This window comes from Balaenoptera borealis (genome assembly GCF_965194805.1).
Source record: "Balaenoptera borealis genome assembly, chromosome: 5".
NCBI lineage: Eukaryota > Metazoa > Chordata > Mammalia > Artiodactyla > Balaenopteridae > Balaenoptera > Balaenoptera borealis.
This window is the reverse complement of record NC_138862.1, coordinates 143,179,550-143,251,638: the sequence shown is the minus strand read 5'-3', so window position 1 is coordinate 143,251,638 and position 72,089 is coordinate 143,179,550.

The window sequence follows — 72,089 nt, the reverse complement described above, 5'->3', positions numbered from 1 at the left end:
TAGCCAAAAATAAATAAACAAATAAATTTATAAAAAAAAATTAATAGCTCAAGAGAAATCAGAGAATGTTTAATGGTTACAATCTACCCATAGTAAGCATACTATACTGTATTCAAGCCATTTCCAAAGAGTAACATAAATTGGAGACTACATGCCTTGTTAAGAAAAGGGACAATCTTAATAGGAAAATTACAAAAAGATAGACTAATAGCCTGATCATTCACATTTTAAAATCTATCAAGTTATGCTATCTAATACCTCTCACATATTGAGCTCACAAACAAAATTTGTTGATTTTCTCTTAAACAGTAAAATCCATCTTCCTCCACGCTGGACTCGACTCAATATACTTCCAAAAGCATGAATCTGTGGTGCAGAGAAGTGATTTTCAAATCATGCTCTTGTAACTTATATAAAAGACTCCCCTTTGTCCCCTACCTTTTCTCAAAGGAGGAGAGGGTATGTGAATGAGGATTCAGCTTTGTATGCCAACCCCTAACGGAGCAGCCCAGCTTTGACATGTTCTAGAGTCTGGGATCAAATTCTGTTTAAACAGAATTCCATAACTTAACAACAACAAATAAAACCAACAAAAACCCAAACCAAAAGAACACTGTAAACAAGCAGATTTCTTTCTCCTTTCTCCTGTTTTCCCCTGACCCACTGTTCCCTACATACTCACATTTCCTACCCTTCAGATACAGAGGAAGTGAAAAACTGACAGTAAGAGGTGAGAAAGGGTTGGAGAAAGAAAAGGAAGAGACGGCGCTGCTGTGAAACTCATGCGAGCATCCCGCTGAAGCCGAGTGTGCGCTGACCCTTGAGTGCTTGCGCAGGTTCAGAGCTAGGACTTGACATTAGCATGCCATCATGGGCCACATATACATATCAGCGTCATGCCAGTACTTGCGGGCTCTGCCAACACGTGTGCTCTTTGCTCTGCTTAGCGAGAGTGGCGACAGTGACAGTGAGTGACAGTGACAGTGCTTCTGGAAAGCCAGGCAGGGTACTGTCGTTATCCTTGTTCCCAGAGCCATTGTTGCTGATAAGAGTAACAAAAAAGTCGTATCATTACAGATTATTTTCTTTCAAAAAATTTTAAAGAAAATTTAATTCTATTAATCCAGTGAAGAGAGTAGACACGGTCCTCAAATTGGCTTTTCAATGCCTCACAAGTGCCTGGAAATACATCAGTGCTCTATTAGCACGTAAAACTCTCCAATTAATTCACAAGGCTCTACTGAACATCTTTCCCACAGTGTTCAGACAATATATTTAATTCCTATAATGATACAAACAAAAGTTGGCTACTATATTAAAACATGTTTTGAATATTTGGAATTCAGCTAGACATTTTCTGGATGATTCTTAAACTGTAGAGTATTCAGGGTTTTTTCTTCCCATCCCCAAAGAAATTAGATTTTTCTTTTTAGACATGAAGGCAATTTTTTTAAAAAATATTTATTTATTTATTTATTTTTGGCTGTGTTGGGTCTTCGTTTCTGTGCGAGGGCTTTCTCTAGTTGCGGCGAGCGGGGGCCACTCCATCACGGTGCGCGGGCCTCTCACTATCGCGACCTCTCTTATTGCGGAGCACAGGCTCCAGACGCGCAGGCTCAGTAATTGTGGCTCACATGCCTAGTTGCTCCGCGGCATGTGGGATCTTCCCAGACCAGGGCTCGAACCCGTGTCCCCTGCATTGGCAGGCAGATTCTCAACCACTGCGCCAGCAGGGAAGCCCTTTTTTTTAGTTTTAATAACCAAATTTTGGTTTCCTATCCTCACACGAAGAATCGGTTTATTCTTATGGTAATTTATTTGTGAGGACAGAGACAGAGGAAGGAGAAACAGGAGCAATAATCCGGAGGAAAACAAGTACATAGTTTACGAAGATGGAATAAATGGATTTAACGTCTCATGCGAGAACATGATACATGGATGTGAAAGTTAAAATACCCAAATCATGATAACTTTGCTTCCTTAAAGGATAAAAAAGTCACCTCAGGATCTATTTGTTCTTCACTACTCATCAATAACACCTACCTGCTCTATGTAACACGAAAACAGCAGAATGATAGCATCTTGATGAAAAGTCCCTTCACAGATTTCAAAAAAAAGATAAGCATAGTTAAGCGTTCTGTGTTAGGTACACGACTGAATACATTAATGGAAACCTTGCAAGAGCAAGGACTTCCTGGACAGACCTCAGTTTGAATTCTAACTTAGCCATGACTTGCGGCGAGTAATTTAACCTCTTTGAGCCTGACTTTTCTCACCTACAAAAGAAGCGTGCTTACCTTGCAAAGCTGTTGTGAGGATTATAAATAACGTGTATAAAGCATCCAGTAGAGAGGTGTGTAGGAGGTTCTTAGCACAGGTAGCAAAATTCAAAGTCTTTAGTTAACTGAATCTTCAAAAAATAAAAGGAGGAAGAACAAGAGAATTGCAAACTATGGAAAGGTTATCAAAACGTCAGTAAACATGGGCTTCCCTGGTGGCGCAGTGGTTAAGAATCTGCCTGCTAATGTAGGGGACACGGGTTCAAGCCCTGGTCTGGGAAGATCCCACATGCCGCGGAGCAACTGGGCCCGTGAGCCACAGCTACTGAGCCTGCGCGTCTGGAGCCTGTGCTCCGCAACAGGAGAGGCCGCGACAGTGAGAGGCCCGCGTACTGCGATGAAGAGTGGCCCCCGCTTGCCGCAACTAGAGAAAGCCCTCGCACAGAAACGAAGACCCAACACAGCCATAAATAAAAAAAAATAAATTAAAAAAAAAAAAACTTCAGTAAACATAAAAAAGAGTTACACAGTGATACAGAATCTCAAGCGGTGCAATCCCAACGTTGGTATCTCAGAAACTGTAAACTGAGCGACGTGAAGACTGGCTGGTGGCACCTGTTCTCCGAGGCAACCCGCTGCCGGTCTGCCTCACCCTCCAGAGACACGTTCAGGTCAGCATCTTTTAACAGCCTCCTGGGCATGGTCGAGAGTGGACCTCCATCATATTAAACAAAACGATTCTCAGCAAACATACCCCCCCCATTTCTGCCATTTTCTCGTCCTTTCAGGGGCACCATCATTCTTTGAGTGACATAGGCTCAACATGTCAAAGTGGGTTTTCATACCAAAGCCTGACAAAACTACCTCTGTCATATCTCGAGCAGCCATCTCAAAACCTTTTCATTTCGAAACTCCAACCTCCAATTCCCCGTAAAGATGCCCAAGAGATTAATTTCCTAACAGACCTAACCTCACGGCTGTAAAGCCTCCACAGACTGTATGATTTTGTGCAGTTTCTCTACGTGAGGTCTGGGGGCGACCTGACGCAGACCTCACCCAGACGGTTGCCAAGATGCACTGGCCAAATCCATGCCGACCCGGTAAAATGCTCTGGCAATGGGATCCAGCGTTTCACAAACTTCCCAATTGGTTCTTATGTACACAGAGGCTTGTGAACTACTAACTGTAAAATAAGTACGTTTCGCCACCACTAGGAGGAATAGCCAACATATTCGAGGCTCAACATGGCCTACCTAGTTTGTACGGATGAGCTCGCTCAATCCTCGTGACAACCCTGCGAGGCGGGCATCACTGACACAGCGCTGGACACAGAAGGTGCAAGGCAGGGAAAGGGTGAGTGCCCTGCCCTGGGCCACACAGCCGGAAAGCGGTGCAAGCAGATTAAGTGCAGGCGGTCTGCATCCGGAGCCTTTGTTCTTCAGCACTGCAGAGACCACTTCCGTCTATCATTCAAGGGCCCTGACTCTCCAAACTTGGCTTTTCTAGAATGAATTCCGACTACTATCCTGTATGCATGCGCTCCTTCATCCAGGCAGATTCTCACTGTTTTAGTGAGGTCGTCAGACCCTCTAAGTGAAACCGAGATAAGCAAAGAGGGCATTCACTGCGTTACCTATTGTAAATCCAAGAAAGCAAACCCACGGGTGCAGAACACGAGGGCTCTGGCTCCTGGCTGCCTGCCTTCTTTGTCATGGCTTCGTCTTCCAGCTGGTAGCAAGGCAGTTCCAGGAGTTCCAATCCTCTTACGTAGACAGGACCACTTCCGAGCAGGGAGAGAGAGCGTAACTGCCTGTGCCCTCCTCTGTAGACGTGAGGAAAACATCTCCAGACCTCACCCAGCCCACTTCCCCTCACGTCTCACTGCTCAGGCCAATCCACACAAGGGAAATAGGATGATCGTGAGTGGCCTGGACGAATTATTGGGGTGGAACGGATGTCAGGGTCAACCGTTATGACCACTACACTCATTCTACATTTGTACATACTGCCTTCCTGTCTAGAATATTTCCCCTTCTCCATTTCTTTCTTCCACGGTCTCCATTTGTCTAAACTTAGCCATATTTTCCAAACCTCACTGCTCACCTCATGTCTACCCTCCCTCCCTCCTTCCCTCACTCCCTCCCTCCCTTCAGCCCTCCATCCACCAAATACGTTTGGAGTACCGGGTATGAGGCAGACTCTCTTGGAGCCCTGGAGCTATAACGGCAAGGTAGACAGACACAGTCCCTTCCCTCATGGAACTCATGTTCTAGCACGGCAGCAGGCAAAAATCACAAAAGCAGACCAAGCGAGAGTTATTATAAAGGTAACAAATAGGGGGAAAGGGAGCTATTTTAGTTATGTGGTGGTAAAGAAAAGCCTCACATGACAGGGATATTGAAGCCGAGACCTACAGGATGAGAAGGAGCTGAGCAAGAGGTGGGAGGGAATCAGAATGTGGAAGGTCCCTAAGATGGGAAAGACCTGAGAGCGGTCCTCAAATGGAACAAGGAGGAGAGTGGCAGCATGAGGGCTGAAAGGCCAGGTCATGTAGGGTCTTCAGGGCACCGTAAGGAGCTTAGAGTCAGATTTATTTCAGGCATTACGGGACGTCCGTGGAGAGATAAAATCCCACCTGCATTTTATGAAGGTTGCTTAGGCTCCTCTGTAGAGACTGGACGGGGCAAGAAAGCCAGCACGAGAAGAGGGTGCTATGAAGAGGAGACAAACTGGTGATGTATTTTGTAGGTACGATGGACGGGACTCAGGGGTGAATAGCATAGCGGGACGAGTGACAGGTAAAAACTGATTTCCAGAGGTCTGGCTTGAGTTACTGGGTGAACGGTGTGCCATTATAAGTTGGGAAGAGATGGGGCGGGGAGAGAATTGCAAATCAGTTTGGAGAGTAAAATCAATTGCTCCCTTTAATGTGTAAAATCTGAGATGTTTGTAAAGCATCCAAGTGAAAATGTCAAGTAGGCAGTGGTACAGGTGGGTGTGGAGCTCTGGGAAGAGAACGGAGTCGGACGTACATACACAATACATGTGTATACATACTTGGAAGTCATTAGCGTAAGAGGTTATACCATGACAATCGTGGTGTGCAGTGTGAATGTGACACGCCTAGATGCAGTTCTGGGGGGCATTTATCCTGCCTGGTGTTCTCTCAACTTCCTGGATCTGTAGTTTGGTGTCTGCCACGAATTGGGGGAAATTCTCAGTCTTTATTGCTTCAAATACTTCTTCTGTTCTTTTTTCTCTTTCTTCTCCTTATTGGTATTTGCATTACATGAATTTATGAATATTCCTGTAGTGGTTCCACAGTTCTTGGATGTTCTGTTCTGGTATTTTTGTTTGTTTGTTTTGGTTTTTTGGCCGTACCACGTGGCTTGCGGGATCTTACTTCCCTGACCAGGGATCAAACCCGCACCACCTGCAGGGGAAAAGCACAGAGTCTTAACTACTGGAACGCCAGGGAAGCCCCCGCTTTTCTGTTTTTTATTCTTTGTTCTCTTTGCTTTTCCTTTTCGGAAGTTTTACTGACATATCCTCCAGCTCTGAGATTCTTTCCTCAGCCGTGTCTAGTCTCCTATTAAGCACACTAAAAGCATTCCTCATTTCTGTTACAGTGTTTCTGATCTCTAGCACTCCTTTTTGATTCTTTCCCAGAATTTCCATCTCTCTGCTCATATGCCCATCTGTTCTTGCATCCGATCTATTCTAGCCATTGGAGCCCTTAGTATTTTAATCACAATCTGTTTTAAATTCCCCGTCTGAGTCTGATAATTCCAACATCCCTGCCATATTGGAGTCTGGTTCTGTTACCTGCCCTGTCTCTTTGACCTGTGTTTTTTTGTCTTCTAGTATGCCTTGTGATTTTTTCTTGACAGCTGGATGTGATGTGCTGGGTCAAGGGAACTGCTTCAAATAGGCCTTTGGTAATGCAGTGATACGGTGCAGGAAAGGGGGCAGCATTCTGTACTGCTATGATCAGATCTTTCTCTTAGTGAGCCTTTGCCTCTGAACTGTGAGCTTCAGGGCTTCTCAGTAACCCCCCCACCCCACCCCACTTAGGTGGGACAGCACGACTAGACTGGGCTGGAGTTGCGTATTTCCCTTCCCCAGGTCCATTAGGCTCCGGATAAATCCCCAGGAGTTTAGGCTCCGATACATAGTTTCTCTTGAGGACAGCCTCTGTTGTGAAGAACAGAACGCTCTGGAGTATTTCACCACGGCTCCTTTCCCCTCCCCCTGCCAGAAGCATGAGGGATTCACCGTAAAACTACACAACTGTGGGGTCACTATGGCTGGGTCTCCCCGGAGTTCTGAACTCTCAGGCTTGTCCACTCTGCACCTCCAGCAATCTGTCAATTACAGTTTAGGCTTTCTTACCCCTGTGCTGGTTTCCACAGATAGCTCTGCTCCAGTAAGCTGTGATCCTCTGTATTTGCCTCACTGTCTCTCCAATTCTGGGGCAAGGGTTTGCCTTGTGACACCACTTCTCTGACAGATCTAAGGAGCGTTGTTGATTTTTCAGTTTCTTTGGCTTTTCACTTGTTAGCACAGAGTGATGACTTGCAAGTCCCTTACGTGCTGGGCCAGAAACTGGGCGGTCTCCTCATTTTTTAAATTACGAATTTCAGGGACAGATGGGATTTGAGAGACCATCTTCTTGAATCTTCTCTTTTTAAAGACAAGAAAGCACAGGCAGGGGAAAGTTAAATGGCTTGTCCAAGTACCTAGAGCCACTTAAAGGCATCAGAACCTGGCTGGACTCCAGCATTTCTTACTTCCTACCTGCAACTAGAAAGCAGCTGTTTTTTCAATAGTATTATAGTCATGTTTAAAGAGAAAAAGGTTCTTAACTTATAGAGCCACATACTGAAATATGTACAAGGAAATGATGTGATGCCTGGGATCTGATTTCAAATCTGAACTGAGATGGGGGTGGATGGGTATAGTTTGGCCACGTGTTGATCAATGTGATGGGAAAACAGACTTCATTATACTAATCTCCTGCTTGGTATACGACAGGAATTTCCCATAGTCAAATGGTAAAAACATGGCAAAGCAGAAAAAGAATGAAACGAGTGTTGATTTTGACTTCATCATTCACACTACTCAAAGAATTCATGCTATTATTATTACAGAAGGCTTGTAAGTAAACATGAATTGAAAGCTGATACCAACTTACTGGGCTTAGTACATCTACCAAATCATAGCGGTAAATAAACTCTACCAATTATAAATCAAATTGATTTATATAAAAATCACAGCCCTACATCTCTAAACGTCTCCATTATTTCACCATCTCATAGCTATCAGGGTACCTTAGCCCCAGCTGAGATCAAGTGGACGCAATACTTAACTACGAACCTCTTACACAATATAGTAACTCAATTTGCTTTTCATTCTCAAATAAAATATTTTTCCTGCAGCAGAAGAACTTTCATTAATGGTACAATGTGCACAAGCCTGTAAAGAGACTGCTCATTAATCCAAACAATAGGATTAAATTTTCTATATTTACCCTTAGAAACCAGAAGAAAAAGCCATCAAATTCAGTATTAATTAAGGCACACACAGGAAAAGCAACGGTATTCAAGTCCATTAATATCTGCTCTCCATGCAGAAAGGCTACCCAATCCTCTATTAGAGGAGATCTGTCCATTGACTGCTTCTTTTGTGACTGATTGTAGATAAATGAATACAGTTAGGAAATCATTCGTACCTTAATATGATAGCTGCAAGTCTTTGCTATCTTTTCATTAACATTGTACTACAAATTATGTAGTCTTTGCTTTATTTCTTAGACTTATCTGGTTGACTACAGAAAAGAAGCTCCTTAAAGATTTATGTCTTATTTAATTTGGTATTTTCTGTAGAGCTTGGCACAGTAGATAACTACTGAATTAAACAGAATTATCAAACAGTACTTATCTTTCCAAATGAGTCAGGGAAGAAAAGCTTGAAGGGAAACTCTTAAAATATCCACTCACTCTCAAAATTGTCAGGAGTGTTCCTTCCCACTATTCAAGAGGTCAACCCCCAGACTCAGGAACTAAGCTGGGCAACTGAGCATCATGAGTTGAAGGAGGGCGTGGGATTCTGTTTTCAGCATTCCAGAGCTAAGGCATGGTCCTTACGCATACAGACAGGCAGCACCAGGACATATGTACTTCCGATCTTAGGATTCAAGAAGGGATGTCAGGGACTTCCCTGCCGGTCCGGTGGCTGGGACTCCGCACTCCCAATGCAGGGGGCCTGGGTTCGATCCCTGGTCAGGGAACTAGATCCCGCATGCCGCAACTAGGAGTTCTCATGCCACAACTAAAGACCCCGTGTGTGGGACTTCCCTGGAGGTCCAGTGGTTAAGACTTTGCCTTCCAATGCATGGGGGTGGCGGGTTCAATCCCTGGTGGGGGAGCTAAGATCCCACATGGCTTACGGCCAAAAAACCAAAACATAAAACAGAAGCAATATTGTAACAAATGCAATAAAGACTTTAAAAAAAGTCCACATCAAAAAAATCTTAAAAAAAAAAAAAGGATGTGGGATTTACGCTCTATTGTCACTGATAATATTCATTAGTATCCTCATAAAGACTTCATACATTTTGCAAAAGTGCAATGGCTCATATTCCAGTTTAAGATATATGTTTAAAGTATCTGGTACCTCTTACAATAACTGTTCACAAATGAATATAAACACACTGGTCATGCAAACATTATACAGATTATAGTGTTAGTTTGTTATCAAGTAATTAAAAGCAGTTTTAAGTGAAAGAAGACCAAGAGCTCTTATCTAGGCTGACAATGTATTAACTGCCATCCTGATAAGAGAGAAATAATTGTTAAACATTAAAACAAGAGCTATGACCAGAACTAGACATACACTCTTATAATAAATCTTCAGAAAAGATTATATATACTGAGAAATGAAAAATGAACTAGCAGGGCTTTATTTTCGTATCCTTACTATTAAGATAAATAATGAAAATATAAGATAATTCCAGTTAAGAGTTTTTTTTTAAAGTTACCTTTAGGTCACGTCACATTGCATGGCCAAGACATCTGGCGTGTTAGGACTGGGGTAAAGTGGCTTCAGTTAAAGCACTAGCTATAAACTGTTTTATATGTACTCAGGAGAACGAAACAGGGACAGCTTCAGAGATGCTAAAGCTTTCGCTGAATGTTGTGATTCCTTAACCTAGAAGGGACCTTTTACACAAGAACTGCAAACTCTTCATCATATATTGTAAATAGACAAGGAGAGAAAACCAAGTCTTTAAGAGCAATGGATTCGCTTGCCCGGTATTGGGAGGCTGTTCACTTGCAGGACGGCTCAACAGGGACCTAGAACTTGGTGATTCAAAAATCTCAGGACAGGAGGGAACTTGAAATGTCATCCTGTCCAAAGCCTTCACTGTATCTTCCTGACAACTGATCATCCACCACTGGCTCGAATGCCACACCTTCTAGAAACAGAATCTTTTCCAAGCAAACAGCCTATAGAGTCAGCCCTCCGTATCCACGGGTTCTGCATCCGTGGATTCAACCTACCATGGATCGAAAATCTTCAGAATAAAAAATTCCAGAAAGTTCCAAAGAGCAAAACTTGAATTTGCCATGCCCAGCAACTATTTATGTAGCATTTTATTTACAACTATTTACATAGTACTTACATTGTATTAGGTATTATACGTAATCTAGAGATGATTTAAAGGATACAGGAGGATGTGCATAGATTATATGCAAATACTACGCCATTAATGTTTTGACTCACTGACCAACACTTCTCCTGGTCTTTAGTCAACAGTGGTAAACAAATCTACCAGTATGCCACATTTCTCTCATTCAATAACTGCCATCATTTGGGAAAGCCAAATTTTGTGTATTGCATTTATTCCTGTTACGTTTCACCTTTTGAATAAGCATGAGCCCATCTCCTAGGCCAGGGAATAATAGACTGCAATAGAATAGATCACTACCTAATTTCATCAGAGCTTGTGCCTACCACAAACATGTATAAAATATCTTCTGTTGCATTTCCGCCTAAATGATCTGAGAATTATTCTTCAAGCTAACACAGGAACACCCCATACAACCATCCTACAGATGCTTTAACACTACTAGTTCACACATGATCAGGTAGACCATGCCCTTTGGAAGAGTTTTAACTTTCAGAAAAGCTCTCCCCAGTACTAAACTAAAATCTTGCTTCCTCAGTTGAAAGCAAAAGGAATAAGGATGCTACTTCTCGTACACGAGCCGCATGACCTTCTTTTTACCCGTCTGAAAACAGTTCTTGTCCTCTTCCTCCAGGTTACTCTGTTCCTGATGAGGCAACACTTCGCCTGGAACATGTGTGGTTCTAATTACGAAGGCAGAAAAACATACACGTAAAGACCATTCCTGTCCTGGAAAGAAGGGGAGTCTGGGGAGAAGACTTCATAGAAGAAACAGGATTTAAACTAAATTTCAGATATACATATCAACAGACACGTATATATCAATATCATGATTCAACACTCAGTGACTATTCTTGCCTCTTTACAAGTGGTTCTGGTGTAAATGGTGAAGAGAACTGTGAAGACCTGCCATGGAAGTTAGAATTATGAACATGACTTGTCCCCAGACTACAGATAACAAGGGACAGTCACCGAGAGATGGTGTGGCCTTGCTTCTTAGAACCGTCTGTCTCCTACAGTACTCTCTAGTGCTTCCGATTACTTTAAGCTTCACTTCCAATACCACATAAAAGAGCCTTGTATGACTTTTATACATACATCTTAACACGATGTGACTGACTATGGGACTGTCAATTACAATTATTTTTCCAAATCACATAATCATAAAACTTGAGAGACAGAAAGACCTCTTTTATAAGCTTTCTAATCCAATTCCTTCATTTTATTCAAGAGGTGACTCAGTAAGCAGTTACAGAGTTCCTTCTGGGAAATCTAACCAGTTCATACCTTCACTAAGCATTTACTGGGCTCCTGTTATGTACAATGCACCATGTGGGAGGTTACAGAGGTTACAGTATGAATACTGATATTTACGTACTTTAAATGGAAACGATGTAAATATCTAAAAATAGAAAAAATGGTTAAATAACATATTCAAACAGTAGAATATGAAGTCATTACAAATTATATATTTGAAGATTTTTTTAATGATATGGGGAACTTGCTCAGTGAAAAAAAGCAAACTAGAGTTAATTTTATCTAATTTTTATAAAAATTACAGGCACAAACAGAATAAAAACCTGAAAAGATATCAACATGTTGATCTTCATCATCTCTGGATGGTGAGATCACAGGTGGTTTCCATCATCTGTTTGCGCCTTTATGTTCAAATTCTCTATAAGGAGACTCATTTTCTTTTACCATGAAAGGAAGAATTGTATTTAGAATGTCATTGGTATTCTTACTACAGATTTATATCTCATTAATAAGTATCAAATTAATGAATGATTAAAAATATGTGTGAACAGTCATATCTCACGCAGTCAACGAGCTCACATTCAGCAGACAACTGAAACTAACATAAATAATAACTTCTGTTAGAACATCTTGAATTCTACAGTAGATGAGGGCCACCTGTTTCTACTGTTCCATCGTGGACTCCTTCCTTCAAGCATCTGTCACCTCCCAAATGCCTCCAGAGTATTTTGTTCATCAGAACCATTTTTTTTTTTTTTTAGATTCCATATACATGTGTTAGCGTACGGTATTTGTTTTTCTCTTTGACTGTGAACCTAGGGGCAGGACAGGAGTAAAGATGCAGACGTAGAGAATGGACCTGAGGACACGGGGAGGGGGAAGGGTAAGCTGGGACGAAGTGAGAGAGTGGCATGGACATATATACACTACCAAATGTCAAATAGATAGCTAGTGGGAAGCAGCCGCATGGCACAGGGAGATCAGCTCAGTGCTTTGTGACCACCTAGAGGGGTGGGACAGGGAGGGTGGGAGGGAGGGAGATGCAAGAGGGAGGAGATATGGGGGGATATATGTATACGTACAGCTGATTCACTTTGTTATACAGCAGAAACTAACACAACATTGTAAAGCAATTATACTCCAATAAAGTATGGAGTAAAGATGTTTAAAAAAAAAAAGTATTTTGCTTATTTGTTCTCGTGTCTACAAGCTGAGACGTAGCAGCCTACCAGCTGGCCTTTTGTCAGCATCCATGCAAGTCTCACTGCTGGTTTTGAAACCGATTAGCTGAGGAGTGAGGCAGAGTCTTTAGGATTCGGCAGCCCTGAGCAAGAGTGGGCAGAGGGGGAATGCCCCCACTGCATGCGCTAGGTGCCATGCAATTCAAATCGGCTGACCAGGCCTCCAGAGAAGATGACATCAATGAAATTAATGAGCCATTCACTCACTTGGCAAATATTTATTCGGCTGCTTCTATCTGCTGGCACAAAGACCGCCATGTGAAGGACAAGGCTCGTGGTCTAGTTCAGGTCTCTCTCAAGACCCTGCAGAGCAGGTGAGTGGGAATGCTGTCTGCAAAGCCCCTACAAAACGAAACACAAATCCTCCCTCAAGCACCTCCCTGTGCTATTTCAAGCCCTGAGTGGTTTCCACTCCTGTCGTTGCCATGTTGGCTCTCAGGGAGATCTGGTAAGAGAAACCCTACACTGTACAGACAGAACAACGAAAAGGGCTCATTCCGAGGGTGAAGGAGGGGTAGCTCTTCTTTACATTTGCAGCATCTGCATAGCCAGAGACGGTACAGCTCAAGGGTTACGCCGGGTACATTTGAAAAGTCACGTTTGTGAAAGACAAAATCAGGAAGACTAGAACAGGTGCTCAGGTCTTTAATCTAACATCCTTACCGCCAAGGGAATTTTAACCGTATTAAAGTATCATTGGCAAAGTAACAGCATGACTTAAATACTGCTAAATCTGGCACTGAGACTCATTACCTCTGTGATCATCACATCGCATCCCATCTCCTTCTACTGTTGTTCTGAAGATTCAGGGAGTGTGTCTACAGGCTAACATGAAAGATCTTTCATAACAGTGATTTTTAACGCCTCCAGAGAACATTCTGTGGCTGATAGAATGCCTAGCATAAAACCTGCTTTTCAACAAACAACACTTTTTTCTTTTCAGTTACTATCTTGGCTGCCAGTTCCGCATAAGAGTAACGGAACTTTGGAAATATGGGAAAGGCTTCGATGTTTTAGTTACTAAAATAACCCTCAAGAAGCCAGTAAATTCTATTCTGTTATAAATCTGGGATTGACTAAAGTTATGGTTGTACCTCATCTGTAATGTACTCTAAAATACTAACTGCTGATTTCAAACATTTTTGTCTGTGTCTGTGACAGCCGGATATACATCTTATATCACTACTCAATGATATATACATACGTAACAGAAAGAAAAGGTTCACAAAATAATACTTACTACAAGGCATGTACATCTATCCCATCCCATTCCAAATTACACTAAAGCACAAGATGTTGGTCCCACTGATTTTTCACAAACCACTAATTGATCATCGTTGAGACTTGAAAAAATATCAGTATAGATCATATGATGTATCTCTACATATGCAAGTTAACGTGCAAGGGGCCTGGTCAAGAATTACCACTCTGAGAGTGGTTAGTTAGCTTGGCCAAAGACTCTCTTCAAGATTTTCACTCCAGAGGCAGATGGATGCAATGTGTTTACCTGCACCTCCAATGGAGGCTGCATCTGTGAGCACCAAAGAGGTCAGCAATAGATTTTATTGGGGAAATAAACAGCGTTCAGAATAAGTGACTGGCCAGAAGTAGCACCCAGGCTCCTCCACCCCTGCGTGAAGGGAGTGGGTTCTCGGGCAAGTCCCGTAGTCTAATTCCTTTTGAGTTGCATGCAAGGTCATGACTGCCTTCAGGCCTGGTTCCTGCACCAAACATCCTTCCCAAATTAGTAGAAGATTCTGATGCCTAAGCAGACTAGAAAGTTAGCTAATCCTACCATCAGAATATTTTCTTGCCTTAGTGCTTGCCTGAGCATGTTTAAAAGGACAAAGCAGGGAATTTACTTGCCTATGAAAAAGGGTTCTATGATCTTTTTTGTGTCTGCCTGATAACAAAGGATTGTACGTGCGGCAAAATTTGGTCTGAGATCTCAGTTCACCTGAAGCAAGGCTGTGACAATTACCAAAAGAACCTGAAAAAATATGAATAATCAAATTGGCTTGGATAGGTTTGCAACAGAAAGGTCCATATAATTCTCATATAATACACAAATCAGTATTATTTCATCAAACATTTAACTACTTTGTGACATGTTTTAAATTATAGAGAAAGATCTTTATCAAATAATTTCGTAGGTCCTAAAATGATCTCTTATCAGTTTCTCTTCAGTGAATGATTTTACTATATTCTAATACAATTTTATATAAATTCCGTTTTTCAAAGCACAGAGGTCAGATGCTGTAGTAAACTAAAAATTGGCATAGCAAAGACGAAAAAAGAGAATGGAAGGAAATATCCTATTAAGAGTCAGGAAAAGCTTTATTCTACGAAGGAAAAAAGAAAACCTAATCTCAATGGGAAATGTAATAAGTTTGGGTCCTAAATAGCTTCCAATTTGTCAAGTCAGAGTTTGATACTTGTTTTCCAACATGAAATAGATGCATCCTTTATAACATTAAAATGTGGACTATTAAAATGAGATATTACTTTGAAAATCAGTTTCATCTTCTCGTGGAATTAAACAACGTATATTCCACTTTATCTGTTGTTTATTACTCTCTTGTTTTCAACACCACCACCCCCCCCCTTTTTTTGGATTAAAAAACCCTCTTTATTCAAAGGAACCTGAACACCATAATGGAGTTCCTAGCAGCTTAAATCTGTTTGGCAGAAAACATTTCATGCGTTGTGGTATTCCTAAAGCATCCAGGGAGCCCTAGAATTCTCTGAGGCTAGGTCTTATATACATGAGCATTTTTTAAAGTTATACACACAACCATATCTAATACTAGTGCTATTAAAATAATTTTCTAGTAGTGCTACGTATAGATGTTAGGGAGAAGGAATAGAAACTATAAAAAAAAATTTAAGCAGTATTGCTGAAAGTGTGGTTTTCAGACTCACACTAAATTAGATTCTCTGGGGTTGAGGCAATTTACATAGTTAACAAGACTTCTGAGAAGTTACTGAGTTACTACAGTTTGAGAACCACTACACTAGAAGTCTGTGTGGAAAACACACACAAATTCAAAATATTTGAGTTTTACACTACTCCACACAATTACTTCCCCAGAAACGTCTGTAATTTTGGTGTATTTCCTTCTGAAAGTTTTCCTTTGCTTAAGTAACTACAGCTATGTAATCACTTCCCTCCTTTTACTTAACATAAGCAAGTCTTTCCATGTTTATACATATACATAAGTATGTATAATATATATCAATCAACATTTTAATGGCTGCCTGTTCATTCTGTTGAATAGATATACCACAACTTACCTCATTAAGCTCTCACTGCTAGAAGTTTAGGGTACTATTACACAAAATGCTACATGACGAGCCATGGACAAATATCTTGGAGCACCTGTCCAGTTGCTGCCTTTGTAATTTCACAGTCACAGGACACACACTGCTGAACTGCCAACTGGAAAGACTGTGCCAATCTACAGCGTCACCAACAGCATACGATGCTGCCTGTATCCCCACATCCTTGACAAGCCGAGTTACATCTTTTTAATCTTTGCCAATCTGACTGACCAAATATGGATATTTGGGTTTTCTGGTTCTGCTTAGTAGTCACTATGGTTAATTTAAAATATTTCAGGTTTAAAACACAAATGAAACCAAATTTATGGTATAACAGCAGCAGAGGTTAATTATTTTCCTTCCAAGACTAAACGCCAAATTCCTATAGGACTATTTTAAAAAAATATATCAAATAACCATAAGCTGTAAGAACAGGTACCTTTAGATCAGCTTTAATCATAACATAATGAGGTGACGACTGAATTCACCTGTCAATTTGGGACGTATACCTGGATGCAGCTTTTTTTTTTTTTAAGGCTAATATACTATTTCTTGAGCTACTGACACTGATTCATTGAACGCCTATCTTTTGCCAAACATGATAAAAAGAAATCCCCACTATGAAACTGAACTTGGAAAATACATGATAACATAGAGCTAATAACCTTTAGAAGCTGAGGACAAGGCTGTATTTGAGAACCTTCCTTGACAGTTAATATACTGATCCCCCGACACTGAGTCAGTCTATCGGCACCATTTTTCAAACAGCATTTGCTCACTTCATGTCTCTGTGTCACATCTTGGTAATTCTCATGATATTCCAAACTTTCTCATTATTATTTTACTTGTTATAGTGATCTGTAACCGGTGGGAGGCGAGGAAGCTGCAGAAGAAAAGTTTGAGGCTACCAGAGGTTGGTTCATGAGGTTGAAGGAAAGAAGCCATCTCCGTAACAAAGAAGTGCAAAGTGAAGCAGCATATGTGGATGGAGATGCTGTAGCAAGCTATCTAGAAGACCTACCTAAAGATAATTCATGAAGGTGGTTACACTAAGCAACAGATATTTCAATGTAGATGAGACAGCCTTACATTTAAACAAAATGCCATCTAGGATTTTCATAGCTAGAGAGGAGAAGTCAATGCCTGGCTTCAAAGCTTCAAAGGACAGGCTGATTCTCTTGTTAGGGGCTAAAGCAGCTGGTGACTTTAAGTGGAAGCCAATGCTCATTTACCATTCTAGAGCCCTTAAGAATGATGCTAAATCTCCTCTGCCTGTGCTCTAGAAATGGAACAACAAAGCCTGGATCACAGCACATGTATCTGTTCACAACATGGTTAACTGAATATTTTAAGCCCACTGTTGAGACCCATTGCTCAGAAAAAAAGATTCCTTTCAAAATACAACTGCTCATTGGCAATGCACCTGGTCACCCAAGAGCTCTGATGGAGATGTACAAGACTCATGTTGTGGGACTTCTCCGGTGGTGCAGTGGTTAAGAATCCACCTGCCAATGCAGGGGACACAGGTTCGAGCCCTGGTCCGGGAAGATCCCACATGCCGCGGAGCAACTAAGCCTGTGCGCCACAACTACTGAGCCTGTGCTCTAAAGCCCGCGAGCCACAACTACTGAAGCCCGTGTGCCTAGAGTCTGTGCTCTGCAACAAGAGAAGCCACCGCAATGAGAAGCCTGCGCATCACAACAAAGAGTAGCCCCTGCTCGCCGCAACTAGAGAAAGCCCGTGCACAGCAACGAAGACCCAACAGCCAAAATAAATAAACAAACAAACAAACAAATAAATAGACTCATGCTGTGTTCATGCCTGCTAATACAACTTCCATTCTGGAGCCCATGGATCAAGGAGTAGTTGTGACTTTCAAGTCTTATTATTAAAGAAATACATTTCATAAGGCTATAGCTGCCATAGATAGTGATTCCTCTGATGCATCTGGGCAAAGTCAACTGAAACCTTCTGGAAAGGATTCACCATTCTTGACGCCATTAAGAACATTCGTGATTCATGGGAAGAGGTCAAAATATCAACATTCAGAGGAGCCTAGAAGCAGCTGATTCTAACCCTCATGGATGACTTGAAGGGGTTCAAGACTTCAGTGGAGGTAGTTACTGTAGATGTGGTGGAAACAGCAAGAGAACGAGAATTACAAGCGGAGCCTGAAGATGTGACTGAATTGCTGCAATCTCACGAGAAAACCTGACTGGATAAGGAGCTGCTGCTTCTTATGGACGAGCAGAGAAAGCGGTTTCTTGAGACGGAGTCTACTCTGGCTGAAGATGCTGTGAAGCTTGCTGAAATGACAAAGGATTCACAGTATGACATAAACTTAGCTGATAAGGCAGCAGCAGGGTTTGAGAGGACTGCCTCCAATTTTGAAAGAAGGTCTAATGTGGGTAAGATACTGTCAAACAGCACTGCACGCTGCAGAGGCATCGTTCATACAGGGAAGTGTCAGTTGATGCAGCAAACTTCACTGCTGTCTTATTTTAAGTAATTGCCACGGCCCCCCTGCCCTCAGCAACCACGACCCTCATCAGTCAGCAGCCATCAACGCCAAGGCGTGCGAGACCCTCCAGCAGCAAAAAGATGACGACACTGAAGGCTCCGATGATGGTTAGAGTTTTTTAGCAATAAAAAACTTTACGGCACTTTAAAATTAGACATGTACATTGTTTTTAAAGATATAACACGGGGCTTCCCTGGTGGCGCAGTGGTTGAGAATCTGCCTGCCAATGCAGGGGACGCGGGTTCGAGCCCTGGTCTGGGAGGATCCCGCGTGCTACGGAGCAGCTGGGCCCGTGGGCCGCAATTGCTGGGCCTGCGCGTCTGGAGCCTGTGCTCTGCAACGAGAGAGGCCGCGATGGTGAGGGGCCCGCGCACCGCGATGAAGAGTGGCCCCCACTTGCCACAGCTGGAGAAAGCCCTCGCGCGGAAACGGAGACCCAGCACAGCCATAAATAAATAATTAAAAAAAAAAAAAAAAAAAAAAAAAGATATAACACTACTGCATACCTAGCAGACTCCAGTATAGTGTAAACATAACTTTTACACACACTGGGAAACCAAAAAAATTCACACGTCTCGCTTGATTGTGATATTGGCTTTACTGAGGTGGTCTGGAACCCAACCCAAATTACCTCCGAGGTGTGTCTGTCTAGTGCATAAAGGGCTACAGAGCAATACACAAGCAAGCACTTTCTAGTGCTAGGCACAGGATCTGTGGGAACACAGAGAAGCTAAGGGAAGTTTACTTCAAGAAATGTCTAAGCTAAAACCTAAAGAATGAGTAGATCAAGGCAAAGAGCGGGGGGAAAACGATGCTTCCAGACAGAGGTAATTCAATCTCTTTCACCAAAAGGTGAAGAAGGAGCGTTAGAAGTTGAGGGAAATAAAGTCGTTTAGACTGAGTCTTTGGGAGGCAGGGCAAGGGGAGGTACCAAACGATTAAGGCTGGACTGATCTTAACGACTACAGTTGGAACTTGAAATTTAATACTTCCAATCTCTTCCCTGAGGGTGTATAGTTAAAACATCATTAGGAAAAGTTATAATCAAAGGGATATTAGCCATACTACTGCAGAAATCAATACGATATGAATTTCTTATTAATGGCCTGAAACACTTATCATTTGTTTCTATTACAAAGCTAAAGGGAAATTTTTGCCTAATGTTAACCACATAATGAGCTGAAGTTTAAATTACCTTTTCAATAAGCATCTTGATTCCCTGTCTACGATGCAATACTTTCTCTAGTTTGTCAGTTTTTCCTTAAAATTTCCATCAAATTGCCAAGAGCCAATGTGATAAAAAGCAATGATACTCAAGTTTCAGCTGCATCAGAATTACCTGGAAGGCTTGTTAAAACACAGGTTTCTGAGCTCCCAGGCCAGAGTTTCTGATTCTGTAAGCATGGGGAGGGGCTGGAGGTTGTATATTTCTAACAAGTTCCCAGGTGATCCTGATGCTGGGGTCCTGAACCGCACCTCGAGAATCACTGCATCATGTTGTAAGCATGCCTGAGTAAAGGTACGAGGGAAAAAGAATTGTCTCCGGACTCTTACCTATGGTAGAAACAGTCAGGTGTCCAAATTTCACTTAGTTGAATTGCATTTTCCAAACATCTTGAGGAGCTGACATTTCCAATCTTCCTGTCTGAATTTACTGTTCAACCAGTAGGAATTCTACTAATAGTCGACCTCTAATTTCACACAGAGCGGTTAAATACTTTAAGCTTGTCAATGATGTCTAGCAAGAACCATCAGCTAAGAGCATTGTGCCTTTGAAAGCTCTCTGAAACCACTTTAGTCTGGCTGCTTCTACTACTACTAAGTGAAATTATATCCTTCCAAAATGATCTAGTGTACAAATAAGGTCCTTTATAAGGCAAAGGATTTTTAACACGAACAACAATCTTTTCTTTAAAAACACAGCAAATAAATTTTCAGATAGTGAAAATGGAGATTATAAACAACTGCAATGCATGTTATTAACAAAGGCCAACATTTACATACATTAAGTTATTCTATTGAATTAAATATGTGATTATAATCATTGGTAATTCTGCATCATCTCTGGGGGGCCTGACACTTCCGTGAACACAAGTTAGCTACGTATGAGGTCCATACTGTCATCTAAACGTGCTGTTGGCACAATTTTAATGATCAATATACACACATACAAGCAACCGTGATTTCACTTTCATTCCAATCAGAATTATTAATTTTAATAATGCATAGTTAGAAATGATGCATGAAAGATTTTCATAAACTGCTGAAAACAAAATTATGCATATAATTATAACAACAACATTAGTTCACTGACTCCTTGGAAGTCTGCATGCACTGCAGTAAGTACTTAATTTTCACAGTCTGTACCTCAGTCTTCTGGTGGAAGGAAATGTAACCCAGACAACTTAAGTAACTTGCCGAAAATGATACAACTGTTAAGTAGACAGCTGGGACATTTCTGGCATTCTTCTGAGACACTATTATAGAAGAAACTACTGGAGTACTTCTAAGTTGTAATGTTGAAAAATTTAATTTAATTTAGCATATATAAATTTGACCTCAATCCCTTTTTCCTCCTGACTCTTCTTAGGATGCCCTCAATAACCAACAGACATGCAGGTGAAGCCCAGAATTATCCTGAATCTCCAAGGGAGAAAGCAGGAGTGGAGTTTCACTCTCCTCAAGAACCAAAAGACCAGGGCTAGAAGGGAAGGCTTGCCTCTCCCCCAGGAGACACGGATCAGAGACCAGCAGGTTACGTGCATTTAGGACAGAGGCTGCTGGACCTTCACAGGGTCCCACCCTCCCAACCTCAGGTGATGCTCGGGCCATGCTGACCTTAACTGCCACGTGTAGTTTAGAAGCTGAGATGGCTTCTTCCAGGGCTTCAACGGCAGGAGACAGTTTGCTGCCTGATTCCTGGATTTCCCTGGACTAGAGCAGACACTGTCTGCCCTGAGTTTCTGCTCTGTGATGTGAAATATCTGCACTTGATCCTTCAGAGCACATTACTCTACAATGATCATTCTCTTTCATTTGTTCCCCAACTTTTTAAAACTTAGAAACTGTATGCCAGTTCCAGGGCGGGGAAGAGGGGTGAGAAGGAGGAAAAAAAAAGGGAAAACGGAAGGAAGGAATGGTCTGTGTTCATTCTATGTTTTTCCTTAAGAATTGTCATTCCTTTTCCATCACAGCTCACCCACTTGCTACCAAAGCAGCCTATAGATACCTCTAGCACTGACATTACATTAAATATCATTGCTTGTTGCTTGTTTGCACCCCACACTAGATCTAAATGCCTTGAGAGTAGGGGACATGTGATCTGTTCTGTTATGTTACCTACACATACCGCCACTTGGTGCACTGGACAGGATTCATATTAACTCTATATACTTCAGTTCCCCCATCGTTTCAGTGGATATAACACATATTCTAACTTCACAGGGCTACTGTAAGGGTAAAATTAGTAAGAAAGAAAAACTGAAAGTACTATACACGTCATAATTAATAGTATTCCTCAACCCTAATCTCCATAATAAACTAGAGGGTTTATTAAAGCATTCATAACACAGACGCCTCATTCCTTTATGTGTGTGCTAAACAACAGAGTTCACAGCTGGTTATTTCCCACCCTGTATTTACTCTCTTGACACCTATTTCTGGAAATCTGTGTCAAGTATGTGAGCAACAAAAAATAAAAGGAGAAATCAAGAAATCATATCCTAAAGGTTAAAACTATTGTTTAAACACTATCGAGAGAAAATAAAAACAGAAAATTTTAACCAAACAAAACATTCTGTACAAAGTAAAATCATCTCTCACTTAACACAAGTTCCCATTATGTCAGAAGACTGATCTCCACTTTTTAACTCTGCGATTAACAATTTTATAATAAAACCAAGAAGAAGTAAAACCGTAACTCTGAATCTAACACTGAAAAGCAGCCCTTCTGCTTATCGCTGATTATGGCCCCTCTATTGAGTTAACTTGTCTCCCTGAGAAAGAGATGTTCAAGTTCTAAGCCCTGGAACTTGTGAATGTGATCTTATTTTAAAACAGGGTCTTTGTAGATGTAATTAAGTTAAGATCAGGTAATTAGAATGGGCCCTGAATCCCATGAGAGGTATCTTTATAAGAGAAAGGGGAGGGAGACTTGGGTACAGAGACACAGAGGAGACACACGCCGGCAAGAAGGCCATGCGACAATGGAAGCAGAGATTGGAGTGATGCATGCAGCTACAAAGCCAAGGAGGGCCATGGAACTCCAAGGACTGCTGGGGGCCTCCAGAGGCTAGGAAGAGGCAGGAAAGGATTCTTCTCTAGACCTTTCAGAGGAAGCAAGGCCCTGCGGACACCCTGATTTCAGACTTCTAGCCTCTGAAACTGTGAGAGAATAAATTCCTTTTGTTTTTAAGCCACTGAATTTGTGGTGATTTGTTACAGCCGCCCTGAGAAATTAATAGAGCCTAAAAAAGAGGAACATACATCAGTTATAGCAGAAAGAGTGCAAAATAAAGAAACAGTTTTACGGCATCCATTTTTCCCGGTTGCCTTACAAAGTTAGAGGGAAAGTATTTGGGAGATAAGATTTCACTAGCAGGAATGACAATGTACAAATGACCCCTGAACAACACAGGGGTTAGGGGTGATGACCCGCTGCACAGTAGAAAATCCATGTATAACTTCCAGCTGGCCCTCCATATACACGGTTCCACATCTACAGATTCAGCCAAGAGCAGATCACACAGTACTGCAGTATTTACTATCGAAAAAAAATCTGCGTTTAAGTGGACCCTGTGCTGTTCATGGGTGAACTGTATTGTCTTTTCACCTCCTACCCATGTAACAGCATGTTAATCAGGGAGCAGCCATAAGGCTACTTCTAGAAAATTCTACCCAAGGGTTCTTCTATTCTATGTACATCTTACTAATACTTGATTGTTTTGTACACACATTGATCTTGGTTTGGCATTCTGTCACAGCCACAGAAACCTCTCATTCTGTGATCCAATACTTGTTTTCTAACAGTCAACCTGCGTAACTCTCCCTTCGGTGCTTTTCCTGCATTACTGATGTTGTGTTGAGTATTTAAAGATGCAGTAGACACGTGGTACCCTGCCCCTTTCACAGGCATCTAACTACACTCATCCTCAGGACTGTGGCTGAAACAGAAGCAAGGATACAGCACAATTCACTTTCCATTACTCCTGAGAAAGTAGAGCCAATGGTTGGAAGGGTAACTGAACAGGCGATACCATCAGAATGATCTTCTTTAATAATGAAGTATGATGAGAACCAAACTCATGATGGTGTAATAGTCAACCATCTGCTTTGGTACTGTGGCTACTCAGATCTAACAACTTCCTGCACAAGTAGAAACGAAGCACTGCTCCATATATAGCAGCCTGTTCTTTGAGTCATGCAAAAACCATTACTGATTTCTGATAGCATAATTTACAATCCCTGACGGAAATCCATCATGAGCTAAGATAACCCTATGCATTTGCTCATGCTTGATATTACATCTGAGTAAAGCAAAACCACAAAAACTGACAAGCATATTCCAAGTAACCAGTGTATTCCTGAAGGAAAAGAAAATGAAACAAAAGTAATGGCAAAACTTGGGGAGTTTCTGTGAACTGTGACCCTTAGATATAGGTCGTGAGGCCCAGCCGGGTTCTGCTTCGGTGAGCAGCTTTCGCTGTCGTCAAAACTCTGCTCCCAATTTCCAACTCTGGTGTTAAACTGGGAAAAGTTCATTTCTAATTCAGGTTCTGTATATCTTACCATAAAGACTTAGGACCTGCAAGAGGCCAACAGAGTGATACGCTTCGACAGAGCTAATGCCTTACCCAGGGCTGGCACACTTACCAGCTTTAAACTCACATCTATCCCGGCTGGGAGAGAGCGCTGCAGGACCAAAGGAGCAGCATGTGTGTTATTTAAAGATTTAGATGTCCAGTGTGACCCAGATGGAATGATTTTTCCAAATAAATTATATCCATTTTTTGACAAATAAGGTATCTAACCCAAATCAATACTAAATGGCCTTCTCTTGAAAACATTTTATTAGCACAAAGAAAGAGAAAGCTGTATTTCTTTACAGACACTGGAGGAGACTGATAACTCGATCTTGGGGCCACAAATATATATCCTATCTAGCTTTAGATAACCCTTTCCCAAAAATGTGTGGACAGCATTTATTTATAGTCTTTTCCTAAATGGCTCTGCCTCACTAAATACGGAATTGTAAGCAGAATTAGCTCAGGGTTATGTTACAAAGACACCATCATGCTGTGCTAGTGTATTTTAACAGATTCTTTCTCAAGGTTCGACTGTACAAAGAGTGCTTCCACTTACGCAAGGCCTCAGGATCAGGTGAGACCTTATCTACACATTCTCTACCCAGGCTCAAAATCTCCCAGCCAGGGACTCCTTCAAAACTTTAATAAAAGGTATCACTTGATCTCCCCACCAAACCAAACCAAACAAAAAAAACTACAAATACACAAACATACAAATAGCTGTATTAATTTCTAAAGGTTCCCATACCCACCCAGGGTTCTATAAACTTCACATTAAAAATTGCTGGGACTTCCCTGGTGGTCCAGTGGTTAAGACTCTGCGTTCCCAAGGCAGGGGGTCCAGGTTCGATCCCTGGTCAGGGAACTAGATCCCGCATGCATAAGAGAAGGAAGGAAGGAAGGGAGGGAGGGAGGGAGGGAGGAAAGGAGGGAGGGAGGGAGGGAGGAAGGAAGGAAGGGCGGACGAAAGAATGAACAAATGAAAAAGAATTGCTGAAGCAAGATTATTATAAAATCAGAAATCTTTGGAAAACGAAAATGTTTACATTTCTGTACTATTGGTAATTCTTTCCTGGGGTTGGGTGGGGGGAGGGAAGGGAGGCATAGGTAAGAGACTTGAAAGTTTTCGGTTTTCCGTGGGATGTATAATGAAACTTAGGAGTGTAATCAAACGAGGACTGGCATTTTCTTCAAAATACTCCACACACAAAAAAAACCCCAAACCATAAAAAGTGGGAGGAGAAGTGCAGGAGAGAGAGATGAAATAGTCCAGCAAATGTTGATGGTAGCGGAAGCTGCTAGGCGCCTGGGGTTTCACTCCCTACTTTTGTGTATATTTGGACATTTTCACAATTACAAGTTTAAAATTTTTCAAAAAGAACCCTCCAGTTAATCAAGACATCAAAATGTTAAGACATAATTTGACATCTGTGGACACTGAGATCCTAGCTATGGTCACAGAACCAAAGAACAGACATGTAGACAACTAGGGCTGATTCCATGATGCCAGGTTGTCTCAGATCTCACCCGGGGCTTTAACTTCTTTCCCAAACAAAAAGAGAAGAAACATGACAGGTTAGTTTTGGATACAGGTTCCGGGAGGGAGGGAGAGAGAGAAGGAGGGAGGGAGGGAGAGAGAGAAGGAGGGAGGGAGGGAGCAAGAGAAGGAGGGTATGAAGGGGCTTGACCTCCACTTGCATAGTGGCAAGTCCTCTTTTTTGGGCCGTTCTGAAAGTCAGGGCTCTCCTGAGAAAAAGAAAGAATATGCCATCCTGATGACATCCTTTGGAGAATATCTTTAGCACGTGAAACTGAAGAAATGTATGTCTCCAAAACAATTGGGGAGTTTGGGAAGAAAACAGCCCATGAATTCAAAATATCACTAAGTATGGTCGCTTTAAGATGTGGAATGGGCTTTCCTGCCGACCTTTCTCCCCCTGTGAGGGCCCTGGCTTTATAAGGAAGCTATATGCCAAGACAGATAAGTGAATTAAATTGAATGCTTGGTGGCAGAGTTTGGCAGGCAATTCATCACCAGGGAAGTCTCAAGTACTGCTGGCTGGATTTTAAAGTACTTTCTCTAACTAGGCTGGACACGCCTGCCTCTGGGCACACGCATTTTCTTTAAGTTGGCAGGAGCACTGCTTCGTCACCGCCTCTTTCTTACAGTCAACTCAATTAGCATGGTCTCGGAAGACAGGGTTAGCAGGGACAACATCAGGGATAATTTTTAGGAAACTCATTTTAACTGTTAGTTTCAATCTCCTCTTTAACCAAAACCTTTTATTTAGCAACCCATAAATCATCAAATTTGTTTGAGCTTTTTTTACAAATCATCAAATTTGTTACTCTGTAGTTTCAACTGGATGCCTAATGATAACAGTATAAAAAACTCCTGCTTACTAAATGTGCCCTTGAAATCTGTTTTCTCATTTTTCCCAAAAACCTCATAAATTAGGCATTATTCTCTCCATTTTAACAGATATGGAAATGGAAGCTTGCTCAGAGAGTTAAACAGATCATTCTGAGATCAGACAAGTAGTAAGTGACAGAGCCAGGATCTGAACCTAGGGCCTGACCTGCCCTTTGCAGTATACTGCATCATTTCTACAAAAAAAGGAAGAAACAAAAAAGGGAATCAAAAAAGGCAGGCAGCAAAAGACGGAAGAAGAAAACTGGAAAATACATTGGCAAATCTTTTTTAATTTTTATTTTATATTGGAGCATAGTTGATTAAAAATATTGTGTTAGTTTCAGGTGTACAGCAAGGTGATTCAGTTATACATATACATATATCCATTCTTTTCCAAATTCTTTTCCTATTTAGGTTATTACAGAATATTAAGCAGCGTTCCCTGTGCTACACAGCAGGTCCTTGTTGGTTATCTATTTTAAATATAGCAGTGTGTACACATCAATCCCAAACTCCCTAACTATCCCTCCTCCCTGGCCTTCCCCCTGGTAATCCTAAATTTGTTCTGTAAGTCTGTGAGTCTGTTTCTGTTTTGTAAATAAGTTCATTTTTTTTTTTAGATTCTGCATATAGCGATATCATGTGATATTTGTCTTTCTCTTTCTGACTTACTTCACTTAGTATGATAATCTCCAGGTCCACCCATGCTGCTGCAAATTGCATTATTTTGTTCTTTTTTATGGCTGAGTAGTATTCCATTGTATATATGTACCACATCTTCTTTATCCATTCCTCTGTCGATGGATGTTTAGGTTGCTTCCATGTCTTGGCTATTGTAAACTGTGCTGCAATGAACATTGGGGTGCATGTATCCTTTCGAACCATGGTTTTCGCTGGATATATGCCCAGGAGTGGGACTGCTGGATCATATGGTAGCTCTACTCTTAGTTTCTTAAGGAATCTCTATACTGTTCTCTACATTGCCAAATCTTTATGAACGGCATGACCTTGGAGAGACTAACACTGGCTTTTACTTTTTGGTACCACCTTCAGGCAGCTGATATAAAACTTCTAAGTGATCCTGTTTTATACTCAAGTTACTGTCTTTATTTATTTTTTAAAACAAACATACATTTAGATCCTTACTAAGATGATCTTCATGGAGAAAAGTGTCATTAAAGACGCTGAGACTTTAACATGGCACCAGTTATGGAAAACTCAATAAACAGTCAATTCTTCTGAGTGACATCAGCACTGCCACGAATTTCTGTTACTGTGATCTGTATTTGAGTTGGGGATAAAAGGGTGTCTCCACATGACAGATCATGCAAATTTACGAATACCTAAAATGAGTAATATCGGGAACTAGAAGTGTTTCTAAGTGAAGTTAAAACCCACCTCAGTCTCACTCAGACCTGCTTCATGTCCCTCCTCTGCTCCCCACCTCAGTGAATGGCCCGTTATCGACCGCCAGCCAGCTGAGAGCCTGGACGGTTCTCAACGCCTCCTCTGCCTTTCAACTATTACTGATGCTTAGAATTCTTGAGGAAAGTTCTGAACAGAATTTTACAGGGGAAAACTAGCTGAAAAGGTCGTAACTCTGCATAACCATCTGCCAGGACCCAGACTTCCTACTAGCTGGTAAAAACTAACAACGTGCTGTGATTGAAAAACCATTTCTGTGTGTCAGACGACCAGACTTTTGACTGATACCCGCCACTAAGGAGAGCTGGGACTTCAGGGCTAAAGAAAGGCACCAGACACAGTGTTGGATGTTTTACATAACCCTGTTTTTCATTCTTAAGCTCAGTGAGGGAAGTGTATCATTCACGCTTTAAAAAAAGGATGCAAAGGCTCAGAGAGTTAGATGCCCTGCCCAAGTTTACGAAGCAAAAAGATTTGGAATTCAAACGTGAATCTGTGTACCACATTATACTATACCATATGACTTCCCATCTATAAAATTTTTAAAGGAAAACAAACCCAAGGATATTGTCGAGAAATCTGTTGCTGTATTTCTCAAAAATGCACTGATTATAAGCAGTATCAACTTTGTCCACACTTTATTTCACATCAGAGAAACACCTAAATAACCTGAGTCAAAGTATACAAGCCAAATTTCCTAATACTAACAAAGCGGCTGAACTAAATAGAAGAGTGGGACACAGACTGTGGTAAACTACTTGTACCTCTAATTCCCTTGGGCTCAATATAGACACAATAAAATATAATTTGACAGTGCAGAAAACCGAAGAAAATTTATAGGCAAAGTCTCTCTGCCTGTTGCCAAAGGAGTGTGGAGCACAGACATATTAGGCCTCACAAATATTTGAAAGGTGAAGTTGGCAATTATCTTAAACACAGAGCATAAAAATCATGCTTCGTAAATTGCCAAAAATGCTGACTTAAAAAAAAAAAATCTTTGCAAAACAAGGTACGTGGGACTTCTATGAAGACACTCATAAAACAGAATTAAAAATAAGAAAACCAGTAGACAGTTTTAACCCTTTGCTTGTTCAATTCCAAATGCAATATTTCTAATAGTCGTTCAAGTGATATATTCATCAAATAACAAGGAAAACTCACAGCTTAATGTAGGAATAATTGGTTTATGTGCTAAAAAATGATGATAATCCTGTGGGTTATGGGTAGTAAGTCTAAGGTAATTCCTACCCGTTACAGAAACACTCCACTGATTTGGGCATTTATTTTTGATAAATGCAGAGTTACGTGGGGAGGGAGGGGTGGGAAGAATAGATTAAATATTGGCATCGAATCTTATTGCACTCACATAAAATGCCAATGTTCGAGAAATACCAATACATATATTCCTCATATGATATTCCGACATGCAGAATTTCATTACTACTGAGTTTAGAAATAAATGTATTTGTGTGTGCTTGCATGCATGTGTGTGTGTGTTTGTGTAATCCAACACCATTCTCTTAGAAAGTAATGTCAAAGGAGGGGAATCAAGAGATTAGGGGTGAGGAGGAACCAAGATGGTGGAGTAGAAGGACGTGCTCTCACTCCCTCTTGCGAGAGCACCAGAATCACAACTGGCTGCTGGACAATCATCGACAGGAAGACACTGGACTTCACCAAGGACGATACCCCACGTCCAAGGACAGAGGAGAAGCCACAGTGAGACGGTAGGAGGGGTGCAATCAGAGTAAAATCAAATCCCATAACTGCTGGGTGGGTGACTCACAAGCTGGCGAACACTTATACCACAGAAGTCCACCCACTGGAGTGAAGGTTCTGAGCCCCACGTCAGGCTTCCCAACCTGGGGTTCCGGCAACAGGAGGAGGAATTCATAGAGAATCAGACTTTGAAGCCTAGTGGGAATTGATTGCAGGACTTCGACAGGACTGGAGGAAATAGAGATTCAACTCTTGGAGGGCACACACAAAGTAGTGTGCGCATCGGGACCCAGGGGAAGGAGCAGTGACCCTGGGGGAGACTGAACCAGACCTACCTGCTGGTGTTGGGGGGTCTCCTGCAGAGGTGGGGGGTGGCTCTGTTTCACCGTGGGGACAAGGACACTGGCAGCAGAAGTTCTGGGAAGTACTCCCTGGCGTGAGCCCACCCAGAGTCTGCCATTAGCCCCACCAAAGAGCCCAGGTAGGCTCCAGTGTTGGGTTGCCTCAGGCAAAACAACCAACAGGGAGGGAACCCAGCCCCACCCATCAACAGTCAAGTGGATTAAAGTTTTACTGAGCTCTGATTGCCACAGCAACAGTCAGCTCTACCCACCACCAGAGCCTCCCATCAAGCCTCTTAGATAGCCTCAAACACCAGAGGGCAGACAGCAGAAGCAAGAAAAACTACAATCCTGCAGCCTGTGGAACAAAAACCACATTCACAGAAAGACAGACAAGATGAAAAGGCAGAGGGCTATATACCAGATAAAGGAACAAGAAAAAACCCCAGAAAAATAACTAAATGAAGTGGAGGTAGGCAACCTTCCAGAAAAAGAATTCAGAATAATGACAGTGAAGATGATCCAGGACCTCGGAATAAGAATGGAGACAAAGGTCGAGAAGATGCAAGAAATGATTAACAAAGACCTAGAAGAATTAAAGAACAAACAAACAGAGATGACCAATACAATAACTGAAATGAAAACTACACTAGAAGGAATCAATAGCAGAATAACTGAGGCAGAAGGATGGGTAAGTGACCTGGAAGACAGAATGGTGGAATTCACCGCTGTGGAACACACTAAAGAAAAAAGAATGAAAAGAAATGAAGACAGCCTAAGAGACCTCTGGGACAACATTAAATGCAACAACATTCGCATTATAGGGGTCCCAGAGGAGAAGAGAGAGAGAAAGGACCAGAGAAAATATTTGAAGAGATTATAGTCGAAAACTTCCCTAACATGGAAAAGGAAATAACCATCCAAGCCCAGGAAGTGCAAAGAGTTGCATACAGGATAAACCCAAGGAGAAACATGCCGAGACACATATTAATCAAATTGGCAAAAATTAAAGACAAAGAAAAATTATTGAAAGCAGCAAGGGAAAACCAACAAATAACATACAAGGGAACTCCCATAAGGTTAACAGCTGATTTCTCAGCAGAAACTCTACAAGTCAGAAGGGAGTGGCATGACATACTTAAAGTGATGAAAGGGAAGAACTACAAACAAGATTACTCTACCTGGAAAGGATCTCATTCAGATTCAATGGAGAAATCAAAAGCTTTACAGACAAGCAAAAGCTAAGAGAATTCAGCACCACCAAACCAGCTCTACAACAACTGCTAAAGGAACTTTGCTAAGTGGGAAACACAAGAGAAGAAAAGGACCTACAAAAACAAACCCAAAACAATTAAGAAAATGGTCATAGGAACATACATATCGATAATTACCTTAAACCTGAGTGGATTAAATGCTCCAACCAAAAGACACAGGCTTGCTGAATGGATACAAAAACAAAACCCATATATATGCTGTCTACAAGAGACCCACTTCAGACCTAGGGACACATACAGACTGAAAGTGTGGGGATGGAAAAAGATATTCCATGCAAATGGAAATCAAAAGAAAGCTGGAGTAGCAATACTCACATCAGATAAAATAGACTTTAAAATAAAGAATGTTACAAGAGACAAGGAAGGACACTACAAAATGATCAAGGGATCAATCCAAGAAGAAGATATAACAATTATAAATATATATGCACCCAACATAGGATCACCTCAATACATAAGGCAACTGCTAACAGCTATAAAAGAGGAAATCGACAGTAACACAATAATTGTGGGGGACTTTAACACCTCACTTACACCAATGGACAGATCATCCAAAATGAAAATAAATAAGGAAACAGAAGCTTTAAATGACACAATAGACCAGATAGATTTAATTGATATTTATAGGACATTCCATCCAAAAACAACAGAATACACTTTCTTCTCAAGTGCTCATGGAACATTCTCCAGGATAGATCATATCCTGGGTCACAAATCAAGCCTCAGTAAATTTAAGAAAATTAAAATCATATCAAGCATCTTTTCTGACCACAACGCTATGAGATTAGAAATGAATTACAGGGAAAAAAACGTAAAAAACACAAACACATGGAAGCTAAACAGTACGTTACTAAATAACCAAGAGATCACTGAAGAAACCAAAGAGGAAATCAAAAACTACCTAGAGACAAATGACAATGAAAACACGAAGATCCAAAACCTATGAGATGCAGGAAAAGCAGTTCTAAGAGGGAAGTTTATAGCTATACGATCCTACCTCAAGAAACAAGAAAAATCTCAAATAAACAATCTAACCTTACACCTAAAGGAACTAGAGACAGAAGAACAAACAAAACCCAAAGCTAGCAGAAGAAATCAGAAAGATCAGAGCAGAAATAAATGAAATAGAAACAAAGAAAACAATAGCAAAGATCAATAAAACTAAAAGCTGGTTCCTTAAGATAAATAAAATTTTTAAACCATTAGCCAGACTCATCAAGAAAAAGAGGGAGAGGACTCAAATCAATAAAATTAGAAATGAAAAAGGAGAAGTTACAACAGACACCGCAGAAATACAAAGTATCCTAAGAGACTACTACAAGCAACTCTATGCCAATAAAATGGACAACCTGGAAGAAATGGACAAATTCTTAGAAAGGTATAACCTTCCAAGACTGAACCAGGAAGAAATAGAAAATATGAACAGACCAATCACAAGTAACGAAATTGAAACTGTGATTAAAAATCTTCCAACAAACAAAAGTCCAGGACCAGATGGCTTCACAGCTGAATTCTATCAAACATTTAGAGAAGAGCTAACACCCATCCTTCTCAAACTCTTCTAAAAAGTTGCAGAGGAAGGAACACTCCCAAACTCATTCTATGAGGCCACCATCACCCTGATACCAAAACCAGACAAAGATACTACAAAAAAAGAAAATTACAGACCAATATCACTGATGAATATAGATGCAAAAATCCTCAACAAAATACTAGCAAACAGAATCCAACAACATATTAAAGGGATCATACACCATGATCAAGTGGGATTTATCCCAGGGATGCAAGGATTCTTCAATATACGCAAATCAATCAATGTGATACACCATATTAACAAATTGAAGAATAAAAACCATATGATCATCTCAATAGATGCAGAAAAAGCTTTTGACAAAATTCAACACCCATTTATGATAAAAACTCTCCAGAAAGTGGGCATAGAGGGAACCTACCTCAACATAATAAAGGCCATATATGACAAACCCACAGCAAACATCATTCTCAATGGTGAAAAACTGAAAGCATTACCTCTAAGATCAGGAACAAGACAAGGATGTCCACTCTCACCACTATTATTCAACATAGTTTTGGAAGTCCTAGCCACAGCAATCAGAGAAGAAAAAGAAATAAAAGGAATACAAATTGGAAAAGAAGAAGTAAAACTGTCACTGTTTGCAGATGACATACTATAGAGAATCCTAAAACTGCCACCAGAAAACTACTAGAGCTAATTAATGAATTTGGTAAAGTTGCAGGATACAAAATTAATGAACAGAAATCTCTTGCATTCGTATACACTAATGATGAAAAACCGGAAAGAGAAATTATGGAAACACTCCCATTTACCATTGCAACAAAAAGAATAAAATACCTAGGAATAAACCTACCTAGGGAGGTAAAAGACCTGTATGAAGAAAACTATAAGACACTGATGAAAGAAATTAAAGATGATACCAACAGATGGAGAGATATACCATGTTCTTGGATTGGAAGAATCAATATTGTGAAAATGGCTATACTACCCAAAGCAATCTACAGATTCAATGCAATCCCTATCAAATTACCAATGGCATTTTTTACAGAACTAGAACAAATCATCTTAAAATTTGTATGGCGACACAAAAGACCCCGAATAGCCAAAGCAGTCTTGAGGGAAAAAAACGGAGCTGGAGGAATCAGACTCCCTGACTTCAGACTATACTACAAAGCTACAGTAATCAAGACAATATGGTATCAGCACAAAAACAGAAACATATATCAATGGAATAAGATAGAAAGCCCAGAGATAAGCCCACACACCTATGGTCAACTAATCTATGACAAAGGAGGCAAAAATATACAATGGAGAAAGGACAGTCTCTTCAATAAGTGGTGCTGGGAAAACTGGACAGCTACATGTAAAAGAATGAAATTAGAACACTCCCTAACATCATACACAAAAATAAACTCAAAATGGATTAGAGACCTAAATGTAAGACTGGACACTATAAACCTCTTAGAGGAAAACATAGGAAGAACACTCTTCGACATAAATCACAGCAAGATCTTTTTTGATCCACTTCCTAGAGTAATGGAAATAAAAACAAAAATAAACAAATGGGACCTAATGAAACTTCAAAGCTTTTGCACAGCAAAGGAAACCATAAACAAGACAAAAAGACAACCCTCAGAATGGGAGAAAGTATTTCCAAACGAATCAACGGACAAAGGATTCATCTCCAAAATATATAAACAGCTCATTCAGCTCAATATTAAAGAAACAAACAACCCAATCCAAAAATGGGCAGAAGACCTAAATAGACATTTCTCCAAAGAAGACATACAGACGGCCACGAAGCACATGAAAAGCTGCTCAACATCACTAATTATTAGAGAAATGCAAATCAAAACTACAATGAGGTATCACCTCACACCAGTTAGAATGGGCATCATCAGAAAATCTACAAACAACAAATGCTGGAGAGGGTGTGGAGCAAAGGGAACCCTCTTGCACTGTTGGTGGGAATGTAAGTTGATACAGCCACTATGGAGAACAATATGGAGGTTCCTTAAAAAACTAAAAATAGAATTACCATATGACCCAGCAATCCCACTACTGGGCATATATCCAGATAAAACCATAATTCAAAAAGACACATGCACCCTTATGTTCATTGCAGCACTATTTACAATAGCCAGGTCATGGAAGCAACCTAAATGCCCATTGACAGACGAATGGATAAAGAAGATGTGGTACATATATACAATGGAATATTACTCAGCCATAGAAAGGAACGAAATTGAATCATTTGTTGAGACGTGGATGGATCTAGAGACTGTCATACAGAGTGAAGTAAGTCAGAAAGAGAAAAACAAATATCGTATATTAACACATGTATGTGGAACCTAGAAAAATGGTACAGATGAACCGGTTTGCAGGGCAGAAGTTGAGACACAGATGTAGAGAACAAACGTATGGACACCAAGGGGGGAAAACTGCGGTGGGGTGGGGATGGTGGTGTGCTGAATTGGGCGATTGGGATTGACATGTATACAGTGATGTACATAAAATTGATGACTGATTACAAAAAAAAAAAGAGATTAGGGGCACACAGACCTACTAGAGCATGGACTTGAGGATATGGGGAGGGGGAAGGGTAGGCTGTGGCAAAGTGAGAGAGTGGCATGGACACATATACACTACCAAATGTCAAATAGATAGCTAGTGGGAAGTAGCCGCATAGCACAGGGAGATCAGCTCTGTGCTTTGTGACCACCTAGAGGTGTGGGATAGGGAGGGTGGGAGGGAGGGAGATGCAAGAGGGAAGAGATATGGGAACATATGTATATGTATAACTGATTCACTTTGTTATAAAGCAGAAATTAACACACCATTGTAAAGCAATTATACTCCAATAAAGATGTTAAAAAAAAAAAGAGATTAGGGGCAGAGGTTCTGTTTCTGAAACACAATCAGTAGCACTTTGCATCCAGTTCCTGCACAGGACTGCAGAGAAAATGGGACAGCGGGGAGAGAGGCAGGAAGAAAGAGATACACAGAGAAGCAATCATGAGAGACCACCAATGGTCCGCTTTCTGGTCACTGACACGGTTGATTCTCCCCTTGGTGTAAGCAGAGAGTGCTTTTTGTCTGTTCTCTTGGCTTATCTTTAAAGTCACTACTATCCTACTATGGCATTCATCACACATCATTACTCTGAGGATTTAACAGGCTGATGACAGAGCCCCGTTATGCGGCTGCAATGCTACCCCATGGAAATCTGAATATGTGTGCTCCGAGTGAACAAAGAACTTTTCAGTACACTGTTGTATCACTCGACATCCACAATCTACAAACAACTGAACAAAACACAAGGTTGGATTTTAAAATTAGGCCTTGGCAATTAATGGCACAAGACTCATTTTACTAGATCCCAGAAAAGCGAAACTGGAGATGTTTGAAAGATGTGCAGTGTTTATCTGCTTTTGACAGCCACTGCAATGTCCATGAAGTCCTGCCTATGGGTATTTCTCTGAATGCTCAGATCAAGCACTGCAAAGGGCAAGTTAAGAGATAACTGTACAAAAATAATTACATCTATTCAAGAAGTTACATTCATTTCAGTTTCATGAAGTTTTTTTTCGGTAATCTTTGCCCAATTTTATGAAAGAACTTTTGTTAATTTAATTCTGAGTAAGTATAAACCATTTACAAAGCAAGCTCCAATACCTCCCAGCAAACCAGCCTGCCACTGCCACTCACTTTCTGAAAGACACATCCAGTTTGCACCTGTGGCCACCACGGACCCTTTCCCTCAGGCGCCTTTAGCCCGTCAAGCTTGAGGCAGGTCAAGGATGGCTGGGCTGTGGGTGTACTCTGGCAAGGCTCAACCACATCCAGGGTTAGTGACCAAACAGGCATCAGATTAAGGCCACAGGCTCACTCTGAGCCTTCAACTGAGTGTCACAACTACTAAGGGTCTCGTGCTGGATCAGACGGCAGACATTCTGGAAAGCTACTGAAATCAAAACGAGCCTTCGTGCTACTGCTAATATATGCCCATTTAAAAGCACATGACTAGAATATTAACTTTATTTCATATATTGTAATTCTAATGACATCTCAGCTATATGCCTAGAGACAAATGTCAGATAAAATTATTTTTTCTATTCTGTATTTAATACAAGGAGGAGATATATATATATATATATATATATATATATATTTTTTTTTTCCCCCCTGCAAAGAATATCCAAACTAAAGATGGTTGAAAATCTTCAGGACGTTGTACCTAAAATAACTAATGTATTTCTGAAATACAAAATATCAACTCCTGGATTAAAGTTCTTAAAACATTTTCTAAACATTATCAATCCTGACCCTTACCTAGTACTCATTTTTTAAGGAGTACCGACTAATTTTTAGTGAAACTAGAAAATCTGAAAATCGTTCTGGCCAAAGTGGTTTTTTACCCAATTGTTGGCGTACTTCATTTGGAAGTACCAATGATTACCAAGCAGGAACACTGTCCTGGGGCTGATACTGCTTGGAAGCAGCTGCATGACGCCCTCGTCTTATTCGAAGTTTATATTCTTTGCCAATAAAGACAGTGTGAGTTACCAAGGAAGGGGCCTAGAGTGATAAATGGGAGAAATAAAATACTAAGAAGACTGGAAACCAGTTTCAATGGAATATAATGGGCTTCTCTGGCTATGCCCCAGCACCTGCGTAACTGAATAAGAAAAATTTTTGAGGGATAAAGGGGACAGGAGGTGAAAATTAAGAACTGTACAGATTCCCTACAGCATGATAGTTGAGAGCACCAGCTTTGCATCACACTTGACCAGGGTGCAAATAAAATCCCACTTTGTTTCCACTTCATAGATATGTGACCTTAAGCAAATGGACTCTGGAGCCTCAGTTTTCTCATCTGAAAAATGGGGATGACAGTATTTATCTCATAGAATTTAGAGAATTAAATTGGATCATAGATGGTAATATGCCAAGCAGAGTACTTGGCATAGAGTAAAGTGAATCAATAAACAGTGGCCGCTACTATTATTATTGTTTTTATTATTTCATCCATACTTCTTCCCTAGCCTACAAAGGGTTTGCTTGCTGCCCCGGGCTCATCTTTTCACCACCTTTTCACCATACTCCAGCCACCCAGTCTTCTTTCTGTTACCTGATTTCTGCCCGAGGGTCTCTGCACTGGTCTCTCCACCTAGAATGTCCTTCCCAAAGATACTAACATGATGATTCCTTCTATGACAACCAGGGCACAGCTTACCTATCCCCTCCTGAGAGAGGACCTCCCTAACCATCCACTCTAAGGGAACACCACTCATTCTCCAGCAGAACCCCAGGCTTTACTTGTCTGCAGAGCATGTATTCACTTCTGATATCTTCTTATTCACTTTGTGTTTGATTGCTATCTGTCTCGCCACACTAGACTGCAAATTGAATGAGAACACAGACTTGTTCACAGCTGTATCTCCTGCACCCAGAACTAGTCCTAAGCACAAGCAGAAGCAGGAAGGAAGGAGGGAGAGAAGGAGGAGTGGATGAAAGGAGGGAGGGAGAGAGGGAAAGAAATCTGAGGCTGGAAAAAATGAACTTGATGCTTTAAAGGTTACTACAGTTTGATAGGGAACCTGGTTTTCTATGTAAGTGGCCAGTAAGTGAATTCTCGTACCTAAGTGCAGTACTGAAAGGCACGGCATCATGGAAGCAGGGTTTCAGATATACACATACATACACACACCCACATTCACACGGATACGTACGTCCACTTGCACATCTCAGGATGAACTCTAAGAGTGAGCTGCTAGCCATAGGCTCCTATCCACACGACACGTCAACTCATCCACTATTATTTTTCCTCATCTATAAATTAAACGGCCCGCTTCATTCCTTTTTGTCTGTTTTCTGTTATGACTACATGTGGTTTATTAGGCAAAGAGATTAGTCAAGAATTCTGATCTGTAGGAATGTTTATGTTTTCTTCTAACAGAAACATGATTTCCTGACTTTGGTATTCTGGCAAATCTATTTTGCAAAATATAAGCTCAGAATCTCTGCAAAACTACATTAGCAGGGCTTCATAAAACCTTATCAGCAGCATTTTGCTTTATCGATGGAATGGCAATAGTTCAGACAGAAATGTGTTGCCTTTTTCATGCTCCGAAGTAAGAGAATGTTCAAGAGAAGGGGGTAATTAAAAGCGACCTGCCCTGCTGTAGAGGAAGGAGTGTAATTCTCAACTCAAGTGCCAAAGAAGGATGCAAGTACTTCAGCAAAGTGAGAAAGAGTCCAGAGATCGTCTGTACAGTATTTTTTCTTCCACTTTCACACTAGCAACATGTTAACGTAAATAAATACACTGCATAATGCAAATAGTGAACAGTAAATTATAATGGAAAGGTACTGCTTGGCAGGAGAAGAGAATTGAGTTGTGCACACGGTTTTGTAAGTAATGTGAATTGGATTTTACATGTTACATTTTTAATTTTCATTTTACTTCCAAGTTCATCATATAGTTTTAATTTTTATCTAAGAAGAAAAAGTGTGTATTCTACTAGTTTTCTCATAATTACACTAATACTTAATCAAGTATTTAATATGAAGTTTGTGTTTCTGAGACTTGATTTCAAGGTTTAAATCCAGACCATTTTAAAGAAATAAGATGCATCACCAACGTTAAGGCGTTGGCTATAAAACACTTTGCCTCCAGAATTTCTTGAAATCTCTTCGCAGAAAGACGGCATTTCTAATAGTTTTCAGAAGACTTACTCTACTGACAAAGAAATAAAAAATAAACCTAGTAAAATGCCACTTTGACAATACAGAGGTGAGATGAAAATGTTCACTTCAGCATATATCCCTTTAATATACATCACTATACCAAGTTCTCCATGAATGTACAGGCAAAAAGTAAAATTTGTCTTCTAAACTTTTCCAATCCGAAGTTGTCACTATCCTGTCTCTCCTAAGACCTGAATTCTGAGGTTCCTGGTGATATGCCATCCATCTCCAAAGCTGGACAGAGCAGAAAGACCAAGACAGTGAGATCAGACATTACAAAATGTCAAGACTACATTGGAAAAAAACAGACGGTGTTGAGGAATCCTGCTTCCCGAGTTTCCTCGGTGCTCGTTTAAACAACGGAAACCAACAAGGCCATTCTTAGGTTCTGGACTCTACCAAAACAGGCAGTGGACCAGATTTGGCCTCCTGGCTATAGTCTGCTGACCCCTGCTCAGAAGTTCTGTCATTGCGCAAAAGCAATCAAGTCCTTAGCTCTGACATTCACTTGTCCCTCTTCCTGAACCGTTCCGTTGTGCCTCTAAGAACGATGTTCTCAAATTTTAAATCTTCTGAGGGCTTGTTAAAACACGGACCGGAGGGCCTCACATCCAGGGTTTCTGACTCAGTAAGTCTAGGGCAGGACTTGATAATTCATATTTCTAACAAGTGCCCAGGTGACGCTCAGGTTGCTGGTCCCGGGACCACACCTTGAGAACCACTGCTCTCAACTTCCTCAGGATTATCAGCAAAGTACGGTACATCCTCAGCCTCTCTTCAGAACGTTCCCTCTACTCTCTGGACTCACCTGCAACGTATGTATCTTCTATCTGGTATCTTGGGAGTCCTCATGGGCAGTTCTTCGCCCTCATCCTTCACCTCCAATAAAACGTGAAGTCATGATTATCTGACGTCCCGGATACGTTTTGATCTACCCACTTCTACCCATCTTCCACCTGACTCCAGACTACCACCTTACCTTTCAACAGCCTTCCCGCTGTGCCCCCCACATGTACTCTGCCTCATTCCAAACATTTTGCAGAAGGCATGCAGGAGGATCCCTTTAAGATGAAAATCTTCCTTGCTTAAAACCACCCTGCTAAAGGCTTTCCGAGGCTGTACCAGATGGGGCCCCATCACCTCTTCTGGCCTGGACTGGCCCTCACGCTGCTCTGACCAGGCTCCTTCCCAGCCCCCATACTTGCTGTTCTCCGCCCAGGATTCTTTCCCTATTCAGTCAGTCAACACTATTCATCTTTCACTTCTCAGGCCCAAGTCACGTCCCCAGGAAAGTCATTCTTGACCCTTCCAGACGAGGCCAAGATCCCCACAATGTGTAGTTTTTCCTAACCATCTGTCTCCACGTTAAAATAATAAAAATAACTAACATTTCTTATACTAGGCACTGTTCCAAGCCCTTCATACACTTCTTTATTTCACCTTCACAAAACCCCACAAGGTAGCTGCTGTTAGAATTCTCTCTTCTCCTTCTCCTCCTCCTCTCCTTTATTAAACCACATGAGGGAACGGAGGCACAAAGAGTTAAACAGTTCACCCAAGTTCAACCAGCTAGTAAGTGCTAGAGCCAAATGCAAATTCAAGCCATCTGTCGCCAGACCATAAACACTGCCTCTCAAGAGCAGACAACTTGACTAGATTTTAATTTTCATGTGGTCAGACACCATGCAGACAGAGTTCACACAGAGCCTGGAACATATTAGGTACACGACTTGCTGAATGAATTAACTGATTATATTTTAGCAGAATATTATATATCATTCACTAGTCCACATTATTAAGGCTTATTTCAAAAAAGGGCTCTCCACCCTGCCACTGGTCTTAGCATAACCCATTACAGACTTTACCTTTAAACAACTGTAGTACCATCATTATGTGGATCAAGTCCTTTAATTCTTTTCATACCCAGTATTTTTTATCGACGTGCTAAGCCATTTCACCTACTTATATATATAAATGTAAGCCAGCATAAACAGAACATTAACATATTACCATAATCCAGTTACTAAATTTCTGTGAAAATTATTTTTAGAGAGGAATAGGTATTCTTGTGGAGTATCTTTATATTCAAAGGGTACACAGTAGAGCAGTGATAGAGGGATAAATATACTGTCTTAAATCACCACTTCATTCCATTTATTATTGTTTTATTATTTTAAGACGTGATACGTATATCCCTCACAATCCAAATTCTTCCAAACTCAGGAAACTGAACAAACTTTTTAAGATGGAGTTGTTTTCCTTTGCTATTCAAGCTTTCATTACTACTCACTATCTGAAACTCAGGGACCAAAAATATTTAAATAACGCGGTCTCTTTCAGTATACAAAGTCAGGAACCAAACAGACTCAGACAGTAGAGAATACCTGAGTTTAATTTATTTTGAGATTTAAAATTAAGGAGGGCATGCCATTTGCTTTGGTTGTTTGTCCAAGAGAGGCATAGGCTGAAAAAAAAAAAGGGTGTTGAGAAACATCTAACGAGATTTTGAGTCTCCTAAGGACAGTAATCATATTTCTAAATCTTTCCATCATCCCTGGACATAGCACATGATAGATGTCCAATAAAAATTCTGAGAACGCTTAATGTGTTAATACACAGGCAATACAGTGTCCTCATTCCTAAAGTATGGTTTACGTGTACATTATAAATTTATTTCACACTTACTATTATGATGAAACTAGTACTTAAAAATATATAGCTTAACTATCAGCTAAGATAACTGGCAACTCAGGTTGATTTCTGGGAATCCCCTATTCATTAACCTTCAGTTAGGTAGTTAAGAACCTGCCTGCGGAATGTGCTAGCTGTATGACTTTGGGTAAGTAACCAACCACCCTAACACTTCAGACTTCTTGTACGAAAAATGGGGACAACATATCTACCACATAGAGTTATTGTAAGGATTAAATGCTTCCAATGTATGTAAAGCAAACAGCATTCCACAAATAAACAGTAAATAAGCATCCACTAAGTATTAGCTGCTATATAACTACTGTTATGTATACAAACATAAACTTGTATTTTCCACTACTTATTACTTTACTAAAATGTGATGATGACTACTGTGGTTTAGATATAAATAAGTGCAAATGCCAAAAGCAAAGATATAATGATATTCTGTCAATATATATAGCAAGTGGAAAACCACAGTAACAGTAAATCTGAGTTTTACATACCCTTTCAATGGACAGCTTGTTCAAGGGAGAAAACATCTACAAAGATAAACTAGAAAGTGTTTTTTAAAAGACATGATTTAAAATAAATAATCTTGTTGGGAGTCTGCTAAAACATACGCTCCAAAAAAACCCAAAACGCAAAAACCCAGCAAACTAAAGAAAAAAATATCCATGTGAATATAATCTCCATATTCTTAGGAAATATTATCCTGTACAAAGTAAGCAGTACTGAATCATTTTTATAACAACAATTTCTCCAAAATGAATATAAAAGAGCACTTAGAGACGATTCGCACAAGAACCCTCTAGAGTATCTGGAACTGATGACAGTCGGAAATACTAAAATGAAAACTGCAAAGTTAGAGAAAAATAATGTAAATGGCTTCACAGATTTCACAGAAGAAGAAGTCTATGCTTAGAATGGTTATGAAATAAATTTAAGTTTTAGAAAAACAGAGTTTAACGGGTCACCTAAAATGGCAAATGCGTCATGATGCAAACACTGGGTTAACTGGGGAATTCAGAGTTCCATGATCTAGCTTCACTGAGCTGGCACCCTTGGACGCCGAGTATGGAGACCCCAGCCTGGCGGTCTAGGTGTGCCTGGGATTTCGTTCTTGTGACTCGGGCAGCTCCCGTTCACTCAGCTCTCACCCTACACGGAGGCCCTTCACTGCTGTCAGACTAACCAGCCTCCACGTGGCCCTGCTATCACTTGGAGACCTTGCCAATGGTCTCCTCAGCGTTCTGTTTTACTTGCCACTCCCCCTTGGGTTTTTGCATTAAGAGTAATTGATTACATTTTTATGGTGGTAAAATATATGTAACATAAAATTTACCATTTTAGCCATTTTTAAGTGTACAATTTGGTGTCGTAAGTATATTCACAGCATTGTACAACCATCCCTACTATCCATTTCCAAAACTTTTTCATCATCCCAAACGGGGAGTCTGTACCCATTAAACGGTAAGCCCCCATCCGCGCCCTGCCACCCCATCCCAAGTAACCTCTATTATACTGTCCCTATGAATCTGCCTATTCCAGGTGCCTCATAAGTGGAATCATACAATACTTGTCCTTTTTAGTTACTCCGAAGAGTGTTTACAGTTGTGCTTAAAGTGAGCACTAAAAACTCACACTGATCTTCCCTGATTTTATCATCAGATACAAATAGATGACTATTAGATTATTCCAACCATAACACCCATTCACCCACAGCCAAAAAACCTAGCAGGCTTCGGTAAACTGTTATGACAGATATATAGCATTTGGTAGAATTCAAGACAGGGTAATTTCTGAGGCATCACACACGCTCCATGATGCTTCTGACAAACTGCTCACCTTTGCCTACTGGTGCCTTCCTATAGCTCTGTCCAGCCCAACCCAACTCTACGTAAAGGGACAGGGCAGAATGCCTAAGTGCCTAACATCTAAACTAGCAAGACGCTTCCACATACCCCATGCCATCCTATCAGAATTAGAAATAGGTGAACTCTGTACTCCCTGTCCTGTTACTCAACTCTCTCATCTCGTGGTGAGCCCGTGATACCTACACAGCTCACGGAGTCCTCTCAACGCCTAAGCAAGTTACCCCCACGGAACGGCCTCTGGCTTGAGAACTACTTTTTCATGATAACAGATTTTTACTTCTCAGCTAGTTGACTCTGGCATGGTAACTGAAAGAAGCATTCTAATTAAAATGATTCCCGTAAGACCAAAAAAAATTTATATGGGAACCAGTGTATTATTTAAAGAACTGTAGAAAAAAATCAGGGTGCCAATAGAGAGCAAATAAAGCAAAATGCTTCCGTTTTCGAAAGGATGGGTTTTGCCTACCATTTAGAAAAAGGAGTGATGATTATTAGAATTCAGACATATTTTTAAACTCTTGCTAAGAGATCCGAATTTTCTTCTTTTAATAGGGTTTCAGGACTGAAGGAATTCTAAGAACATGGTATACCAGGATTTACAAGACATTTGCTAAGCTATCATGTGATATCCAAGATAGAGAAAGAGGTGGATTTTTAGTTAGTTGAAGGACCAAACCCAAACAGTACTAATCAATGGTTTGAGATTGACTTGCAACTTGTAAAGTATCACATGCCTTGAACCTTGCCCAGTCCCCTTCAACATTTATGTGGTAATTTTCATGAAAGAACAAAAACAATAAATTTACATATGTTACAAAGCTAGAAAGGGTAGTTAATATCAGAATTAATCTTTTTAAAAAGTTTGTAAAGAAGTGAAAAATACAATAAAATACAATGAATTCTTTCAATATTTATCAAGATCTTACTGTATTTCAGACCCTATACCAGGAATTTGGTTTATAAAAAAACTGTAAAAATTCTGCATATCTGGCTCACAGACTGTCTTTTCTTTAAAACAAGTTTTAATACAATTTTTAAAGGTTACTTTCCATTTCCAACAGGGGGAACATAGACAATATTACAAAATATTGTCTACGTTCCCCGTGTTGTACAATACATCCTTGGAGCCTATTTTACCCCCAACAGTTTGTACCTCCCCTCCCCCCCCACCCCTATATTATCTGCCCCCCACTGGTAACCCCTAGTTTGTTCTCTATATCTGTGAGTCTGCTTCTTTTTTGTTATATTCACTAGTTTGTGGTATATTTCAGATTCCACATATAAGTGATATCGTACAGTATTTGTCTTTCTCTGTCTGACTTATTTCACTAAGCATAATACACTCCAAGTCCATCCATGTTGCTGCAAATGGCAAAATTTCATTCTTTTTTATGGCTCAGTAGTATTCCACTGTATGTACGTATACACATCTTCTTTATCCATTCATCTATTAATGGACATTTAGGTTGCTTCCATACCTTGGCTATTGTAAATACTACTGCTATGAACACTGGGGTGTGTGTATCTTTTCGAATTAGTGAGGTTTTTTTTTTTTTTTTTGGATATATACCTAGGAGTGCAACTGCTGGGTTGTATGGTAGCTCTATTTTTAGTTTTTTGAGACACCTCCATACTGTTCTCCACAGTGGCTGCACCAATTTACATTACCACCTACAGTGTACGAGGGTCCCCTTTTGTCCACATCCTCCCCAACACTTGTTATTTGTGTTCTTTTTGATGACAGCCATTCTGACAGGTGTGAGGTGGTATCTCATTGTGGTTTTGATTTGCATTTCCCTGATGACTAGTGATGTTCAGCATCTCTTCATGTGATCTCAGGCTCATTTTACACTTTCCCTCCCCACATCTGGAATCAGCTATTTCTCCAGGGAACTTTGGTTTCTTTTACTGGCAAATGGTAATAGCAAGATCTGGGCACTAGGTATACTCACTGCTACTGGGATGCCACTTCTTCTGGCTCTTTCCTATGGACAGAACAGGAACTACATTTCTGCAATATCATGAGTCCGTACTGACAGTAGCAATTCAAATTGGACATAACAGGTTTTTTTCCTTAACTTCTTTCATTTTATATTTGTAACTTTGTTACACTGAATATCCTGGGTTCTAATAACATGCTTATATGTTTTTACACATAAAAGTTAAAAAATTATTCAAGTCACAATACTAGTATTATCAGTAACAATGAACCTACCGAAGAAAGTTCAAGATTTCTGTGCAGTTTTATGTCCTTAAAATGTAACTCACTAAAGATTTCCCAACTTTTTCAAACTGCCATATGTTCTCGGGATGTTCTAAGATTTCATATTCTGTTCTATTCTGATCCATTCTTCTTTCTGTCTAGGAATAACTGAATTTTAACAGATATGTGATAAATGAATCTCTAGTTAGCTGAATGTGGGGAAAGCAGGCATATTTGTGGACAGAAAACCCTCTAAGGGTTTCTTTTCTTTCTTTCAGTTGTTCATTCAATCATTTTCTAGTTCATACTCTGGCAAAGGAACACGCCTAAAACTTTCAAGTTTTGGTGTAAAGTTGCAAAAGGAAAAAAATCTTAATGTTCTGAGAAGACTTGAAACTAAAAAGCAGGAATTAGTCATCTAATGCAATTACAAGTGGTATTCTAGGGAGTTTATACCAACATTTCACTTCTGTAAACTAAAAATTTGTGTATTGTTTTCAATTTTTTTTTTAAATCAAAGTTTAGATAAGAACTACTTAAGTTTTCTGAAGGAGCAGAATTTGCTTTTGTTTATCCTGGAGCACAGTTTAAAATACAAAGAGCTTTCCAAGTAAGCTACTGCAAAGAATACCTACATCGACAAACATGGAGAGAAATTCAATACGTATCCCTTGAATAACTTTCCTGAAAGAAGTGATTTATTTGGGGGGGGATTAATAAAGATAGCTTTGTTTAGTTATGAAATGGCATACAGAAACTAATAAAATGACTGTACAAGGGGATGTCACAATTCTTTAAAAAAGTTTTCTAAGTTGTAAAATGAGTCAGTTTAATACTGGACAGTAAAATAAACACAGACATCAAAACCAATTATGAAAATAATCTACCACCTCTGATGTTTGCCTTCTTAGTATGTTTCCATGTTCTTTCAAAAATACTAGCTCTGTATTTAAATAAACAGAATGGGAGCGGACAATGTCAAAGTATTATGTTTTCTAATATATAAAATAATATAAAATATTTTATTAATATTAGAGTATTAACATGTAGCTTTTCAGTAAATGAAGAAATATTACATGTATTTTAAAGGTATTATTAAAAGCTTTAAAATTCCTCAGATATTTTCTTTAAGAGTAGCTTACATTTCAGGAAAAATTCATTTGTAAATAGAGACCATCATAATGTCATAAAGTGAGGCATTTTTAGTGAAGTATCTTTTCTCCTTTAATGTCCTAAAATTAACAGCGCTCTTTGTGACCAGAGGTATATGAGACCAATGTTAATTAGCATACAGAACATCCCCCAAACAACAGTGTTTTAAAACAGACCAGCAGTGAGAATTCCACCTGGGAAATATGCTACACATTTTACCGTCAACAATAAAAAATAATTACAATGTAATTACAGAAGCAGGTAAATATTGAGAAATACTGTTTAAACAGTGTAAGCAGTCCTTACTGAACAATAGTTTTACAGTACTCCACAAATGACTGTGAATCAAGATTGCAAAGAATGGCAATGAAGTGCAGGCTTGTACGGCCTTAATTTCTTTGCAAAACGTCTGGTAATTTTTCTTAGGTAGCTGAAGATTACCAGGTAGTTTGGAATAAGTAGGTATAAGGTCACATTCCAGTCATTTGAAGCTCAGTTTCAGTTTTTCAGGAACTCATTCTTTGTCCTCTTTATTAACTATTCTTCCCAATAGCAGTCATTGTGAAGGAAATTATATGGTAGTTTTTGTCCAAATGTCTGTTTTGTGTTATTTACTTGTTATTTTTATTTATTTATTTATTTATTTATTTATTTTTTTACTTGTTATTTTTATCTTGCTACTTCTGAAAAGGAAATGCATACATGATAGTCATTAAAATAAAGATAAATCATTGAGAAACTCATTAAAAATCATGTGGTCATTACAATCTAAAAACTATATGTAAGAAGACCATTTCAAGAAAGGAAAGTGAAGGGACCTATGTAACAAAAGGGGGAACGACAGTTGTGACCGCGAACGGGGCTAAAGGAAAACGGTTGCATTTGGACACAGAACTCAGCTTTGAACTTCCTGGCAGCCAGTGCTGTTTGCAGATACGCGTATTTCTGTCTGGGAACCTTATCCGGTGATGTTTTTATCTGCAGAAAGGGGTGGTACTTAGGTACCCAGGAAACCACTTCTAGGTGCCCACCGAATGTTTTGCGCTAAAGCTCGAAATCACTTTGCAAATTTTAGAGAAAACCAACAGAGTCCTTTGGCACTTTTTAAAAGGTGATGACAGGCGTTATGTGCTGTTAGTGCTGGAAAATACAGCTATGCGTTTCCTTATACAGGTGATAAAAGCGTTTACTGAAGCAGAGATCTGTGAAAATGACTGGGAAAAGCGTGATGCTGGAGACTTAATCCTGTCTCTTCCCCACCGCCATCTGCAGGTCCCAGCCTTACCTCTGTGCTGGTGCTGCTGTTGAAGACTGAACAGATCATAGTTTCAATCTTAATCTGAAGTAGTAACGGCCCTGGAAGGCTCTCTGAGATTAGTGGTTTTCAAACTGGTCCAGGGGGGTCTTGGAGGGATACCAAATGCACAGGGTCCTGAGCTTCCAGAGCTTTTAAAGAAAAAGTTCTTTTTCAGTTTCAATATTTTTAAACTCCCACACCTAAAACCTCTTTTAGATAACACGCTCATCAAATACTTATCTCTGTCCCTTTGGAAGGCTACCCTGAGGGAATAAGTTACTGACATGTGAGTGACCAGCCTTGCGTATTTACTTTTCTTGGAGAACTGAGAGAGTTCTTAGGGCTTAAAAAGAGATTCTGATGTTTCAGATCTGTGATGGAGAGGAAGAACCTTAGGATAGGTTTTCTGGCACAAAATCACAGCACCTGCTTACTTGACTGCTTTTTTTCACCTGCAAGAGAAAAAATTAAGAAGACCCTGTACAAAGCTTCCCTAGCATTCACTCGTTTTGGTTAGAGCAGTCAGAGTGCTGACTCACTACTAAAATTACTTGGAAGTATTTATAACTCTGTGCATTATTGTTGTTAGCAATAGTAGTAGTAATGGCAGGAGCAGTACCATCTGGTAAGTAGACAGTCTGCAGTTTACAGAGGGTTTACACTTTCCCCTGTGTGTGTGTTATCAAATATAGTGTCACTTAATACTCAATAATTCTGAGAAATACAGACATATTTGTCATCACTCGGTGTAACAGATGAATCAATCAAGGCATAGAGGTTAAGTAACTAGCTTACGATAACTTACAAACTAAAATCTGAGACTCAGGTTTGGATCATATACGACTTTTCAAAGCTCATGGTCTTTCAACTGCATCATTTGTTAAATTAAAAGTTTCAGTTGCTGGTGCATTTTGTCCACTCAGAAAGAGCAACATTAACTTGATTTTTCATATTATTTGAAAAAGTAACAGGTACTAGCCCTAACCAGGGCTTAAATTAAAATATGCACTATCATTAGTAACCAGCCATTTTAGTAATAAAACAGTATATGATTTCCCTTAAAAATAGGTTAAAAAAGTTTCTTCATCTCCTTTACCCTAGTAAAACTTATTAGTATTTTTTAGAGGGATTATTTTTATCGTTTTTGTATTTTGGGGTTATAAGAAAGACTTTTGAGAAATCTCTATCTTGCTGTGCCTTCTGAGCCCTCAAGACCCCTTCCTCCCTCACGAATGATGGGGGCATAGCCCCTGGTACGTAAATATCCTAGGTATCAGTGGCACCTACTTACAGCAAAAGATTTCAGTGTACAAAAACAGACCAAAATATTCATTTCATCCTTCTTTTTAATTTTTTTTTATTTTTATTTTTTTATTTATTTTTGGCTGCATTGGGTCTTCATTGCTGAGTGCGGGCTTTCTCTAGTTGCGGCGAGCGGGGGCTACTTTTCGTTGCGGTGCGCGGGCTTCTCATTGCAGTGGCTTCTCTTGTTGCAGAGCACGGGCTCTAGGCGTGCGGGCTTCAGTAGTTGTGGCTCTCGGGCTCTAGAGCGCAGGCTCAGTAGCTGTGGCGCATGGGATCAGTTGCTCCGCGGCATGTGGGATCTTCCCAGCCCAGGGCTCGAACCCGTGTCCCCTGCATTGGCAGGCAGATTCCCAACCACTGCGCCACCAGGGAAGCCCATTTCATCCTTTTTTAATGACCAAAACTTTCAAAACCAAATAAAACTGAAGAAATTATAACTCGAGTGTCTTTCAGATCATCTAGAATGGATTCTGAACAGGGATACGTTTTAAACAGGAAGGCAAATGAGAAATTAATGACAAACACTCAATAAACTATATTAGCATACTTTTGTGCTAATGAAAAGCCAAGTATATTACATTTTTCTCTCTGCTGCTGTGCTACTTGTGAAGTCTCCAGGAGCGGCCCTTCAAGTGTCTTTTTCTGGACGAGAGCACATTCAGCCACAGGTTCTGGAGTGAAGCAACTAGCTGTACAATTCAGCCAGGAGACCTGCTGTTGAAACATGAATTATCCAGATGAGCTGTCTCTTCTGTTTAAAATTTAGCTAATTTGTCAGATTTTTCATTGACTTTCTATATAGATCTTTACATTTATGGTGCAATCAGGACTTTTACTGTGTGCAAGTTTGAGAGAAACAAGGCTTTAGGGCCTTAAACGTTCCAGCAAATAAGCACATAAGTGAGTACAATTCCTAATTTAAAAATTGGTTTTCCAGTTGTGCGGATTATCTAAGCATCTTTTTCCCTCCGCTGTGCTTTGAATCAATGGTCATTTTGTGGACCTCAAGATATATTTCCCAAAGGGTTTGGTGAATCCTTGGAATTTAAAGACAGAAGAATTATGCCATCAATTATGAAGGGAAAAAAAAAATGGGGGAAGACTGACTCTGGCTTTCAGTGGTCTAGTCTGTTTCTGTCCTTTCTTTCTGTTGACTTATTTTGACCAAATCATAGAAATGTTAGCCTTTTCTGTGGCGGTGGGTTGGGGGTGGAGATTTCTGAAGTAATCTAGATAATATTATTTCTTGAATCAGCAGATTAATACAGACTATCATTTCATGGGAGTGTTAGCAAATGTCATATACAAATATGGTTCCATCTTCAGAAAGTTGAGATACAGGAAGTTAAATTGAAATAGATGTCTTTACTACTGGATGTGTTAGAAACAAACATGCTAATACGTTCATAGAAAGGGATATGGGATAAAACATTTTTTGAAAATTCACTTCACCATGGAATCCCCTTTTATGGAGTACCTACTAACTTCTCACTGATTAGGAAAACGCTGAGTTTTAAACCAAATTTAAAAACCAACCATGCTATATATAACCCTATTTGTTTGAAATAAAAGTCACTGATTGAAACAATCTCAAATTTGTAAACTTTGTATTGGAAGATTATATTAAAAAATAGTTTGTACATGCCAACCTGCAGGTCAGCTCACTGAAAGAATGCACCTAAACATTAAGAAAAAGTTTTATGTAAAAGTTACAAATGAGGTTTAAAATACAAGGCAAACGTGTATGTATGCATTTCACACAATGCTTTGTGGAAAGCAGTGCGTTTATTTAAAATGCATTAGTTCATTTGTCCATGACTTATAATCAATAAAATTAACTGAAACTCACAAAATGAAAAACACCCCCACAGTATACTCTATGTGTGTGCGTGTGTATGTGTGTGTGTGTGGTGTAAATGAATTATATATCTTAAGTAGGGAGAAACTACGAAATTTTTACAAATTTAACAAATCATTTTATTTTGAATGTATATGAAGCATTTTTTATTTAAACCAGGTAAATTTGCTAATAATTTTACTCAAAACATTGGCTTGGAAGGCGAAGTCTTTTAAATGAAATGAATATTTGATTTTATTGTAAACAAATGCCCACATACTCAGTAGTCACAAAGATTTGAAATCAAGTTTCTTCATGAAACACTAAAACTAGATTTTGTTTGTGGACTCTTTTAAGTATTTTTATCTTTAACACTGTTGTAATTTGATATTTTATTTCATTAACAGGCAAATCAGTTTTGTCCTAACTATCCTGTAGCAATATAGGAAACATGATTATTACTGAATGAAACTTTTTTAGGTGAGTTAGAAAGAAAATAATGTTCACTTAGAAAACTACCTGAATCTGGAGATGGATGTTAGGGGTGGTTGCACAGCAACGTGGAGGTACTCAATGCCACTGAGCTGCACACTTAGGAATGATTAAGATGGTAAATTTTGTCTAATGTATATTTTACCACAGTTTAAAAATTGAATTAAAAAGTATCGGATTATAAAAGTAAATTTTCATTATAGAAGATTCAGAACATAGTGAAAAACTCAAGACAGATAAAGTGAAAAACTCAAAATGTAAACCATTTGCTACACTAGACTTCCAGTTTTAATTGAACTTGTTTTAGTAATTATACATATGTTTTATACATTTAAAATAATCTTGCGAGGTTTTAAAAAATATTTAGAGCTCATTAGGCTTGCTTTCACATTATACCTGACACTTAGCTTTAATCCACAGTAAATATCTAGAGTAACAATATCAAGTATAGTAAAACGTTGTCTCTTGAAGCTCATTATCTTTACTTGTTTTACATTTGGGTGAAATAAAAGTGAATGTGTAGTCTGCTTATTTCCAACAAAGCAAAGTATATATTAATGCATTTAAAATTTTAGGCACTGTAGTGAAATTAAATTTTATAACTAATGGTTTTATTCAGAAGTCAATAATTCTTATGAACAGGGTAAAAGGTACAGTTTTTGAGTTAGCTATTTGCTAAAAAATTTGGTGACATAGTAGGTAGTGTAAGCCTCACTGATGCCTCAGTATACTTTATCATTCTCAGCCATCAGTGATTAAAGCAAGATTGGTTCATCCTTTTTTGACAGATGTGCTCTTGAGCAAGACTGTCTCATTTTCACTTATTAGTAAAAATGAGAGAGGAATACTGTTTTTTCACTTCTATAAGAATTAAGATTGTTTACTTTTTATTTCTGGTTTTGAAATCACTAGTTTGCTAATATGTTGGTTTAAGCAACCCAAGGTGCAGGGAAATAATTGTACCAAAAAGAAAAGAGAAAGGAGAAGAAAAGGAGGGAGAAAAAAAAAAAAACAAACAGTTGTAATAAACTATAGTCCTTCTCATATGTCACTTCCTGAGAAATAAAACAGGATTCTGATTTTACAAGTATCTACAAGATTTTTGTATTAATGTTTAAGCCAACATAAATTTATCTTAAATGTAAAACTGCATCAAGGACACAAACAGGCTAACCTAGATACTGGGTATCTCAAAGCAGCTAGATTTAAAATGAGTGATGGTTAGCAAAATCTAATAATGAACTTTTGAGAGAGGAAGAATTGATAAGATTATTTTTATTATGTGTTAGAATTTTAGGCTTTTTAAAAAATTATTTTTTAATGGTTCTAGACTCGTATAAACCAATTTTAACCTTTCTCCGTTTGCTGGATTACTACCTTATATTGGTAGCTCCAACATAGTAAGGTACTATAATGCAGCAGAAAGGATCCAGAAGTCTCTGTATCCATAAAAATTGTACAAAGGTTACTTTTTATGTATTGCTGGTAGTTATTAATCATGATATGGTTTCAGTATCTACCTAACATTTTTCAAATATACTTTTGGTTCATTAATTTAGGCATTCATTCCATATAAGCCCTGTTTTCGTGCTATGTGTACACTGTTTCAGGCACAGAGAACATAACACTGTGCAATACAGGCAAAATCCATTCCTTTAAGAAGTATATAATCTAGCCCGGAAAGCCCACTTAGAAGACGTAATTACAAATGTGTTTGGTATAAACTGCCACTGAGAAATGCCAAGTGCTTTGGGATGGTTCGGCACGGTAGTCTAACCCAGACTGGGAATTCAGGGACAACTTTACTAAGAAAATGATATTTGAGACTTGAATGGCATTTAGAAGTTAGCAGGACTAAGGTGGACACAGGGAAAAGGAGCACTCTTAGGGTAGTGGAAATAGCATATGCAACACCTGGCATGTAAAAGAGGAACTCAAAGAGGGTTAATAAACATGGAACAGAGAGAATAAGGGGAGGGAATACTGCATGCCTTGAGGCTGGGAAGGTAGGGAGAAGGTAGATCACGCAAGGTGTTTTAGGCTATGTTGAAGATTTCAGACTTCACCTGAAACACAGAGAAAGCCATCAAAAATCAAAAGGTAAATGATTAGATTTGTATATTTAAAGGATCACTGGCTCAGTCTTTGAACTGGAGAGGAGCAAACTTGGATGTGGGGAGATTTACCAGAAGGGTATGCCAGTGGTTCAGCTGAGAGATGCAGTAGGGTGGGGAGAAAAGAAGTAAGCAGCTTGAAAGCTCCTGGGAGATACAACGAACAAAACTTGGTAAGTGTGAGAAAAGATGACTGCAGATTTCTTCTGGGAGGTGCCATAAATGACCAAGACGGATAAGACTGGCAACAGTGGACCTGGTGGTCAAGATGGTGGAGTAGGAAAACGCTGAGCTCACTGTCTCTCACAGGTACACAAACATTACAACTATTTACAGAGCAACTACTGATGAGAAAGACCAAGACTGGCAGAAAACATCTTCTACAAATTAAGGTATAAAGAAGGAACCACAATAAGATGGGTAAGAGAAGTGGAGATGCTGTATAGTCAAGACCCACACTCCTGGACGGGTGACCCACAAAGGAAGGATAATCACAATTTGAGAGGTTCTCCTCAAGAAGCAAGGGGTCTGAGCCCCACACTGGGCTCCACAGCCCATGGGGGCTCTGCACTGGGAAAACAAGCCCCCAGAATGTTTGGCTTTGAAGGCCAGCAGGGCTTACTTCTGGGAGACCCAGAGGTCTGTGGGAAACAGAGACTCCACTCTTAAAGGGAACACACAAAATCTCACACACTCCAGGACCCAGGGCAGAAGCAGTAAATTGAAAGGAGCCTGGGTCAGACCACCTGCTGATCTTAGCCTTCCAGAGAGGCAGGAGGCAACAGGAGCTCACCCTGGGGGCAGAGACACAGGCGGCAGGCATTTGTGGAGCTCGTTCTACCACGTGGACACTGGTGCTGGCAGGTGCCACTGTGGAATCCTCCTTCCAGCTTAACACTGGGACCACGCCCTGATCACCAACCTGCCGGCACCAGTACTGGGACACCCCTTGGGTGGGTAGGGACACAGACCCACCCACCAGCAGGCCTGCTGCCTGCAGACCCCTAAGCCCACAGGTTCCACAGTACACCACCCCGTCCAGCAGAGGGCCGAAGACGCAGTCCCAAACAGCACTGTGCCAGCGCTAGCCCCAGGGTCACCAGGGCCTGCAGTCAGATACCCTGGGGCCTGCTTCCAGCTGCCAGTGGGCCAGCACTAGCCCAGAGACCAACCTCACCCACCAGTATGCAGGTACCCGTCTCAGGACCCCCAGGATCAGTCCCACCCACCACAAGGCAGACACCAGCTGCAGGACCACTGCAGCTCTACAACCTGCCAAGTCATAACCCAATTCACTCACCAGTGGGCCAGCACCAATCCAGTAACCCCACTCTGGGCCTGACCCTGCCTACCAGCAGGCCGACACCAGCCCTGGGACACCTTGGAGCCCTCAGCCAAGAGCCCCAGATTCAGTTCAACTCACGAGTGGGCTGTCACCAGCTTTGGGACACCCTGGACCCTGAAGCCAGCCATGTCAGGAACTGGATCCACCCACCAGCAGGACGACACCAGATCTGGGAACCCCAGCCCCACAACCACCAACCCCAGAACCTGGCTCTGTCCACCCATGGGTTAGCACTAACCCCAGGATCCCTGGGGACCTGTAATCAGCTGCCTTGTGAACCTGCCCCTCCCACCAGTGGTCAACAGACTCTGCAAAAGACAAGGCCTGGCAAGCAACCAGACAAGGGGCCAGCCACACCTACCAGACCACCCACAGTAGTCAACCCACCACAACAGAAGAAACCATGCAGAACAAAGACCCATATAAATGCCTATAGGAGCCTCACTTCAGATCTAAAGACACAAACAGATTGCAAGTGAGGGGATGGAAAAAGGTATTCCATGCAAATGGAAATGAAAAGAAAACCAGGGTAGCAATACATAGACAAAAGAAACTTTAAAACAAGGACTATTACAGGAGACAAAGAAGGACAATACATAACAATCAGGGGATCAATCCAAGAAGATGATATAACAATTGTAAATATATATATGCCCCCAACATAGGAGCACCTAAATACATAAAGCAAATATTAACAGATACAAAGTGAGAAATTGGCAGTAACATATAATAGTAGGGGACTTTAACACCCCACTTAGACCAATGCACAAATCACCAAACAGAACATCAATAAGGAAACACTAGCCTTAAATGACACATTAGACCAAATGGACTTAACAGATATATATATAGAACACTCCATCCAAAAGCAGCAGAATACACATTCTTTTCAAGTGCACATGGAACGTTATCCAGGACAGATCACATACTTGGTCACAAAACAAGTCTCAGTAAAATTAAGAAAACTGAAATCACATCAAGCATCTTTTCCAACCTTAATAGTATGAGACTAAAAATCAACTACAAGAAATAAACTACAAAAAACACAAAGACATGAAGACTAAACAAGGTGCTAGTAAACAACCAATGGACCACTGAAGAAATCAAACAGGAAATTTAAAAATACCTAGAGACAAATGAAAAAGAAAATACGACAATCCAAAACCTATGGAGCACAGCAAAAGCAGTTCTAAGAGGAAAGGTTACAGTGATACAAGCTGACCTCAGGAAACAAGAAAAATCTCAAATAAACTACCTAACCTTACACCTAAAAGAACTAGAAAAAGAAGAAAAAACAAACCCAAAGTTAGTAGAAGGAAAAAAGTCATAAAGATCAAAGCAGAAATAAATGAAATAGAGACTAAAATCACAATGAAAGGAGGCAAAAATATACAATGGGGAAAAAACAGCCCTTGACGTCGGTCTTAGTAATATTTTCTTGGAGATGTCTCCTCAGGCAAAGGAAACAAAAGTCAAAATAAACAAATATGCACAGTGAAGAAAATTATTAACAAAATGAAAAGGCCACCTGCTGAATGGGAGAATACATTTTCAAATGATATAGCCCATAAGGGGCTAATATCCGTAATATACCAAAAACTCATACAACTCAACACCAAAAAAGCAAACAATCCAATTAAAAAGTGACTAGAGGATATAAATAGACATTTTTCCTAAGAAGACATACAGATGGCCATTGGCACATGAAAAGGTACTCAACATCACTAATCATCAGGGAAAAGCAAATCAAAACCACAATGGGATATCATCTCACATCTGTCAGAATGACTATTATCAAAAAGACAATAAATAATAAATGTTGGTGAGGATGTGGAGAAAAGGGAACCCTCGTGCACTGCTGGTGGGACTCTAAATTGGTGCATCCACTATGGAAAACAATATGGAGGTACCTCAAAAAATTAAAAATAGAACTACCGTAAGATCCAGCAATTCCACTCCTGGGTATTTATCTGAAGAAAATGAAAACACCAATTCAAAAAGATATATGCACCCCTATGTTCACTGCAGCATTATTTACAATAGCCAAGATATGGACGCAACCTAAGTGCACATTAATAGATGAATGGATAAAGAAGATGTGTTGCATATATACAATGGAATATTAGTCACAAAAAAGAACAGAACCTTATCTTTATAACAACATGATGGACCTAGTGGGTATTATGCTAAGTGAAATAAGTCAGACATTGAAAGACAATACTGCATGATTTCACTTATTTATGAAATCCAACGCACACACACACACACACACACACACACACACACAAAATGAACAAACATAACAAAACAGAAACAGAGTTATAGATACAGAGAAAAAACAGGTGGTGGGAGATTGTAGCGGAGGGGAAAGAATTAGGTGAGGGAAATTAAGGGGTGCAAACTTCCAGTTGCAAAATAAATGAGTCATGGGTTTGAAACGTACAGTGTGGGGAATATAGACAGTAATTATATAATATCTTGTATGGTGACATATTGTAACTAGAAGTATCATGGTGATTTGTTTTGAAATGTACAAAAATACTGCATCTCTATGCTGCATACCAGGAACTAACACAGTGTTCTAAGCCAATTATACTTCGAAAATAAACAAATTCATAGAAGAAGAGATCAGATTTGTGGTTCCCAGATGGGGTGAAGGGTGGGGAGGGTGAATCGGATGAAGGTGGTCAAAGGTACTAGAAACTTCCAGGTATAAGATCCATAAGTACTAGGGATGCAATGTACAACATGATAAATATAATTAACACTGAGGTATGTTATATATGAAAGTTGTTGAGAGTAAATCTTTTATTTATTTATTTATTTATGGCTGCATTGGGTCTTTGTTGCTGCGCATGGGCTTTCTCTAGTTGCGTCGAGCGGGGGCCACTCTTCATTGCGGTGCACGGGCTTCTCAGTGCAGTGGCTTCTCTTGTTGTGGAGCACAGGCTCTAGGCTTGCGGGCTCAGCAGTTGCAGCATGCACGCTCAGTAGTTGTGGCTCGCGGGCTCTAGAGCACAGGCTCAGTAGCTGTGGCGCACGGGCTTAGTTGCTCCGCGGCATGTGGGATCTTCCAGGACCAGGGTTTGAACCCGTGTCCCCTGCATTGGCAGGCGGATTCTTAACCACTGCGCCACCGGGGAAGTCCCTGTTTTAGTTTATTCTTAATTATTGGGAATAACTGTGTATATTGAAATATTTACAGAAAAGGGGTTAGGACAAAAAGAAGGAAAACATTAAAAATCTTTCAATATTTGGATAATACTGTGAGTTGTCAGTCATTTAACATTTAACATGCGGTTAAGATGAGGCCCAGAAGCGTAACTGTTTTGCTGGGCTCGTATAGTTAACATACTGGAGGCCACATGCGAACCTAGCTCTGTCAGGCTCCACATTTCCTACAACACTGTAATGAATAAAGGATGTACACACTGTGCTGAATTTCTGAAGAGCCATTACTCTACAAAAAAACATTTCTGTGTATTTGGTAATCAGGGTTTCAATGCTCAAAATCGTCAATATTTATTTACATGGAGTTTTTAGCTAAAATACAGAGTACTTATAAACTGGTTTTCGACAACTGAGCAAAAATAATTTGCATCTACTATGCACCATAATCTTTTTTAAAAATATTTATTTATTTATTTTAGTTTTGGCTGTGTCAGGTCTTAGTTGCGGCACACAGGATCTTTCGCTGCGGTGTGCAGGCTTCTTCCTCTAGTTGTGGTGCACGGGCTCAGCAGCTGTGGTGCACGGGCTCAGTAGTCGTGGTGCACGGGCTCAGTAGCTGTGGTGCACGGGCTCAGTAGTTGTGGTGCACGGGCTCAGTAGTCGTGGTGCACGGGCTCAGTAGTTGTGGTGCACGGGCTCAGCAGCTGTGGTGCACGGGCTCAGTAGTCGTGGTGCACGGGCTCAGTAGCTGTGGTGCACGGGCTCAGTAGTTGTGGTGCACGGGCTCAGTAGTTGTGGTGCACGGGCTCAGTAGTTGTGGTGCATGGGCTCAGTAGTTGTGGCACATGTGGCAAGCAACTGCGAGTGCCTGTCAAGCTCTTGAAAAACAAATACGAAATCTGAACAGCTGATGATCACAAAAATAATTACAGGTTGTCATTATTAAGTACATAATCACACCTAACCCTCCTTAATATAAACATACATTACTAGACTACAATACGTGTTTCAAAATGTTAGAGAAACAAGACACATGGAAGGTACTGTTTTTCTGAGGAACCATCCTAGAGGGGTACACGGTAAGAATTTTCAAAACGACGTAAAATCCCTAGTCCTGAAAACCCTTCCTGGCCTGTATGGGAAATAAATGTCCTCGTGTGGCCTGTACATAGGTCAGAATAGGGAAGACTAAGGGCTGGGAACGGTGGGTGTGTGTGTTAACCCTGTGAATAACTGAGAGTGGGAACTTGAGAAAAGGATGCTTAGGTTCATGGGACCTTTAGGGCAGATACGTACAGCACTTGTTTACCTTTAACCAGCAGTGCACCTCCCCATCCTACTCTACATCCTCACTTCCTACACTTCTGTTGTGTACGCCCTTACCTTTCACGGCAGCTCCTCACCGCCAGCAACACCAGGGGGACACTTTTATTTAGCTTATTTGTAGACCCTTCTGACTATACAAATGAGTAAGTCAAATTAACTTTATCACAAAAATGATGAGTGTTTCTTTTGAAATACGGACCATGGTTCCAAGAATAACATGCTCGCAGAGTCCCTGCATTGTGGATGGGGGCGTAAGTCTTGCTAATAGCCTAAAGTTCCATTTTTCCAACAGACTGCGTCATTAAATACTGGCAGCAGGACTACAGGCATGCTAGAAGCCACAAACTGTCTTACTAGTCATGAGGTCAATTGTAGTAATGATGGTGAACTTCTACAGAGCACTTCCTGTGTGCCAGGCACTACTTTAAGTGATTGATATGTATGAACTCATTTAATCTTTATAATTTTAGGTAATAGCCTTATCCCCATTTTATGGATAAGGAAACTGAAGTATAATTACTCAAAGCTATACTGTTGAGATTCTACCTGCAGGGCATCGTAGGTCTTATTTTGGACTTAGGAACCCTGGTAGTTTATGTATAATATACATATTTTTCTACTTGTGCCCTTTATCTTCAACGTAAAAGACCACAAGCTAAACATTTAAGCACAGGTAAGCTTAGGTATAAGCCTACATTTTACTAGCATCTAAACCAGCTGACAGCTGCGAACAGAAATGAAAGACAGCATTATAAAACTATGTCCCGCACAGCTACTCTTACCTGCACATAAGCTATATTCTAATTCATGACCTTTGCCCTTTTCCTTCCTTTCTTTCCCGTTTTTTCTTTCCTAAAAATGCCTCAATAATTTTAATAGTGTAATCATTGATCACACTATTTATCTGGAAACACATCTGGCCAAAATTTCCTCCTTATGAAAAGTAAACAACACTGCTGTGTATCATTTTATCTTAATTCTCAAAAGGGATCAATGAGATGATGTAAAAAGTATGAAAAAACCAAAAGACTAAAAAACTATGTGTATACAGTTCCATAAAACAAACACAATAATTGATAGTAAGGGAAGTGAAAAGGAATAAACATTTGTTGTCTTCCTGCCTAAGATGTTTTTTAAAATTTATTGTTTACAATAGAGACAAATTTGGTTTGAAATGCCAAATTTGGTTAGATTAGTAAGGGAGAAAAAGTGTTGATGGTAACACTATTTATGTCTCTTTAGATTGAAAGGGAAATCTAGGCATTACGGAGAATTTGTTTTAGCTGATTAGATTACATATAATATTCTCCATTGCTTTATAAACACGTATTTTAATCTCTGTGAGATTTTGAGAACCAGCCTATGGTCATAAAAACTGAATTTTAACATTATATAAACCAGGCCTCTGGCTGCAGAACGCAGTGAATTCTGTAGTGTACCAGTGTATTTATTTATATTCAACTTTATTATTTATTCCTCTGTGTTTATTTTTAGATTTCTGACTTGTTCCTGACACCCAAAACACATATTTATATTTTTTCATTGCAAATATTATGGAAGATAGATTAGCATTTAGCATCAGCTTGAGTTGATGAGGTGAATTTAATAGAAAAGGGAAGGGGAAACTTCCCTTAATAAACTTTAAGGCCAAGAATACATTTTTATGTTCTTTTCCCTACTTCTGAACTGTGGAAAACTATAACAACCAAGGTCTTACAGTTAAAAGAACTGATATTTCAGGACAACTTAAAAAGGGAAGCATTTCCTTCGGAGAACTTTTCTCCCATCACTGCTGTTGCTGTGTAGGGGGAATGGTGCTTTTGCATTTAGCAGCATAAGCCTTCTGGTCTAACGTGAAAAAGGAGAGAAAAGTTATTCTCTCTCAGATTTTTAACTGTGGTTTTTATGCTACAACCCTACCTACTACTTGTATATGTGTGAGTGAATACAATGAATATTTCCTTACTTTCAAAAATATCTTAAAATAATGAAGGTATTAAAGTTCCTTCAATGAAACGTATTAAATGACATGGGAATATGTTATAGCTTAGCGTTAAATGAAAATAAAAGCAAGAGGCAAGATTAAACAGGTAATATATTCTGCTTTTCCAAAACTCTGCTGAAGTGAACAGGCATATTACTTTGTAGGTAACCCTTTGCCAAGCACAACATGCATAGAGAAGAGTGCGCGAGTGGAAGTGTACAGGCGGAAGAATGCGTCTGCAGTGAACACGCCTGTGTAACCAGTGCCCAGACCAGCAAAGCAACACCGCCAGCGCCTGAGGCTCCCTTTCAGTTGCTGCCTCCCGCCCCCTCTAAACAGAAGGCACGTCCAGCACCGCTGATGAACCTGGACTGCTCGGGACCGTGCGCGAACGCAATCACACAGCGTGCGCTCTCTTGCATCCGATTTCTGTTGCTCGATGTTGTTTGTGGGATTCATCCACGTTTGCATACTTGTAGTTTCTGCATTCTTATTGCTGTGTAGTAATCCAACATGTGAATCTATCATAAACCATCCACTCTACCTTTGCGGCACTTGAGTAGTTTCCAGTTTGGGCTTAGGACACTGTTTTGCTTTTATACTTAAAAACAGATCTAAACACCAGAAACACCAACCAAAACTAGCTTTCAAATGAACAATCTTTAAGTTGGCAAATGATTTACTATGCTAATTACTCCACAAGTTTTCTTTCCAGTTCTGATTTATCAGAAAGCTGCCGATGTAGGGGTGTCTGACCGTGTTATTGATGTTGCTCAACCTGTTTTTCTTCAAACATAAGTGCTTTGATTTATTTGGTTCAGAGAGTTTCATTCCCTCTCAATGGCTGTTGACATTTCACAACAGAGGCACCAGCTCACTCTCCCTTTTCAACCTCAGAGACACTTAAAAACCTGTCAAAAAAACATTCCGGAAAAACTTTCCCAGAGGTTACGTGTTGGCCAACTCCTGCTGTCTGTAATAAAGAAACCAAAAGCTCATACATATAAAAAAGCCTCAGAGCCACAAAACTCTTTGTGCTTAGTCATTCATGTAATTTCAGGCAGACGTTATGAAGCAAGCTAATGCCCTAGAACTTTTTTTGTTTGTCTTAACGTAAGTGAGTATAATCACCTCCACTCCTACCATCACTTCCCACTGTCTCTGAGTTGCTTCCTGCAGGATCCCACTGCAAGAAATAAGTGAAAGGATGAAAGCCTGCGGTGTGCAGGCTTCTCATTGCGGTGGCTTCTCTTGTTGCGGAGCACGGGCTCTAGGCACACGGGCTTCAGTAGTTGTGGCATGCAGGTTCTAGAGCGCAGGCTCAGTAGTTGTGGCGCACGGGCTTAGTTGCTCCGTGGCATGTGGGATCTTCCCGGCCCAGGGCTCGAACTGGTGTCCCCTGCATTGGCAGGAGGATTCTTAACCACAGCACCACCAGGGAAGTCCTGCAATTGTTTGTTCACATGTCTGTCTCTTCCTCTAGACTGTGCTCCTCTGAGTGTGGATACTGTAATATTAAATTTCATATACCATAGCATCTAGCACTTAAGTGATGCATAAATGTTTCATGAATGAGAGGATGCATGAATTAAATGAGGAAGTAATTTTTTGTAAAAGAAAAGTTGGTGGGGAGAGTAAAAAACATTGCCTAGGGCTTCCCTGGTGGCGCAGTGGTTGAGAATCTGCCTGCCAATGCAGGGGACACGGGTTCGAGCCCTGGTCTGGGAAGATCCCACATGCCACGGAGCAGCTGGGCCCGTGAGCCACAACCACTGAGCTTGCGCGTCTGGAGCCTGTGCCCCGCAACGGGAGGGGCCGCGATAGTGAGAGGCCCGCGCACCGCGATGAAGAGCGGTCCCCACACCGCGATGAAGAGTGGCCCCCACTTGCCGCAACTAGAGAAAGCCCTCTCACGAACCGAAGACCCAGCACAGCCCAATAAATAAATAAATAAATAAAAATAAAAGTAGCTATAAAATTAAAAAAAAACAAAAAACAAAAAACAAAAAACATTGCCTATGTGAGGTCTTCTTGTTCTGAACTCAGCTGCAGACGCTCCGCCGAGTCCGCAACCCTGGAGTGTAGAAACAACATCCTCATGAGATCCTGGAAGCAGGGGCAGGAAGTTCGCCCTTAAGCACAAGGTGTCTGTCAGCATGGTTGCCCTCGCTCGCACAGGTCTAGTTCTGCCTCTGACTAGAGATTAACCGACTGCGATCCACTTGAATGTGGAGACCACTTGCCTAAAACTGCACTAAGTTGCAACTGACCTTTGGAAACTGAGTGGAGCTCTGGCTGTGGCAAACAGAAGGCTGAACGACACTCCAGCTACACGGCGGGGAGGGCTAGGTCGGTGAGGTCTTGATGGCTGAGAGGGGTCCGTCCTCTGGACGCCCCGTACTAAACTCCTATTGCCTATCAAAATTTAACACAGGTTAATGAAGACAATGCTGCAGAGAGTTTAGCAGTTCTCGGCATAGTAGATCCAACACAGCTTTTTGTCTTTATCATTTCGTTATGTATCATTTACTTTATGTGGCTTAAGAAATACCATGGTAAAGTGTTCTTCAGAATTTTGACCCCAGTAACTATTACAAAAACCAATACTTCTTTATTTTTTAAAATTGTTATTTAATATTGGAGTATAGTTGACTAACAATGTTGTGTTAGTTTCGGGTGTACAGCACAGTGATTCAGGTATACGCGTACATATATTTATTCTTTTGGAAATTCTTTTCCCATTTAGGTTATTACAGAATACTGAGCAGAGTTCCCTGTGCTATACAGTAGGTCCTTTTTAGTTATCTATATTACATATAGCAGTGTTTATGTGTCAATCCCAAGCTCCCAATCTATCCACCCCCACGCTCGTCCCCCCTGGTAACCATAAGTTTGTTCTCTAAGTCTGTGAGTCTGTTTCAGTTCTGTAAATAAGTTCATCTGTATCATTTTTTTTTTATATTCCAAACGTAAGCAATATCATATGATATTTGTCTTTCCCTGTCTGACTTCACTTAGTGTGACAATCTCTAAGTCCATCCATGTTGCTGCAAATGGCATTATTTCAATCTTATTCTATGGCTGACTAATATTCTACTGTATATATGTACCACATCATCTTTATCCATTCCTCTGTCGATGGACATTTAGGTTGCTTCCATGTCTTGGCAACTGTAAATAATGCTGCTATGAACACTGGGGTGCATGTATCTTTTCTGATGAGTGTTTTTGTGTTTTGGAGGGATATATATCCAGGAGTGGAACTACTGGGTCATATGTAGTTCTATTTTTAGTTTTCTGAGAAACCTCCATAATGTTTTCCACAGTGGCTGCATCAATTTGCATTCCCATTAATAGAGTACCAGGGTTCTCTTTTCTCCACATCCTAACCAACATTTGTTATTTGTGGGTTTTTTGTTCCATGATAGCCATTCTGACAAGTGTGATGTGATATCTCATTGTGGTTTTGATTTGCATTTCCCTGACAATTAGCGATGTTGAGCATCTTCTCATGTGCCTGTTGGCCATCTGCATTTCCTCTTTGGAAAAATGTCTATTCAGTTTTTCTGCCCATTTTTCAACAGGTTGTTTGTGTTTTTGATGTTGAGTTGTATGAGCTGTTTATATATGTTGGGTATTAATCCCTTATTGGTCATATCATTTGCAAATATTTTCTCCCATTCAGTAGGTTGTCTTTTCGTTTTGTTGATGGTTTTCTTTGCTGTGCAAAAGCTTTTAAGTTTAATTAGGTCCCATTTGTTTATTTTTGCTTTTATTTCCTTTCCTTTAGGAGACGGATCCAAAAAAATATAGCTGCGATTTATGTTTTCCGCTAGGAGTCTTACAGTATTCAGTCTTACATTTAGGTCTCTAATCCATTTTGAGCTTATTTTTGTATATGGTGTTAGAGAATGTTCTAATTTCATTCTTTTACATGTAGCTGCTCAGTTTTCCCAGCATTACTTATTGAAGAGTTTTGTCTTTTCTCCATTGTATATTCTGGCCTCCTCTGTCATAGATTAATTGACCATAAGTGCATAGGTTTATTTCTGGGCTATCCTGTTCCATTGCTCTATATGTCTGTTTTTGTGCCAGTACCATGCTGTTTTGATTACTGTAGCTTTGCAGTATAGTCTGAAGTCAGGGAGCATGATTTCTCCAGCTCCATTCTTCTTTCTCAAGATTGTTTTGGCTATTCAGGGTCTTCTGTGTTTTCATACAAATTTAAAAATTTTTTGTTCTAGTTCTATGAAAAATGCCATTGGTGTTTTGATAGGGATTGCACTGAATCTGTATACTGTCTTGGGTAGTATGGTCACTGTAACAATATTGATTCTTCCAATCCAGGAACACAGTATAGCTTTCCGTCTGTTTGTGTCATGTCCAGTTTCTTTCATCAGTGTCATAGTTTTCAGAGTACAAATCTTTTGCCTCCTTAGGTAGGTTTATTCCTAAGTATTTTATTCTTTTTGATGCAGCAGTAAATGGGATTGTTTCCTTAATTTCTCTTACTGATACTTCACAGGCCAATATCACTGATGAACATAGATGCAAAAATCCTCAACAAAATACTAGGAAACCAAATCCAACAATACATTAAAAGGATCATACACCATGATCAAGTAGGATTTATCCCAGGGATGCAAGGATTTTTCAACATCTGCAAATCAATCAATGTGATACACCACACATTAATAAATTGAAGAATAAAAACTATATGATCATCTCAATAGATGCAGAAAAAGCTTTTGATAAAATTCAACACCCATTTATGATAACTACTCTTCAGAAGGTGGGCAAAGAGGGAACATACCTCAACATAATAAAGGCCATATATGACAAACCCACAGCCAACATCGTTCTCAATGGTGAAAAACTGAAAGCATTTCCTCTAAGATCAGGACCAAGACAAGGATGCCCATTCTTTTATTCAACATGGTTTTGGAAGTCCTAGCCACAGCAATCAGAGAAGAAAGAGAAATAAAAGAAATCCAAATTGGAAAGGAAGAAGTAAAACTGTCACTGTTTGCTGATGACTTGATACTATAGATAGAAAATCCTAGAGATGTCACCAGAAAACTACTAGAGCTCATCAACGAATTTGGCAAAGTTGCAGAATACAAAATTAATATACAGAAATCTGTCGCATTTCTAAACCAATACTTTTTAAAATGTAACTAAAAATGAGCTTGAATTCCATCTTAACAGCACTTACTACTCACAAAGTTAATAGTCTTGTAAGAAAATGGGTAGAAGAATAATACAAGTCACTGAAATTTTAAAAATTAAAGTTACAGGGAGTTCCCTGGTGGTCCAGTGGTTAGGACTCAGTGCTTTCACTGCCATGGCCCCGGGGTTCAATCCCCGGTCAGGGAACTAAGATCCTGCAAGCTGCGCAGTGTGGAAAATAAAATAAAATAAATATAAAAGTTAAGGTTATGGACATCAAAAAGTAGAGATTGCTAAACTGATAAATTGGTTGTTTTTATTGTCATGTTAAGCATTTAAATTACCTTTATAAAGCTTTCTTTAAAATCCTTTTTTGAGCAGCTACTGCTGCACATTTGATTAATATATAAACAAGATACCAATGTTCTCATTTTGATTACTAAAATATTTTCTGGGCTTCCCTGGTGGCGCAGTGGTTGAGAATCTGCCTGCTAATGCAGGGGACACGGGTTCGAGCCCTGGTCTGGGAGGATCCCACATGCCGCGGAGCAACTGGGCCCGTGAGCCACAATTACTGAGCCTGCGCATCTGGAGCCTGTGCTCCGCAGCAAGAGAGGCCGCGACAGTGAGAGGCCCGCACACCGCGATGAAGAGTGGCCCCCGCTTGCCACAACTGGAGAAAGCCCTCGCACAGAAAAAACGAAGACCCAACACAACCAAAAATAAAATAAATAAATAAATAAATTAATTAAAGTTAATGGGTTAATAAAAAAAATAAAATAAAATATTTTCTTTCATTCTTTTCAATTATTTAAAGATAGCAGAGCCCCAAGCACTGTTTGGGTAGGAAAGTGATAGACTGATGTCAGGATGCCCAAGAGGAAGGAAAGCATCTCACGAAGAGCAGCCAGCAGCAACTAATGGTTTTCAGCTGTTGCTGATGTAACTGATCAAGGTGCTGTAACAGAAAGCAGTTTTGTGTGATTCATATATTGTTCTGTTGGGGTGCATTCTACTCCCTTATAATTTTTAAGCCTAGCTAACTCCAGGTTTCCCTCTTCCTTAAAAGGTAGTTTCTAACTATGTGTTTATTTTAAAGCTAATAATTGACAGTGAAAGAAAACCGGCAGCCTGTTGAGTTGCAACAAACGTTAAGCCTCGTGTTAGACAAAACAAATATTCTTTATTTGACTAAAATAAAATAGTCAGCTATGTGAAAATTTGTCCCACATTTGCCAAATGCCTTTTTAGATGAGTTGTTAATATCCTAGAATAATAAAAGATTAGTACCTTTCACTTATAATTAACCTACTGGGTCCAGATTTTGCTTTCAGATACTATCATCACACATAGGTTGAAAATGCCATTTACCCAACTATCAAGGCATAACTTTCAGTGAAATGTATTTAGCAATCAAAGACCTGCAAGCAGTCCACTGGTGGAGACATGATACTGCTTTGACGGACTGCTGGTGAAGTTTTAGCTACAAAAGTATATACACTTATAAAGGCATTCACTGTTCACTAAAGACTGTAATGTACTGCATATTAATTAATAAGATGTTCTCTTATATAAATACTACCCCTAAACTGTATTTAGCGGTGTTCTTTAGCACCAAGAGAATTTTATTCACAATACTAGAAAAATACAAAATTTATCCATGTTTTCTGTAAGTTTCTTTTACTTTTTTACTCATCATAGAGCCATGGACAGTTATGGAGAAAGCGCTATTACTTCCTTATTATAATCTGGAACACTTGGTTCATTCGTGAAAACTTCTGGCTCAACCTGCTTCCTGAAGGAGAAAACTAAGTTACATATGAGACCACAGTTGGATACTGTGGGTACTAAAGAATTGTAATCAGAGGCTCCGCTCCCCTGAAGTGGTACCATTCTCTGATGGCCAATTAGCACTGAGGATAATATAGTAGCTTCTTAAACGTTATCCAGCGACCTTTTCTTTTTCAGTCATGCTAGTCCCCTCTCTTTACTCCACCTCCCACCCCGGCCCCTCTCCCCCTCCTGCCATTAGGACTATTCTTAAGTAACCTGTAAGGCTGAAACTTATTGCTCGGGATTGCCACCTACCAACAGGGAAGCTTAACTTTGAGTTTGAAAATAGATTTTTTTTTAAGTTCAAAGCTTTGTAAGACAGGCTTTCAAGTGGTTAAAAGGTTTTCTAAGAACTTCCAAAGCTTAGTTTTTACATAAGAAAAAACAAATTTGGAGGATTAACTGTATTATAATCATAGTGAGAAGAGTAATTCCAAATACCTTGCAAAGAAAATTCCACACCTTCCAGGTCCAGAAGGGTTGGGGCACACAGAGATTCTGAGCGGATGAGCCTAACGTGGGGCAGTCCTGAGGAGGGACCAAGTTCCCTTCATCCTCCCTGACTTTCACACTAAGAGGTGGAACAAGACAGGATGCTCAGAAAAGCTAAAGGGTAAGCCCGAAATTTTCAGGCTGTCGCTTGGCTTCTCTGGGGGAAGAGCCTGCAAAAACTGCAAGCCTTTCAGAAAGTCCTGTTGGGGACAAAGTGTTGTGTCCATCGTGGCCCAGAAGTAATGGACAGAGGAATGAAGTCTGAGGAAGGTTTTCCCGGCTGTGGACCAGAGGGTAGTTTTTGCAGGACTCTACAAACTCCTGGGTAGTGCAGAGAAAGCAACCAAGAATTTCAAGGTGCTGATAAAGAGTTTGGAGGTGCTTAGGGAACTGCAGGGTTAAAACTGACTTGGTTTCCAGAGGGAGGGGAAGGCAGCTGAGTGCAGATTTCCTACACACAGACAGAACGGCACGCCTCTGCAGCCCCTGACACAGCTTTCCTATCGACCCCGTGGATTCAGTGAGGACAGGATGGAGGCCCAGAGGTCAAGCCCATGTAAGATATCACAGGAAGCACAGCAAGAGGGGGCATGCCTCGCCTGTACTCAAATGCCATCCTGATTAAGAGGGAGGGGAGAACCCTAGAGAGGAGGAGAAATTTTTACAGACTGAATGATTGGTCAAAAGAAAGTGTTTCAAGTGAGAAGATACTGAGATACCTTTTTAAAAGGCGAGGTTGTGTGTTTTATACCATGATTGGGAATGGCAGCTGAGAACTAGAAAGAGATCACTTCAGAAAATAAAGTTACTTTTTTTTGCACACCCTAGATTGGGACTGGCCAATTTAGACCTCTGATGCTAGAAAACGTCAAACTATATAATACTGTCACAATCCCCACAGAAATTAAAATTCCTGATCTATAAAACCTGTACTCAATGATTAATGCTATGACTCCTCCTTTTTCTACAGCATTACCTTTGAAGGATAAAAAATATCATGCTATCATTTATGTCTCTCTGTTTACTAACCATATAAAAAAGCAGTGTAAGCAATATGCACCCTCTACAACTACATGAAAATTTTTTTAGCTCTCATGTAAATGATCTAAGACTTTCTGAATTTTATTGTTAGATATTCTGCCACCTCTTAAAGTTTTTGTTTCACGCGTGAAGCTGCCAGTTCTGAGCGGCAGAGGTAGTCTCTGGACTGTCCTTAGAACCGGGCGAAAGCAGTGAGTCAGAACCCAGGAAGATGGTAAAGAAACAGGATGGAATATACCCAGTGCAGTCAGATGATCAAGGGCTTGAGCTAGACAGCCACCTACAGAGCAAGAGTCACTGTTAACAAAGAAATCTTGGTTGTGAAGTAGACAAATATTGCATGCTTGCTCAAAAATGAACCCCAAGAGTTGCACAGACTGCGTCTGTGGTTAGGTGCTGTTAGGGAAGTCAAAGAGGGATGTGAGGTTAGAACCAAGACTTCATCCTCATGTCAGACTGACACGGACTGTAGACAAATTCTTCACTTTCATATGTGCCCTGAAAACTCTTCTCCAGAATTTACTTTTGTGGATTATTTCATTTCTTCCTATACCCAAGTATATTCCTTGACTTCACCACCTCATCTTTGTTTTGAATATCCCCTAAAAGTTTTCCTCTACTCCTCATCAGTACCCTTTACTCTGTAAAATGTTTGCCTGAGACTCATCTCCCCTTTTCAGTAAACCTCACACAAACTCCAAGTAGCTTGCGGAACTAGCCCTCTGAGGAAAAACAAACATTAAATCTCTGTTATCAATCAGGACAAGCTAAGTTATGCTGCATAACAAACATCAAAACTTCAGTAATTCACAGAACAAGGGTTCATTTCTCACTGCACATAGAGACTGTGTACCAGAGTGATTCTCCTGGGCTATGACTCCTACGTCAGTAGCTTAGTAATCCAGGCTGCTTTGAGCTTATTACCATGACCGCCATGGCAGGGAAGGAGAGAGTGGAGAGTCTCGAATTAGCAATTAAAAGCTTTCATCTGGCCCAAATCTCACTGGCCAGAAATTGTCTCTCGGTCTTGCTCAACTGCAAGGAGGGGGAAAGCATAATCCTGCTATGGACCAGAAGGAATAGGGAACCAGAATGGATAAATACTAAGTCATCAGCACACCTTGCTTGGGCAGTGAAAAGTTGATGTGCTGATACGGACTTCTGAGAAGCAAGAAACTGTACAGTGTTTGT